The 67,266-nt window shown below is 33.4% G+C and overlaps 4 protein-coding genes across 6 annotated transcripts; all 4 read right to left on the reverse strand.

Moving 5' to 3' along the window:
- Positions 1-10,450: 10,450 nt before the first annotated feature.
- Positions 10,451-14,012, reverse strand: LOC133284921 (PITH domain-containing protein At3g04780). Its single transcript, XM_061482055.1, has 9 exons — positions 13,867-14,012; positions 13,699-13,785; positions 13,475-13,598; positions 13,217-13,265; positions 13,070-13,127; positions 12,896-12,942; positions 12,715-12,792; positions 11,541-12,218; positions 10,451-10,653 (listed from the first exon to the last, which is right to left on the reverse strand). The coding sequence occupies exons 1-8, from the start codon at positions 13,903-13,905 to the stop codon at positions 12,170-12,172; spliced, it is 531 nt and encodes a 176-aa protein (XP_061338039.1). The 5' UTR covers positions 13,906-14,012; the 3' UTR covers positions 10,451-10,653; positions 11,541-12,169.
- A 4,528-nt stretch (positions 14,013-18,540) lies between these two features.
- On the reverse strand, positions 18,541-20,266 carry LOC133284895 (uncharacterized). Of its 3 annotated transcripts, none has more exons than XM_061482029.1 (6): positions 20,153-20,266; positions 19,878-20,039; positions 19,694-19,774; positions 19,323-19,448; positions 19,149-19,217; positions 18,541-18,889 (listed from the first exon to the last, which is right to left on the reverse strand). In XM_061482029.1, the coding sequence occupies exons 1-6, from the start codon at positions 20,247-20,249 to the stop codon at positions 18,810-18,812; spliced, it is 615 nt and encodes a 204-aa protein (XP_061338013.1). In that variant the 5' UTR covers positions 20,250-20,266; the 3' UTR covers positions 18,541-18,809. The 3 variants fall into 3 exon arrangements, with proteins under 3 accessions (XP_061338013.1, XP_061338012.1, XP_061338011.1); XM_061482028.1 differs by having other exon boundaries at positions 18,541-18,886; positions 19,134-19,217; XM_061482027.1 differs by having other exon boundaries at positions 19,134-19,217.
- Positions 20,267-25,158: 4,892 nt separating this feature from the next.
- On the reverse strand, positions 25,159-31,221 carry LOC133284894 (serine/threonine-protein kinase Nek2-like). The gene is made up of 14 exons (XM_061482026.1): positions 31,118-31,221; positions 30,904-30,970; positions 30,524-30,589; positions 30,292-30,338; positions 30,132-30,177; positions 29,933-30,013; positions 29,800-29,842; positions 29,673-29,722; positions 29,501-29,582; positions 29,361-29,410; positions 28,877-28,950; positions 28,564-28,615; positions 26,592-27,050; positions 25,159-25,883 (listed from the first exon to the last, which is right to left on the reverse strand). The coding sequence occupies exons 1-14, from the start codon at positions 31,201-31,203 to the stop codon at positions 25,212-25,214; spliced, it is 1,875 nt and encodes a 624-aa protein (XP_061338010.1). The 5' UTR covers positions 31,204-31,221; the 3' UTR covers positions 25,159-25,211.
- A 22,192-nt stretch (positions 31,222-53,413) lies between these two features.
- On the reverse strand, positions 53,414-55,956 carry LOC133284928 (trihelix transcription factor GTL2-like). The gene is made up of 2 exons (XM_061482065.1): positions 55,553-55,956; positions 53,414-55,068 (listed from the first exon to the last, which is right to left on the reverse strand). Exons 1-2 carry the CDS (start codon positions 55,930-55,932, stop codon positions 53,601-53,603), a joined length of 1,848 nt encoding a protein of 615 aa, XP_061338049.1. The 5' UTR covers positions 55,933-55,956; the 3' UTR covers positions 53,414-53,600.
- Between the last annotated feature and the right edge of the window lie 11,310 nt (positions 55,957-67,266).

Below are 67,266 nucleotides of genomic sequence, written 5' to 3' on the forward strand. Positions count from 1 at the left end.
AGTTTGCAAAAAATCATAATTACTATTTTTTAAATATCAACGTTCATTCTTTAATCACCAAGTCATAATTATTTTATAATATTTAAAATAAAAAATACGCATATTTAAGTAATCATCCCGTAAATTATAAAAAGCCTTCCTAGGATCATTTAACATTAATTAACTATAACATTAAAATGGCTACTACCATAGTGTTTGAAACATACATACAATACCTAATTATCATATATAATACCCCAAATAAAGGCCAATTAACATACTAAAAATATTAAATTAAATTAAACCACTAGGGTTAGCCTAGTGGTGTGGGGTGTGTGTGTTAGGAGTGTGGATAGTGAAGGGTGTTGTGTTCAATTCCTTGTAACCTCCAAAAAAAATATTAAATTAATTCACCAAATTATAATCTTAAATACTATAACATAAAATAGGCTTATATCATAAGGTTTCATAAATGACATACAAATTAATTTAAATAATAAATGACCAAGGATAGAATACTTACATGTATTGGTGAAAATCACAAATTGTAGAGAGAAGGCAAAGAAAAAAAAATTAGAGAGAGAAACATAATTTTAGAGAGAAGGATAAGAACGATGAAATAAAACGAGTGAATGAGAGGGGGGATGTGTGACGGGTTACTAGAAAAAAGTCACGTACAAAAGCTATGTTCCACTAGTTTCGTACCGGTCAGGTGCGGGACTGCCAACATGGCTTTAGGGAGTCATGTACCAAAATGATACGGGACTGATGTGGATGGCTAATGTGGCTATAATGGTGCAGGAATGATCCTTTACCAATCAGGTACGTGTTTGACTGCATTAGTTTGGTAAAATATATGAAATATGGTTTAACTGGGCAAATCTTTTAACCAAAAGTCTTAGTCTAGTACTTTTGCCTAAAATTTTTGACAACATTGGATGGCAAGAATTGATATCCCTCATGTGAAACTTTTTGGAAGTAAATTTGTTGTTAACAAGGCCATTCAATACCTTAATGATGTTATTATAAACAAGTTAATTGCGACAGGGTGTCCCAAACTAATGGATAATGCATCAATCAAGTTATATTTTAGATAGTTTTGGGTTCGTTAATGTTTTGCTAGATAGATCGATATCATACATTAGTTCAAAACTTACACACCGGGTGGTGAAATTGAGCATGATAGTCGAGGCTTTCATGGTTTTGACGTCAATAAATGCTCCCATTTCTTTACAAACATTGACACCACACTATGTTGAGAAGAAAGAATGGATTCATAATATCTATTTCAACCGTTGGATACATTGATTTATTTTATAGTACTATAGAGGGAAGACGTTTTGCATTTTGTCTTGTTTTGTTTTGGATAAGCACAAAGGTAATTGAGAAGGCCGATATCAATTAAGATTATCATTATTTGTTCTCAATACCCCTTATTATATTATTCTATTCTTGCTCGTACTCATATCCGTCTTTTTCACTCTCACATTCTTCTTCTTACATGTGCACGTGTGTCTATGCAATAGTGAACCGTAATTTTAAATAATGTATCACTCTCCTATTTTATTTCTTCTTCTCGCACTCTTTTCAGTATCTTTATTTTCTCATTCTCCTTTATACATTTGTTCGTGGCATGGTTGAACTGTAACTATAAGCAGAGTATCACTCTTTCACTACATCAGTCTTTTTTTTTCGATAAACACTACATCAGTCTTTTTACTTCCTCATTCTTCTTCTTCGTCTTGTACTCCTTTAAGTCTTTTCACTTTCTCATTCTTCTTCATACATATTAACATGTATGATGGACATAATTTAATGAAGAATTATAAGAGTGAAAAAATTGAAAGAAATGGGCAAAAAAAAAGAAGAATGAAAAAGTAAAAGGACTGAATGTAATAAAAGAGTGATATTCTGTTAATAATTGTAGTTCACCCATGCATGGACCGTATGCAAATATACGAAGGAGAATGAGAAATTAAAAATACTAAAAGAAGTGTGAGAAGAAGATACAAAATGAAAGAGTGAAATTATTGAAAAGAGTTGGATAGTGATATATTATTTATAATTGTAGTTCACTCTTTCATGGATGTAAGCACATGTATGAAGAATGAGAGAGTGAAAAGACTGAAAGGAGCAGGACAAGAATGTAATAACAAGAATAATATTATAAAAGGGTATTATGGACAAATGATAGTAATTTTAATTGTTATAAACTATAATTGATTGATATCAGCTTTCTTAATTATCTTTGTGCTTATCCAAACATCTCCCCTCTATAATACTTAAAAATAAATGGTTGAAATAGATACAATAGAAATATAAACATTATCAATCCATTTCTTCTTCTCAATATAGTGTATTGTCAATATTTGTATAGAAATAGGAAAATTATTAATGTCAAAACTATAAAAGCCTTGCTTCTCATTCTCGATTTCACCACCCGTTGTGTAAACTCTGAACTAAGGTATAATATTGATCTATCTAGCAAAATATAAAGTAACCCAAAACTTGCTAAAATATAACCACATACTAACATTTTGGTCAATGTGGTGTTAGGGACAAGATCCCCGTATCCAATTGAGCTAAGAGTTACTATTATGAAATAGAATGCATGCACATTTGTTGTGTTTGACTGCCCTCAAAATACTTAAAAGATGTCACGTACAATGTTACTCCAAATAGCCATATTAAAATATTTATTGTCTTTTTGGCCATTTTAGTACTAAGATTTCCTTCTGCATGAATATCACAATCGTCGTTGTTAGTATGCTTAAACTCTTCTTGAATAGGTATTGGCATTGCGTTGTCATCCTGAGCCTTGTCAAGAATAATATCGCCTCCACCTAGTGCCAAAACCTTTCCGGGAACAGCAAAGCCGACACTTGATAGAGATATTGAAAATGTGAAAAATGAGAACTTGTGTAGTCAAGATGGTGTGGTAGTAAAGATAAGACTGTGCTTGAGAGTGGGAAGATGGAGAAAATTTAAAACAGAGTGATGGTGATAATGATGTTGATGGTGGGCATAAGGTTGCATCACAATTGCATAATAGAGATGTTAAAAATGTGCAAATTGAGAACTTGCAAAGTCAAGATGATTGTGGCCGGGATGATGATGGTATTGAAATGCATCGGATTAGCCATTAACATGAAAGAGAAATTACAAAAAATATAGGAAATAAGGATTTGGTAACATAACGCCAAGGAAGTAGTGGTGGATAAAATCTAAATCGGGAGGGTGGAAGTGGGGCAGGAGAATTATGGAAATTGTAAGAAGTAATGAAACTCCTCAGCCACCGACTTTTATGTTGTGGATGAATAATATTGTTCTTTTAGTATATGTAGCAATTGGTATTGTAATATACATTGCAAATGGAAAATTGAAGGACAAGTTATGCTCTATATTATATCTTACGTTATAGTAGCGGTCTCCTCAACAGGATTTGGAGACTGGCTCCCAACACCAAAACTGCCAAGGTGTTAATTACATTTTGGCGAGTATGGATGCTATGAATATATGGTTTGATCGCTTGATTTCCTATCTTTCTTCATTAGGGATGACAAGAAAATGCAATAAAATTTTTATCGCATGTATGATTGATAAAAAGACTGAAATTACATGTATGATCGATAAAAATGCGCGCGTGGGAGCTATACATATTTTGTTTGATAATTTTTTTTGCTTGCATTGTTATAGAAATGGTTCTCTTACATTATGTTGAACACATAATGTGGATCAATATTTTATGTTGTCTCGTTGTATCCATGTCAATAGCAGGGTACAAAGACAAATATTTCCATACTATGTGTAGAAGTTCCTCTCGTTACAATATGATTTTTTGGAAGTAAATTTGTTGTTAACAAGGGCATTCAATACCTCAATGATATTATTATAAACAAGTTAACTGCAACAAAGTGTCCCAAACTAATGGATAATGCATCAATCAAGTTATATTTTAGATAGTTTTGTGTTCCTTAATGTTTTGCTAGGTAGAAATAAATCCATTTAAAGGGCAAAGACAGAAATGACGAATTCAAAAAAGAAATATACAGTCAAAGCTTAGGATGAATCATTTCTGATGTGAGATATACCAAGTCAATACTTTATACATGAATTGGAAATATGTAATTGTTCATTTCTTTATCTAACATTACCTGCGAAAACTAGAAAAATTCCATCAATGTATCACGATAATACTTGAATAATTCGTATTATAGAGTTTTTGGGTTGACAGTCAACTCCTAGTTTCTCAAGTTTTTCTAATGTAGTAGCATTAATAACATGTTCAATTTCAAAAGTTAGCACTCTACATCTGAATATTATTTCAAACCAGTATATATACAGTATTCCCAATAAGTGATATGAGAAATGATAAATTCGAAATAACATCTCTAGCATAAAAACTTGAACCTTTTGGCGAATTCCTCAATCGTAGTGTTGTCATCAAAGCTTCCAACAATACGATGATAATAGGGAACTAGTCGCGTAACATAGAGAAATATGTAATTTTTTATTTCTTCGTCTAACATTACCTGCGAAAACTAGAAAAATTCCATCAATGTATCATGATAATACTTGAATAATTTGTATGGTAGAGTTTTTAGGTTGGCAATCAACTCCTAGTTTCACAAGTTTTTCTAATGTAGTAGCATCAATAACATGTTCAGTTTCAAAAGTTAGCACTCCACATCTAAATATCATTTCAAACCGGCATATACACAGTATTCCCAATAAGTGATATGAGAAATGATAAATTCGAAATAACATCTCTTGCATAAAAACTTGAACCTTTTGGCGAATTCCTCAATCGTAGTGTTATCATCTAAGCTTCCAACAATATGATGATAACGTAGCGAACTAGCCGGATAGTTCTTCCGTGGGTCTAAAACCATGACTTTAATTTGCAAATTGAAAGCAGCTTGACATAGCATGCGATACAGTTCACCTCCTTCCAGAACGCCAACAATAATCTTTTTATATGGTCCACTGATGTGTAATTCATCATTGCTACACACACAACATCATGGTGGAAATATGTAGGCTTTTTATGACATTTTCAGTTTCAGAAACTCTACACTAGAACTTCTTATATTTATGAGCTTTTGAGTCAGAAAAAGCTAGAAATTGGTAAAAAGTGAAAAATAAACCCCACTAGTACAAATGCAAAAATTAACCTCAGAAAAATTAGAGAAACACAAGGCTTGGAGAAATTGTATCCTTTGACAAGTGAGGTGGGCCTGGTGATACTTCTTTACCTTTAAACACAGAAAGAAAGTGGTTTCTCCATGAGTGATATTGTGGTAGTAGAAGGATGACAACTTTCGTAGGCAACGACCACAGAATGCGCCCACACATAAGCATAGTTCAAAACTGAAAGGCTGAAAAACCCATTTGGTTTATAGGAAAAGCTGAAATTTTTTTCCCCCAATATATATATATATATATATATATATATATATATATATATGATTACATTCTTCTCTCCTACTACTTTCTATTTTTTTGACTATCTCATTCTTCTCCATTCATTTGCATGCGTTCATTCAAGAGTGAACTGCAATTTTAAATAAATAATTTATCACTCTCCCACTCTTTTCAATATTTTTACTCACCCATTTTACTTCTTCTTTTCGCATTCCTTTTACTATTTTTACTTTCTCATTCTTGTTCCTCCTTTTGTATACATCCATGCATGGATGAACTACAACTATAAGTAGAGTATCACTCTTTCACTACATTCAGTCTTTTTACTTTCTCATTCTTCTTCTTCATCTCGCACTCCTTTCAATCTTTTCACTCTCTCACTATTCGTCGAACAAAATAATCTGATTTATTACACCTTAACACAATGCTGAAATCAGCTTGACATTATTCCCAATAAGTGATATGTAAAATGATAAATTCGAAATAACATCTCTTGCATAAAAACTTGAACCTTTTGGCGAATTCCACAATCGTAGTGTTATCATCTAAGCTTCCAACAATATGATGATAACTTAGAGAACTAGCCGGGTAGTTCTCCCGTGGGTCTAAAATCATGACTTTAATTTGCAAATTAAAAGCAGCTTGGCATAGCATGCGATAGAGGGAAAGAGGAAAGAAATTCTCGAGTACTTATCCCCACCACTGATTGTGAAATTTCGTTGCTGTGTCAGAAGAAGGATAGCTATACTGATTCGGTATACTCGAAAGACACCCTTGGTACAAAATTGACGATCTAACAAGGATTCTATTTCAGTAAATTTCTACTTACTGATCTCTCATCTTTTGTGGAATCGATCCACCCTTTGACTGTAAAAAAAAATGTGGAGCTCAACATGTCTGGAAGCACAGGAGAACGTTCTTTTGCTGATATTATTACCAGTATTCGATACTTCACCTCCTCCCATAACGCCAACAATAATCTTTTTATATGGTCCACTGATGTGTAATTCATCATTGCTACACACACAACATCATGGTGGAAATATGTAGGATTTTTATGACATTTTCAGTTTCAGAAACTTTACACTAGAACTTCTTATATTTACCAGCTTTTGAGTCCGAGAAAGCTGGAAATTGGTAAAAAGTGAAAAATAAACCCCATTATTACAAATGCAAAAATTAACCTCAGAAAAACTAGAGAAACACAAGCCTTAGATAAATTGCATCCTCAGATGCTTGACAAGTGAGGTGGGCCTGGTGATACTTCTTTACCTTTAAACACAGAAAGAAAGTGGTTTCTTCCTGAGTGATATTGTGGTAGTAGAGGGATGACAACGTTCGTAGGCAACGACCACAGAATGCGCCCACACATAAGCATAGTTCAAAACTGAAAGGCTGAAAAACCCATTTGGCTTATAGGAAAAGTTGAAAAAGAATTTTTTTCCCATTATATATATATATATATACAGAAAAATATTTCTGCAATATTTATGGAGTTAATGCTGATAAGTTATCTGCATTTGCTTTCAAATCGACGTCGTTTTAGGATTGAAAGATTAGAAAATTATAATTATAAAGACTATAATAACCCTGAAATAAATTAAAATTACAAAAACTCCATGATTTCCGCCCTAAAACGACGTCGTATAGGGCTTAGTGCAGATAACTTATCTGCTGTAACTGCAGAAAAAACGAACCTATATATATATATATGAGTAATTACATTTTTCTCTCCTACTACTTTCTATTTTTTTGACTATTTCATTCTTCTCCGTACATTTGCATGCGTTCATTCAATTTTAAATAAATAATTTATCATTCTCCCACTCTTTCCAATATTTTTACTCACCAATTTTTTTTTTACCCATCCATTTTACTTCTTCTTCTCGCATTCTTTTTACTATTTTTACTTTCTCGTTCTTCTTCCTGTATTTGTATACATCCATGCATTTGTATTCCACCTTCAAGAATGCTGAAATCAGGACCTTAAAAACAAATAACACGATCTAATATATAGAGAAAATTCCCCAAGTAAGTGACCAAAATGTAAGTTTTATAAAATGAGTAATATATATATAATTATTCGCTTATCTCTTTCCGCACCAATGGTCTTGTGGTAGAATAGTACCCTATCACAGTAGAGACCCGGGTTCGATTCCCGGCTGGTGCATATGTTTTCATATTTTTCTCTGTCAGAATCATATCTCATTCTGCTCCACCGAAGCACGAACACGCGGTTTGAAATTTTTTTTTGTGTCGGACACGTGTCCGACACGGACACGCGGTCAACATTTGGGGACACGCGGTCAACTCTGCGACACGTTCCGACACGTTTTTCGGACACGCAGTCAACGTTAGGACACGCTTCGACACATTTTTTTTTTAAATTTTAATTTTATTTTGTTAACTAAATATAAAAGAAATAATTTATAAATTAATTTTTTTCTGTTATGAAATTTGACATGAAAAATTAACAAAGTACAAAAAATTATTTATATTTATATTTATGTTATGAAATTTAAATATTTGATTGGTTATATGACTTATTATTGACTCTTATATGTATTAAATATAAATTATATTATATATATTAAAAATTTATTTAATATCAAAACGTGTCCCAACGTGTTCAAATATGACATATTTTAGAATTAACGTATCGGCGTGTCGTGTCGTATCGTGTCCCGTGTCCATGTCCGTGCATCATAGTTTTGCTCAGTCTTATGAATAGATGATATTAATACAAATCTCACAAATAACAAGTAAATCCAAGTTGTTCATTAAAGTTAATATAAAATTTCACTTAATAATAAAAGAATGGGACTTATGAATCTCTGTCAAAGTAGATGTTTTATTTCATGCCGTAAAGACAAAATACTATTTTTTTAAAAAAAAAAAAAAAGAGATGGCACATTTATCCATCAACAAGAGAATTACATTTCCCTAAAAAGAATATTGTATAAGAGTGTAAAATAATATTATTGATAGCAGTTCTCATTTCTTTTTATTTCATTCAAGCGAACCAGATTACCATTGACAACCATGAAATTTCTAGTACCAACACACACATATATCAAGTTTATTGTAGGAACTACAGCCAACAATCATAGATGAAACTTTTATTTTATTTTTTTTGGGCGAAGAAGCTTGACATTCACGAACAATATGCATAATCTAGACGCCAAGATATTTAACTCCTTAATTCATGGACTAAATGGGAGCAATCAATCCTCTGCCACTAATCAGCACGAAGCACTATTGCCTCCAGCTGCAATATAACTGCATCGTTGCTTAAAACAGCGAGTTCTTCCTCAGGAAGCACCACCTTCACCGTTCTTGCACGCCCTCCTTCCGAGGAAGGCATCATCATGATCAACCCCTCACCATTCACATTCCCCACATGACACAAAACATGAACTGGCTTCTCATTATTGCTGAAGATTGCTGAATATATCAAAGACTGATCCGCGTCTAACTTGTGTTGTGACGAAACTATCATGTGCTCCATGCAAACACATGTTAACTCAGACCCATACATGCAACTAGGTGGTCTATACATCAGGCATATCATCCCAAGCAATGAGAATTGAGAAGTGCCTCTTGGGATCCAGTGGCAGATTTGAGCCATTCATGAAGGGTGGTATCCACATTGGCCTTTATGACCCGAACTCCCGCATCATTGTACATGACTTTCCAGTTACCATCTTTCCCTCGGGCCAACCGACCCGTCATATTTGGGCACAGAGTAAGAACTTGACAGAGTGACTCTCTGAGGGGGTCCAATTCAAAGGAGCCAAGCAAGTTGTGATGGTCATTGTAATAGAAAATTATGTGGAGAGTGTGGAAACCCATGGCATGATCCAGCGCTGATAAGGAATTGCCCTTACCCGACGTCTCGATGGGTTTGCTGGATACAACCGTTAGTCTTGAGTGCATTTTTACGCTGCTGTTGGACCACGACATTGACATGGACTTGCTTGGCTAATGGTGGCTAAGCACAGAGTCTATGACAGAGAGAGAGAGAGAGAGAGAGAAAAAAAAAATAGGAATATATGTGAAACTGAGAGTGAAGGAAAGACCAATAATGTCAAGAATTGGTCTATACTGAACAGTTGCTAATTGAAGATAGACGTACTGAGACAGGTCATTTTATTTATGACTGCATCTGCCTATTTTTCTATTATTTTCCTTACCTTTATTATGCTAAATAATCAATATAAACTTTTTATTAATTGAAAACATTCAATGCGAGAAATCATAATCATACAAAGGATGAAAGCATTAGATGTGGGAAATGATTTTATATATATATATATATATATATATATATATATATATATATATATATATATATATATATATATATGAGGTAGGATCCTTTGACACCAGTGTCAAATTTTGAATTTTGACACCTCATTTAAAAGCCATTAGATCAAAAAAAATCAGCGGCTTTGATTAGTAAGCATGTGACACCATTGATCTTTTTTTATCCAATGGCTCTTAGATGAGGTGTCAAATCTCAAATTTGACAACTGATTATCTGATAGCCATTAATTAGATCAAAAAAAATCAATGGTGTTACATGCTTACAAATCAGAGTCGTTGATCTTTTTTTATCTAACGACTCTCAGATGAGGTGTCAAATTTGAAATTTGATATTGTTGTCAAATGATCCTCTCTCTCTCTATATATATATATATATATATATATATATATATATGGAAATATTAGTCTCATTTTACATGAGGTAGCTTATCTCATTTTCTCTCACTTCGATTTCCACACCTCACTTTTTTTTCTTTCTTTTTTTCTTGTAATAGTGGAACCCACCTAGTTTCTCTCTACAACATATAATACCTATCTTATGTAAAATGAGATTAATAAAACTCATATATATATATATATATATATATGGTATACTTTTTTTTTTAGTACACACTCCACGTATACTTTACGTTACTCAATATGATTGTGTCACATAACACAGTTCAATTTTTATTTTTATGAACAAGAATAAGAAGTATGCATACAATAGGAGTGAGATCATGAAAACTTGCATAACTCAAAGTGGCATCAAATGTAACTTTAATGTACGAGACTTTGGTAAATAGTTCCAAAAAATGCTCTTGTTTGATGAAAAAAAATACCCTTCTCCCCCTCTCAGCAGAAGTTAAGAACTCGCAGGTTTAGGTTACTGGTAGTCAGATGTTAAATCCACTTTCTTTCTGCTAGTTAATAGCATCCACCTCTCTGTAAAAACATTGAGAAACACATATAAGATTCCAGCCGGTGATGGCTAAATTAGTAGCAGGGAGCTAACTAATTGAAAAGAAAAAGATTTCAGTTTAATCCCAACATGTCATATTTGAAAAGAGTTTAAATATCTTCATATCTAACACGCCCCACACTCTGAATTAATCTCGTAACCAGCTCAAAGAGTAGAAGCTTGTGAAGATACTAGAAAGAACCAACTCGCCTCAAAGAAATAATTAGGACTGAGTTAACTCAAAAAAAAAAAAAAAAATAAAGCTCGAATTGAGCAAATTTGGAGATCATTGCGATATGGTATAACCAAATTTTCATGTCAGCAAGGGAATGACGAGTCAGGTTGTCTTTGCTGTAAAACCTTGTCTGGCTTGTTATCAAAAAAAAAAAAAAAAAAAAACCTTGTCTGGCTTGGGCTATTGTAGCCTTAGTAGGAATTTATTACAAAAGATAGCCTTTATTGATTGTTATTTTCACAATAAACGTTTAATAAATTAAATAGAAATAAAAACCAAATTATGAGTACTTAATAATGGTATATAGAATCTCCAAAAAAATAAAATAATGGCATATAGTTAAACATCATTCACTTCATTAACAAAAACCGGCGGGAATAGATGTATCTCTGGCATTTAAATTAATAAAATGAAGTTTTGACTTCATAGTTTTGTAACAAATAACTTCATAATTCCTAGAATGTAAGTCTTGGGATATAAGTTGCTAACTAACACAAGCTTACAAACCTATTGAATTTCAGAATTTGTATGAAGTTTCGAAATATCAAACGTTTCTACTAAAAAATTATAAAGGGGGTTAGAGGAATGTACATATTAGTAACCCATCCCGTATATTGCATACAGACAAAATCGCACCTGTGCAACCAGCATATGGTAGTTTCTGAACTTTTTTATTCTGCCAAAAATGTCTCCCTTAGCTTCAATAACCTATAAATAATTACTTTTGACAGTTTTACCGTGCGACCAAACCAGCGATTGCACAAATTTGGTCATAATAAGCAATACGCCCCCAACTACAGTTCACAAGAACTCTGTTATTAAAGTGATTAGTTCAGAGCAGGAAAAAAAGTGATTATACAGGTAAATAAGTGCAAAGGTGAACAGAAGCAGCAGGTAAAACCATCATTGGTGCAGGTAGCTGTTATATTCCTAAATCTTAGTGGAATAATTGTAACAGATGACGAGGACACCGTCAATGCAGTCTAGTTCTTTCCAGATTCAGTCATTCAAGGTATTTCTAACCTCAATAAGTTTTTACATATTTCCAAAACATGTAAAAAGACACAACAGACAGCCATGCCACTTGAGTGTTACCTCCTATCACATGAATCATCACAACCATGCAGATATACTGTGCATTAGTCTTATATGAAATGAGATGGACATTGGAAGTCATAAATTATCATTCATGAAGCTGAATATAACATTTCCAATCAAAATTTCTAAGGATGGATAAGGAACTTGAATCTACTCTTTCCAGGGGATCAATGATCCTCAATCTTCTTCAAACCCTTCATGTCTGTTGTTTCGACTCTGCATTAAAAGCAAAATATCAGAAAATTCATTTGGTAATACTTTATATAATTAAAATACAAACTCTTAAAATGTAGATAAGATTTTATAACAAGAAACTTTGCATGCTCCAATAAGTTTCATTTATAGTTTATCCCAACCAACCCCTTTCCCAGGTAAAAAAGAAAGGTGTATTTACACACGTGCATGTCAATTATGCAGGATTCCAAAATGGCAATGCTTCAAACACAGTATGACACAAGCAATATATTAGACACAACATTGTTTCTTTTGCTAGAGCCCGATTGAAAACAAAATTACATAAAAAAATAATGTTAAATAATTATAGTTGGATGAATAAACCGAGAGATATGACAACCCAATTAAGGGAAACAAACAAACAAAATGCAAGTTATCAGGGGCTTGAGAATTCTGTATCCACAGCAAAGGAAACTTAAAATTGTAGTGTAGGTCTGAAAAGAGGGATAAACGAACTGATAGATTGTTTAAAACTTACGTTGTACCATACAGCAGAATCTTCTGAACTTTTGTGATCTCAGAATCTGTCTGGTTGTCCTCAATAAAAATTGTCAAGCTGATCAAGTAAATAAACATGAATTAGCAGCTATCCTCACCAATTGAACGAATAATAATGGAAGGCACCTTCCAAAATGAAGGAATTCTTGAAAATAACATACCTACGAACATTTTGGAACTTGACATACTTTAAAATCACCGGTTTCCCCTGTCAGAGTACAAATTGGATAATTGCGATGTCAATTATTCCAAACATATGCGAAAAAAGACATCATCGAGTAGCATTAGGGCATACATCATGCACTAGGGAGAAGAGAGAGTAATGGAATAACTACCTTAAGGTTTTCCGGGGACAAAACTGCCTCATCGCTTGGTGGAAAATCACTGACATTACTGTCAATAATAAACAATCAGCAACCAATTGAATTACATGATACAAGTGCTATGACATACAAACAATTAAGGCCAAAGCCAAACCATACCTAAATCCCATGTGCTCCTTGTTAGAAAAGAGCTTCACTGTCTTGGGGCCTAAAACAGAACATTGAATTCCAATTATAATCATTCCAACAGAAAAGCGTGCAGTATGAAATCAGTGAAGAAGATCATATAGATAAACAGAATAATCATCTTTTAGCATCTGAATTAAAGTTGCAAAACAAAAAAGGACATGTTATATCTACAATATTTACATCTTATGTAACATGAAGGAACTAAGAGCATGTGCGTAAGGAGGGCACCTTCATCTTCAGGACCTTTGATAACAACGGAGTAGAGTTTAACGACTTGTGTGAAAGGAATATAAAGCAAAAGCTGCTCATCAGCATCACTCTCCAGATGCAAATCATCGTCTTCTCTATAACCCTATTTACTAAACAAATACAGTAAGATACACAATAAATCGTTCAATTGCAGAAAAGCAGAAAAGTTGGGTCGATTAAAATGAAAAAAAGAAAAAAGAAACCTGTTTGATAGCATTGGGGAGTGAGTGGGTGGAACTCTGATTGAGGCATTCAACACCAGACCAGTCTATGAAGTCTAAGAGATCAACCTGATCACCAAAAACAATAATCAAAAGGTCAGAAGTTTCATCGATTCCATTCGTTAACGATTCGAAAACATTGAATCTTACTTGACCCTTATGAACAGCGCTCGCTGATTCCCCAGACATTGCTATACGACAGGCGCAAGAGAGAGAGACAGAGAGAGAGAGAGAGAGAAATAGGGCGAAGAAGAAAGAGAGAGAATCAAATATCAATGGCCGAAATGAAACCCACCTCGGAATATTGTTATGCTGGAACCTGCAGGCTTTATCAAAAAAAAAAAAAAAAAAAATTCCCGAATGCAAAACGACGACGTTGAACTGTTTCAATGGTGTTTTTTGTTTTTATTTTTTAGAAATGCTGGAATTGATTACTTTATTGAAAGTTGAAACAGTTTTTTTTCTTTATTTCCCGCTTCACATAATTAGTGTCGTATATCAAAAATAAAATAAAAATTACTCTTGTAAATTTAGCTTATTTTGTAATTAATTTTAACTTAACAAAAATTTGATTTATATAAATTATTATTTTATTTTATTTACAATTTTAAAAATTAACATATTTATTGATCATTAAAAAACTATTTTTTAAACAAATCAATTTTTAAAAAATTAAATAATTACCAAATACTTTATATTTAAAAACTAATTCGTTACATTTAAACATCTCATTTAGTGTTATAAAAATAAAATAAAAAAACTCAAATTGGGGCCTGTTGAACCAAGGAAGTGGGCTGTTAATTGGTCTATTCGATAATGCATGTAACCGTCAAGAATTGATGAACCGGATTTAATATATGCTAACTCGATACTAATTTTTAGATTGAACCGGTTTTTAAAAGGAGGAATGCTATATTTACCATAAAAAATATTTACCATCTTATAACTAAGGGTTTGATGTTTGTCATTTTAAATGACATAAGTTATGTCATTTTAGGAAAGAGATAGACATAAGAAATGAAAACCATGGGAGAGAAAGTGAGTGGTTTTTTTTTTAATTTAAATTTTAAATAATTTTTTTTTGTGTGTCTATATCTCTCTTAAAATGACATATATTTATGTCATTTAAAATCTTTTCCCTATAAGTAAATTAAGGGTTGAATCTTTTTCATATTGCAGGAGAAAATCTTCTACACAAACATGAAAAAGTATTTGATGCCCATACAGAGCTAGGGCCGGCAAAATAGGCGGAGCCCGCCGGGCTGGCCCGCCCCGCCTGCCAAATGGGGCGGGCTGGGTTGAGTTTTTCAACCCACCAGCCCGCCAAACCCGCCCCGCCAAACCCGCCAGCCCATATGGGTCAGCCCGCCACGGGGTGGGCTAGCCCGCCAAGTCCTTTTTTTTTTTTTTTTAGGTTGCCCAATTGTTATGTAGCTCCGTATCTTAGATTTCTCTACATGCAAGTGGCTTTTTTGAATTGTTGTGGACTGCTCATGCAACACTTTGTTACTTGTTTTGTTACTCTATTTTATCCTGATATGATTTTTTTTTATTATTATTATTTTTGGATTGAAAGATGCATATTTATATGCAGATTATTAAACACTGATCTTCTTGGTTTCATAAGCACATTAGGATTTTATGCAGATTTTTGTATGCTTTTATGCAGAATTTAATTTTTTGTATTTTATTTTTATATTTTTTTTATTTTAGGCGGGCTGGCGCGTAGCCCGCCAGCCCACTCATAAAACGGGCCGGGTTACTCAATTCAACCCATTTTGTCAAAACGGGCCGGGGCGAGCCAGCCCATTTTGAGCGGGCTAGTGGCGGGCCGGGGCGGGCTGGCCCATATTGCCAGCCCTATACAGAGCCATGTGAAAGAGAAGAGAGAGAAAAAAAAATATTTTCACTTATGAGTGTATAGGAGATAAAATTTATCTCCTACAACATGAGAAACATTATTCCCCTAATTAATCGCTGATATACTTACATTTGACTCATTGCATATGGCCAACTATTGTTTCAAAAAGTTCGAAGTCAACTAGAATTGGGGCCCAATAAGTATGGCGTAATTGTTAAAAGAAACAGCAATTTGAAATATAACAAATTACGATCAAATATAAATACAAATAAAATAACATATATGATTGTAATTTGTTTGGCAAAAAAAGGAAAGCGACATATTTAACATGATTTGAGATCTAAGATTTGGAACATGTTTTGAATGATTTAATTATAATTATTTATTTAATTTTAGAAGTTAATTATCGTTATATTTATTTTTAGGAATTTTTTTTATTTTTAGGATTTTAAATTTTGAATTTTGATTAATTTTTAATTAGTCTACAAAAGGGTGCTTATGAGTTATGACCCTTATTGTAGAAGTTGAATTTTGTTATTTTGATAATTATATTTTAGAAATAAAGGGTTAATTACTCTTTTATGAAATCTCAACTTTTTGTTTAGCCACATTTTCTATGCGCTTTCGATATCATTTGGTATTAAAGCACTAGGTTGCCTTCAACGTATGGCTAGTAGAATCGTAGGGGTCATCGATTGCGGAGTCGTGAAGGCAAGGGACATGGATTCGTTTCTAAAGAAGACAAACAACCGCGTCAGATAAAGCCACGTGATAGAAAATGAAGAGCCTCGAAGGTGGATCTAGTATTTGAAGCAACAACTTAGCAAGCGTTGGATACGAAAACTCAAGCTTTGGAGCGACTACTTGTGCGGGGGCAAAGAAAGAAAATTCATGATTTGGAGTGATGAGTCGTGCGGGCGAATATCGAGAAAATTCAAATTTTGAAGAGACAACTTGTGGAGGCACGGAGAATGAAAATCCAAGATTTGGAGCGGCGACTTGCGTGGACAAAGTTGGACATTCAATCTGGAGCGACGATTTTGGCATTTGATGAATGACGAAGAGAAGGACGTCAATCCCTTAGGATTGTAAACAATAGACAGAATACGACATGAAAATCAGTCCACTTTTCAAAATATAGAGATGCAATTAACATTCTTAACTTTGATGTCTATGATCATAACATAGTTTACGATGATTATCCCATTTGTGATAATTATCCATCTTATGATAAAAATTTAGTTTATGATAATAATCCAGTTTATGATAAAATTGATAGAGAATCTGATGATGAAGATCTAATATAGGAAGAATTCTCCATTAAGTTTTTACCTAAAGAGATTGATATCAATGAAGATTAAGAAGATTCAAGTCAAGGACGAATATTTTCCTAGAATAGGAGAATGGTGCACTTACATTTGACTCTTTGCATTGGCTCAATCATTGATTCAAGAAGTTTAAAGGCAATCATAATTGTATGTGGTCCAATAATTATGACTCAATTGTTAAAAGAATAATTAATTTGAAATATAACAAATTACGATCAAATCTAAGTTCAAATAAAAAAGCAGATATGATTGTGATTTATTTGATAAAGAAAAGAAAAGCAACACATTTGACATGATTTGATATCTAAGATTTGAGATGTGTTTTGAATGATTTAATTATAATTATTTATTTATTTTTAGAAACTAATTACTGTTATATTTATTTTTAGTAATTTTTCTTATTTTTAGGATTTTAGATTTTGAATTTTGAATCAATTTTGAATTTGTCTTAATGATCAATTAAAAAAGGTAAATGATTTCTCCAGTCACCGGATATAAAGTTATCTCCAGTGAGCTTAAAACGACGTCGTTTTGAGATAGAAATTAAGATATTTTTATAATTATAATATATTGTAGGGTTATATTAGTCTTTGTCTTTATAATTTTTTAATCTTATAACACAAAACGACGTCGTTTTGAGCTCACTGAAGATAATTTTATCTTCGGTGACTGGAGAAATACTTTTTCCGTTAAAAAATAATGATTTTCAAACAAATCATTCTTTAAAAAATTAAATAATTACGAAATACGTTATATTTAAAAACTAATTCGTTACACTTAAACGTCTCATTTTTAAAAGTTTTCTCACGTAAATGTTATATAGAAGCATTTAAAACAGCTGCGAAACATAAAAATAAGAATTTTGAAAGAAGCAATTCAGAATGGAAAGGTTCCAGATGTGGCTCCCAGGTTTTGGTCTTAGAAACAAAGAGCATGATACATTCCTAAGCCAAACACTAAATTGAGGTGCCTTTGTTTAATTGCTTACCAGCTTAATGATTCTCTTCTTACATTAGATAAATTTTACTTCTTATACATATATAAAAATATGTAGAGGTGTTTAAAAAAAAAAAATTATGTGGAAGTCACATTTTTTTCCTCTCTACTTATATATTCTCACATGGACTTCACATATTATTATATATATATATGTAGAAAATAAAATTATCCTTTATTCCATAAATATAATATGGGAAATGAATCGGTAATGTTACAGAAATAAAAGTAAGACTCCTACCGACACAATACAGAAGAGAGAGAAAGTGAGATAAGTGAAAGAAAAAAAAAACTTGTGAGTCCCTCGTTCTTATTGTGTGTGGAGGAATGAATAGTGACTTTTACTATCACATGATATATATATATATATATATATATATATATATATATATATATATATATATAACCCATATAATATACTATGTTGACTAAATGATCCTTTTGGCGGAGATTGGCATCCCAGTTTAGGATGAAAACTGTGCGTTACTATAAAAACATTGTGCGAGAAGGAATTTTTACCTGCTTTTAATATTAATATTTAGCAGTTGGTCGCTTCCTCAATCCTCAGAATTGCAGTAAAATCAAAGTGACGCTAAAAATTACTCTTTTCTGTTTTATTGGGGGATCACACGAGGAGAAAAAATGAAGAAGAAATACAACGAATACAACTGCAGTAATAATGGGGTGGGTGTGAATAAAAGGCTACATAATCTGTGTGTGTCCCATATGCTATACATTAGTCATCTTCCGCTGATGACAGAACCCTGACTTTATTTCTACAAGCTAACGAGGCTATTAATTAATAATACACAACAAATAAATAATACACACAACAATAAACTGTGGTGTCCACAATCAAATCAATAATTCACCAAATGAAACTTCGCCAAAAGCCATCTCTTTGCGTCCTAGCTCCACATAACCATACCCGTGGACATCAACAACATAACGATCCAATGGAACCTTCCTGGAAATATCGAGCTTGCTGCTGGGGGAAAATTATACCAAAACAAACACACCTTCAGAATTCTGATTTCTTGAAACTTCTCTGTTTTTTTTTTTTTTTCGTTTTTAAATGTTAATAATAATATTTATGAACATAATAACAACTGCTTTTTTACGGAACCTAGTTCCAAGGTCGGTAATTGGTGATTTGTTATACTTGCAAATTTAACATTAATATAATTAACTATATGATCAATAGAAAACAAAGGTGGCGAGTCCAATTTCACCTTGACTGCTATTGCCACTGCCACTGTCTGTGGTTGATTTTGCAACTGTAATTCCTAGTCTCGAACAATCAGATCCAAGAGTACCTTAAAAAAAAAAAAAAAAAAAAAAATCCTCTTCAATCAATATTAATTTTTTTTCCCAACATTATGTTACCATTGTCAAGGTAAAAATGGGTTTTGGATCCTTACATTCACTGTAACAAGGAAAGACGGAGATGTTGAGAAGATTAAAATAATTGGGGTTGCATTCGCATCTGTATGTATATGTCCTGTTCTTGGTGCAGCTACCTTCCCCACAGTACGCCCAATAGCAAGCTAACATATATTTTCATTTTGCATATGAAATGATTAGAAAAAAGAGAAAATTAAATATATAACCCAAGCCATATATAGTTACATGGAAGCTAAAACTTAACCAATTATCAATGTAAAACTTCTTTTTGATACTATCAATAAATAAGAAAGTATTATCATATAACTCATTAATAACATGAAACTTTTTTAATTGATAATCAAACTTATAAACTCTTAGTTATAGTAAGCATGTTTATAATTCTTACGATCAAAAGCTGAGAAGTTGTGGGGAATATCCTTCTCTGGGACTGGAGGTGGTGCTGGCTGGCAACCATAGTTCAAGCTACCTGCAGATAATAGAAAATTGACTGGTTAGTATCTAAGTTCTTTAACCACAAAATGCATTTATATATGAAAATAAGAATTGGAGAAGAGTGAATGAAATTTTACAATCGGGAATGACACATGGAAGAAAGCTAGTGGCATATGTATCATTGTCATCTTCTCGGGTTCGCTTCCAGCCAGAGTCGCATTCACATAAGAAGTTTAATGGATAACTTGAATTTACTACGCAGCTTCCTTTCCCACATTCCACTTCTTCACAAACCTTGTCTGCAATATATAGATATATATGTCAAATCTAAGTTATTATGCTACCACTTCGTATCCCTGCATGAATTAGATAGATAGGTAAAATTAAAAGAAAGAGATGAGTTAATAAGCACCAAGGAAATTATCAATAATATCATCCCCTTTGGCAGCCATGGGTAGCAGCAGCATCAGAACCATGGCCATTAGGCCCAACAACCTGGAAGAACTCATTTGGTAGTTTGACCAATGTTAAGAGACGTGGAGAGGGAGAGAGTATGAGAGAAGAAGAATGAAAAGGTATATGATTGGAGCAGGACTTGGATTTGTTCTTATAAACATTAAGAAATAATACAGAACAATTAAAATTCTGACGTTCTACATAGAGCAGCAGACTTTTGAATTGAAAAATGATATGGCGAGTCATCTAAGCTATCATTTTTATATTAAAAAAATTAGTATTTATTTGTTTTTCTTAAATGGTTATAATGTTTTTTATTAATATTGATGAGACCAACACTATATGGGCAGGCTAATATATATCGGGCCTAACCACACACAGTTGATGAGAGAAGGCTTTTGGGTTGGGCTATTTACTTTTTGGGTTATTGATGGAGAGATTGATATGATTCTTCTTTGGCGCGATGAATCCAATTGGGGTGAGTACCTGCAATGACACTCTGACGCTCAAGTCAGTATCGAAGCTAAGCTTATGTTGCATTCTTACTGAATTAGATGATCATACCTGTGTATGTACCCTTTGTTTATATAGTAAATCTGATGCCGCCTTTGATAGGTGGTATGTCTTCTGATTGGCTGTTTATGGGCGGCAGGTTCAGCTGGTGCCTTTCTGACTTTATCTCTATATGTCAACCTATCTTGGTGGAGTGGTGACAAGCTGGAGCTGTCCTTTATGTATTGGTTCTATGGCGCGGTGGCTCCTTATTCGTATTTATTGATCTATTCCTTAACTCTGAAGTCATGTTTAAAGACAGTTTAGGCGCAATGAAGCCATCGCGTCCTCTGATTCTTTATGCGCGATGGAGATATCGCACTTTGTTTGGGCCCTATGTTTTTGGGTCTTAGTCTTTGGGTTTTAGCCCTTGGTGAGCCTATTGTATTTTATCCAGATCAAATATATTTATAAATAATTAATCACTTAAATATACTTATTAAGTATAATTTTATAAAAGTACAAGTAAGTTAACATTATTTATTAAAAAATTAATTTTAATTCGTATAAATTTTCTTATATTAACTCATATATATTTTTACATCGTTAAAAGAGTTGGACATAGGGTTTAATAGTTATTAAAATGACTTCTTTTTATTATATGGAAACACATGACTTGATATTGTACAAATATTTTAGAAAGAAGATAAAGATTAAATTGAAAAAAAAAAAATTATCATTACTGCAAAGGATAAAGCTTCGTGCGCATTAGGTATGCACACACCCCTTTACACTGAGGGTATATTGCAGAATTAAAATATAAGTGTGCATAAAGATAAAATGAAATTATTGTAATTATATATAATGAAAAATTGTATCATTATCAAATGCGCCAAATAACTTCTTCAAGTATCATTGACAACAGAAAATAACTGACGTTTTTTATCACCACATTTCCTTTCCTGCTGCCTCGTATTCAAAGGATTTTAGGTCCTCGTCATCTAGAAGAGTGAAAAGTAAGCAAAGGCAGCTTTATTTTCTTCTATCAAAATTATAATAATATAAGTTAACACTAATTCTCCTTTCCAATCTTTTTCCCCAATTGGTAGCGTAATGGGTTATATAATAGGCCCTTGAAATCTGATTTAGGAGTAGTTAACCCTTCAAATCATTGACTAAATCAGAAGCCAAAGAGAAACGGCATAGAGATGAGATGAAAGTCAAGTCACATATTTAGTAATTGTTTTCGATGCGATCATGTTCCACATTAACTTCTAGATACTGAGTTGAAGTCAAATACCACGGTTGACCGTCTAAATACTTGGTAGTTCGTTTTGATGCATTCATTCTAATATGGTATATGAATATGAGAAAAATTATCTGTACAAATCATGTGAGATTAGGTAAGGAGTATGTAAGCATAAGTTATTGCAAGTGTAATTGCTCTATAGACATTGATGGAATCCCAAAGCCATTTGACACGCGAATCTCACTCTATAGGTAAAGCCATGTCAGGAGAGATAAGACTTCCTAACATGTAAGATCTTCCCATTAAAGGCCCTACAAGTTACAAGAGACAGAGCATATGTGCTAATGGAGGATTTGATGTAAAAACAATAAAGCACGGCCACAAAATGGTGGTAGCTCATTTGATAGCAAGGGAGCTGAGTAAGTGAAAAAGAAATGACTTCGGTTTGATCCCACATGTCATAGAGGTTTAAATATTTTCATCTGATTCGCTCCACATTCCGGATTAGTCTCATAATTAGCTCAAAGAATCGAAGCTTGTGGTGATATCGGAAAAATCCAACTCACCTCAAAGTAATAATTAGAGTTGGATTAACTCCGAACAAAAAAAACAATAAACCACGAGAAACGTATGGGGCAACACACAAGTAAAATGGAATTGGGAGCTGTTCGCCCGGATGAAATCTGTCAATAGGAATGGCCCAAAAGAAGACTGTGAAATACTTTCAGTCTTTAAATAAAAAAGTTTAAGTTACTCTGGTGAATAAGGTTTGGGCTAATGTGAAGTTATTGGGGACCTGTGACCCAGTCATTTCACCCCTATGCCTTAAGAAGAATTTTGTGTACAGGTATATTCCGAATCATACACGCTAACATTGTGTAGGGTTAGCACTTGTACTTGCGCGCAATGGATGAAGAACCTTTGTTGTGTTGTCAAATTCCTCACAAGAATTAAGCATAAAGAACCTAAGCTTACAAGCATTGCATGTACCTCAAAGCTCACTGCAAATAGTAATTGGTGCTTCGTAATTGTTAGGTCCTGGATAGACCGTATTGCTATATATCGTATGGTATGCGCTCAGAGATAGTGTATATCAGATGTATACTAGGCTTATAGCCGAGGTCCCAATCACTGCGCACAAGCAATAGGCTTATAGCCAAAGGGGTGGGTGTGTGCACAGTGTGGGCAGTATTCGTAAATAGGTTAAAAATGTTTACCTGGGGGTCTTTAGGCTCTTGTTTATAGGATTACCTTTGAGCTCCCCCAATTACAGTATGATTCAACTTCCTTTCTGTTGGGATATGATCCTTATCTTGTGCTCTCTGACTGTTATAGAGTTGTTGAGATTCTCATGAATCTATTTCTTAACAGGCTCTTAGTGGGTAGTTGAGATATGATATTCATATCCATAACAATAATTATTCTTACAAAATGCACACTGCAACTTTACTTACTTGGCTGTGACTAGAGTTTTGGAGGTAGAGAAACAGAATGACAAAATGGGAAGGCCAGCATATGAAAGGAAAAAGAGAAATTCAAAGGCTGTGCATCCTTCATCTTGCTAGGCTGATCCTTGGATTAGAGTTGCATTCTCACAACTTACTATTCTTTACATACTAATCTCACGCATTAGACTTGGTCTGAATAACATGCCACATTCAAGGGGTCGTGTTAATTACGGGCTTCGGTAAACAATACTACACGGTGGACATGCATACACTGGTAGAAATGCCCAAAAGTTAAGGCCGAAATCACAAAATTCAATTGGCAGAACGCAGAGATCTTGTTGGACAACAATCACCGCATTTAAGAGAAATCTGTCAGGATAAATGTAATAAAAATGAATAAAACCAATGTCTGCAAAAACTTCCCCATTTATGTCAACTTCATATCATGGTTCAACCATCTAAAATATGTGGACTGTTAGTTGCATAACAAAAATCTCCTAATGGCTAAAGCTCCTAGTTTTTTGTTAAAAAAATAGCTGCCTAATTGGCTGTACTAGTGTTGAGATATACAGTAACACATTGGTTGTATGTGTAAGTGGAGTTTATAAGGTTTTGGGCACTTCCACCATTTGAGCTATCTTTTGGGGTGGTGACCTCAAGGTTGTTAACAACTAGAAACTGAAAAATGTAAAATCTCTAGCCTGTAATATGGCCAGTGCATGTACAGAATAATCAAAGTATTTCGGCCTCAGAAATGCTGGGAGTGAAAAAGAAACTTGATCGTTCACATTTTAACAGCAGATAGTATGATTCATTTCATTATGTTAAAAGCATTTTTCCTCAGGTTTGCCTAAAAAATTATAATAATGTTCGAAATTGACTTATTTATTTAAGCAAGCAAAATTTAAAACTTGAACTTGATTTGTTTTAAAAGATAAAGAAAAAGATTAAAGATTCTTTAAAATAAAAGTTAGGCACGCTTGCTAGATAGAATAAAAACTTCTTTATCTAAAATTATTATAGAAGTACATAAATCATTATTATCTACACAACTTTTTTTTATCTAAAATTATCTTCTTTTTTGTTTATATAACATAAACACTCACACAAGCTGCTCACGAATTTTGATGATAAACCTATAAAGTTTAAACACAACTCATTTATTTAATAAAACCTGAAGTTAAACTTAGGCTTCTTTGTTTAATGAAATAAACAAACTTGATGAAGCATTTAAGGAAACAAACTCAAATGATTTACAAATACATTTGCAGGTATCACAAACAGTACAAATAGAATACCTTAATAACCCGCAGTACTAGGAAACAAGTAAAACAACACCAGTAAAATGTTTTCGGTGCTGTCAATCCGAATTTGGTGCCATTAACACCAAAGATAATAATAGTCAAAAGTATACCACTTAGTCAATTGCTTAACGTTAGGCAAGATCTCGTCTCTATTCATGGCCCAAAATCTGGCACTGTTATGCTTCAGTTTAACTGATTTTCTAGTCTATTTAAGCAAAAACATAGCAAGACGACAAATATATTTAATCAGCCTTCGCTCCCTTTGTGGAAAGGAACAAGGATCAGAACATGGAAAAATATCTATTATGACAATTATAAACTGGTCAGACAGGTAATGTTACCAAGAAATATCTATCGTCTGCTTTCATCAGTTTGAAAACTTGAGTTATCATTATTCAGTAAAGTGAAAAAGAAAAGGTAATGAAATACGTGATAGCCTACAAAAATCAAATGGCTAAATACTCGTATGAGAAAAGAAACACCGAACTCTAGAAATATGACTACAATACATACTATAGCAGTTTACGGGGATTCTTCCGGGTTGATAGTGTTCTCTTTGAAGCTCTTGCTCAACCAAATAGCAGTTTCCCTTGGGGAAACCTTCCCGGGCCCAAATGGTTTCAACAAAACCCCAAGCTCATCGTATCGTGCCTGCAGTAGCAATCTTGCACTAAATTCAAGCAACCCTTCTAAGGCTTCAGCCCTTTGTTGGAATGATGAAGTGTCAAACTGGTGGCGGTTCAAGTCTGAAGAGGTGCGGCTAGATGCACCTGCTGTTGCATTTTGATCAGAGGAACCACTTTTATCCTTATCAACTTCCTTCAACATGCTGCGCTTAATTCCCTGCCAATCATCCCTAGAACTAGGCCTAATAGAGGCTCTATCACATACCTCTACCGTGCATTTGTCTATCACAGTTGAATGATTGCCCTGAGATGGATAGCCTAAGGAACCTTGTGCAGAGGTTGATGTTCTATTGATAGGATATAATGAATCTTCATATGATGCCAATGGGAATTCAGCTATCTTATCAATACGGGGAGAGTTGACCGAGATGTCTGGCGAAGACACATGGCTCAGCAAACCAACACTGGTCCTGCAAGGAGGCTGCCGAATACCACCCCTTGTTGGCAGTGGAAATGATGCCCTGCGATTTGTTTGGGCAGATTTTGAGGTATTGTGTGAAACAGGAAGCTGCACCCACAGATTTTAGAAGGTCAGACATCAAAATTCTTTTTGGGATACAACATACTCTGAATATATATTAACATATTATAAAAAACTCCGCGATTGTCAAACGATGTTAATTTCCTTATATAGTCATAGTATAACTTCTGCAAATGACAATTATTTTCTGTTTTTTTTCTTTGTAAGAATATTTGGATACAGAGAAAATTTAAGAGACAAACACTAAATCCAGAAATCATTTTTCTAATAAATTTTGCTCTACTTTTTTTTTATTAATATAAATGGTATGACACAGTTATTTGACAGGAAACATTTAAGTGTAAAAATTGTACCCAGATGTCGATAGAGAAATCTAAATACTAGTAGAATTTATCTATATCAAGAAAAAAGATACTGATTTCATTAAATAAAATAATAGCTTTTGACAGGACGGGGGACAGTAATGAGATACTAGAAGTAAAGGAGTTGATTGTAATATTTAAAACTAGGAGGAAGGTTCCTGTCATTTGGCTATATACTAGGGTAGTTCAATATAACTACCCCATTCTTTAGAGAAATACCAATTTACAGGTGCAGGAGTTGTCCATTGTAAAACCACCCATTGAACAAAGGTGACCCGCGTACGTTTTTTCCATGAATTAACCCTGTGGCAAACATTCCTCCACCCCCAACCGAGAAAAAAAAGCTAGACACACAAAAACATGATGGACTTACAGCTCGCCTTGCAGCCTTTTGATTCTTTGAGGGTTCCATTGATTTCTTGTTGGTGGTAGAAACTTTTGTTGAAGAGAATCTTGGAGTCCTAGCAATACTAGAAGTTCTGGAAATAACAGGCTTATGGATTGACTTCACTTCACGGCTATCTCCAATACATAGTTCTGCCAACCTTTGATTCAAATGATCTGGAGTACAATCTATTTCTAGGGTAGAGCATATAGAATCTTGATCAGCTCCAGATACACTAGGATTTAGAGTCCGATCATTGCTTAAAGAATGACGCTTATCCCTATAGATGGAAACAGGATAATCTTCTGGCACCAAAAATCTAGTTTTCTTCATGAAGTTGGATTCTGGCCAATGAACTGGTAACGTACTTTGCCTGGGGCTATTGATTTTGAGATGGATCTTATGAACATAAGGTTGAAGATGTGGATGCCCAAGCAACTCTGAAGCCTACCAACAGAAGTACACTTTAAATGCGAAAATAGGTCCATGTGACAGATCAGATTTAAACACATTTTAAACACAGTACAATGTCTGCCCATAACCACAGGTAAAATTTCACCCGATGGAAAGCAGCAGATGCCAGCTAAGAACATCTATGGAGACAAAGGATTAAGAAGCTAGAAATACATTATACAAAAAGAAATAGATTGCACAACGATAACAAGAATCATTATGGTCATGTAGGCAGTGGCAACGGTCATCAGTAATATTATTCCGCAGAAGGGAATGAGAGATTATTCAGTACCCCCGGTGTATTATACTTGCATCATTTCTAAAAATATAAACTTGATTGTTTAGTTTTTATTTTAATTTTTCTTCACCTGTTTTTGAAATTAAATCAGTGGGTTACAACTTTAGGAAATGGTGTAATACACCAGAGTACAGGATAATCTCTCATAGTGAATAATGTTGTATCGTAATAATAAAGAAAGAACAGTAAGCATCAATATAACTGATGGAGACTTGGAGTATAATAAGGGTGATGATGAGTTGATGACAGGGCAGTCAAAGAATTACAGTCAAATACCAAAAAAACAAAATGGCATATTTTTACCACTCAAAATTAAGAGGCGTGGAATGTTTTTCTTCATAGATGTAGAGTAACCTTTGTGTGAAAAACATTTAAAACAAAAGATAAGAGGTTACACGAGGTTACAAAAGACCCCTTTGCAAGCAAAGTTACTTCATGATAATCCATTTTTTGCCTTTGAAGGTTTGACCTTGAAATGTTTAAGGACAGAAACATTAATTTCCAATTCCTCAGTCAATCAGGCATCATTAATATGCCCAAACTAATCAAACTTATTTAAATTGTAGAAATGCTTGTTTACTAAGCTTAGTATAATTACTACTCTTTTAAAAATCTTGCTACTGGTTAGGTACCCCTTCTCTACCCATTTAGATACCATGTTTTCCTATTAAGTTCACCCAGCCGCATCCCCAGCACCCTTGCTATATCCTAAGGCTTCACATCCCAATTCCTACCAACAATACCTTATATTTTATATAAGTTGTGTTTTATTGATGCAATGAAGTACTCAAAATCTTTCTTCTGTATCAAACAAAATTTGTTTAAATAAAATGATGATAGGCCGAAATGAAAATCACCATAAAATTTAATGTGAAATCCATCACCATCCCAACTCATCTCCAACCAGGCAAGCCCAGCCCAAAGAGATTCCTTTTGGTTAATCCAAGCTTGACATTCTTCGATCAGAGTTGAGAAAACACAGTTTAGCGAAGCAAATTAGAAGAATGCATACTATGGGCCCATGACATGTCAAATCTAACAAAGTTTGAGGAATATACAGTTGAATTTCATGCTTGTTCACCTGATAATAGCATAATTGACTCTCTATTCTACAATTGGTTCAATCACAAAAAAATGCATTAAGATGCCAGACGATTCACCAATACATTGCATTGAAATTATTCTAGGTCAGAAGAGAATAATTCATACACTGGGCCTAAGCTCTGGATTTTTCCGCAGCATGCTTTTAACAAGACCTCGACTGCCAAAAGGGAAAACAAATATTAATATTACTAGATCAATCATCAATCAGACAATACACAAATATTAAAAGATGATCACTATAAATTAACAAGATACCCCATTTTGAATTATCTTTGGCTAACAGACACCTGTTAGCTTTGGACAACTTCAGGTACAAGGTTTGCCATATGCTAAATTTTACGGCATAAGACATGACAATGCAATTTGCAAATGGCAAGATTAGCCATAGTAACTACATAATGAAAGAACAAAGACTTACAATGAACTAGAATATTTTGTTGGCAGTGGAGCCACTATAGACTTATTAATCTTGTTAATCAAAGCTTGTATATCCTGTTCAAAGAAATGGAAAGATAATTACACAATTTAATAAAAAACAAGTTTGCAGAAGATATAAAAACAGTAGATGTGTATACATGCAGCTAAATGAGTGCTGCTGCTGATATATTAGTGAAAATCATAGTAAAATAAAGAAATAAATACCCATGACTTCAAAACATAACAAGTGGGGGTACAGAAATAAAGTAAAATAACAGGATTTGAGTCTAGCAGTCAGTCCACAGAACACAAGATACTTATCCAAACATGCTAATGTGATGATAGTCAAATTGATAAGCAAATGTTTGTCTGATTGATAATAGACTGGAATTTGGTCATCCAACAGCAGAGATGAAAGTATTAAATATGCTCCGAGAAGAAAAGATACAGACAAAAAAATCCTGTTAATTAAATAAGAAACTTACAAATGCTTTGAATGCAGGCTTATTTGCTGTCATTTCATATATACAACATCCTGGATAAAGGATTTCAGAGATCATAATTACATTATAAACCAATAACATAAAATTTATGAAGAACAAACAAACATAACACAAGTAGTTACCCAAGGACCAAATATCCGATTTAGAACCGTAAGGTATATCAGCAAGGAGCTCAGGGCACATGTAGCTAGGAGTTCCCACCACCTACATTAGAAGACAATGACTCATTGAAGCAGTCATGTTAAAATTACAATCAGGAAGGTGAATTCAATTCAAGGATTACACATTTCTTACAGAGGAAGCAAGATCATCAGAAGTCAACATTTTGGCTAGTCCGAAATCACCTGCTTCATCATTGATCACTTGTAAGCAAAATTTCAATCATCTATGCCTTATTTGAAGGAACCATAGTATAACTTACCCAAACGTATGTCATAATCTTTGGTCAAGAAGATATTTGAACACTGATGGAATCATGCGATTTTCTCATTAGCGTATAGCTTATAGAATTCAGCTGGAAATAGAAATACCACTGCTACGTACATGTTACTAACCTTGACATCACGATGAAGAATGTGGTTCATGTGCAAGTAATCAAGCGCCATAAGAAGTTGAACAAGCCACTTACAAAGCTTCTGCATACAAATGACCTTTTTTAGATTTTTCAATGCAAAATTCCAAATGTTATCCTTATTCTTGTCCAAAAGGAAGAGGGATTAAAATTTCTGCAAGGAGAAAAAATCCAAAAATAACCTCCTCTGGAAACAGAACACCATTAGCTTTCTTTATAGCTTCCGCCCTGTGTTAGATCAATAATGTATTTTGAAAAACATTCATGTTCCACTTTACAAAATCTGAAAGAAAATACAACCATAAATTGTATGCTAGAAAAAGTTAGAGAAAAGAGACTTACATATCTCCGCCTTCACAATAACCTATAATAATGCAGACATAGCAACCCTGTGAAGGAAGGAGCCAAAACAGATCATGACTTAAACATCTTAGGAGTTTTTATGATACAAAAATCAACAAGAGTTTTCATAGTTGTGTTGCAATAGAAGCTTATTTCAGCAAGCCTCTTGCAGACATCAGTCTTGTAATTAACTGAGCAGATAAAGAGATGCAAAAAATAAGAAGCAAAATACCTTTTCTACCCATGAATCTTTATACTCCACAATAAATCGGTTTCGTAATTTAGAGATAAGCTCCATCTACATAGGCCATAAGAAACAAATATATTAGAAATATCCTGAACCATATCCACAAATAATTTTACATCAAACATTTGAGTCAACAGAAGTTTCTGCTAAGTTTACTGCCTAATTTTCATATTGAGGTTTCAAACTTGTTATTAGGCCTGTTAGCAAATGAGATTCTTCTAGAACTAGAACACAAACAAAATGCACCAGGAATCATGCAGCATGTGGCAGCATGTGAAAGACTAAAAGAGAGAATTTCAGAAAACAGAAAACGACACAAGATAATCAGTTAGTCCACTAGTCAAATCAGTATCAAAAGCTCCAACCTCCAGGTGTGCAGATCTACGAGAACGCTCAGTTTGGCGGGCAAGGCGAATCTTCTTCAGCACATATCTATATAATCAAAAATCAAAAGAAATAAGCTAAAGAGCATTATTAATAATGTTTTATGGAATTAGATTTGCATACATTGTTCTTTAAAGTACACAAGTGAACAGAGACAGACGAAAATAATAAAGGTAAGGTAGGTTCCATTCTCACTTTTTCTTCTCATGCTTATGTCTCACAAGAAGCGCAGAACCAAAAGCACCTTTTCCAATTTGCTCAAGTATTTCATATTGCTCCATGTCATCAATTTAGTAACAGAATTCCCTCTCCTGGGTACAGACCAAGTCAAGCAAGTTAGATCCATGCAAAAAGATTAGAGAAACCTTACTTGAAAGTTAAAGAAACAATTATTGTACTGAAACTAAGTGACTAAGAAGGAAATAACACTAGCAGCGAAGTTACTCAAGAATTGCATATGCTTGTAACTTAACCTTTCTCCTTTCTCCTTTCTCGAGGTAGAATAAGAAAAGTACGTTGATTATTCACCAAAAAGAAACCAACAAACAGTAATAGGTAATATATATATAAAAAAAAAAAATGTAGTCAAAAACCGGGTTTAGCAATGCTCATTATAATACAGGATAAAGTATAATAAGATGTAACCATGGATCACATTAAGTTATGCACGAAAGTTGAATAAGCAGGTCGCTAATTACTTGATAAATAGGTTCCACCACAAAATGATTCACGTAAAGAAGTAGTGTCTTTCCATTTATTGGCGAGAAACCAAGAGAAATAGAAATTAAAGAGAATGTTAGTCGAAAAAGGTTTCTCCGTTTAGCCATAAAAGGCATGACGAGGCACAAATCATGCTATGCTACTCAAAGCTGTACCAATTAGAGGAAATACTGAGATCACTAACTAAGTATGCTTTGCTCGCTCACCTACATTTCTTGGAATCACAAGGCACTGTGATAAACTAAGCAGGTAACGGAAATATCTAAACAGAAAGAGCGTTACAGGGGCCACGAATCGAAGCCAGCGAAGTCAAATGCAGAATAAGGAAAACAGTTACATCGAAGTGCAAACGAAGAAAACGGAGATAAATCATAAATTTTAAACGGAAAGAAACTAGGAGTTTGACAAAACAAATAAAAAAAAAAATGAAAGCAGAGTTGAATCAGTAGGAGATATAAAAGGAGAAGGCAAAATGCACCTGAGTTGAGTGAGTCGGTGGATGTAAGGAGTAAGAAGAAGTTGACCAGATCCAAGGTATTCAAAATGTAGAGGGAAGAGGAGTCACAGAGAGGAAAATGCGAAGTTGAACATTGGCGGAGAAGCTGCAAAACGACACCGTTGTTCAGGAAGGAGAAGCAGTAGACGAATTTGCAGAAGAAGCTCTTTTGCCATTCTCGTTCAGAGAAAGAAAAGGACAAAATCCAGAGAGATATCACATTGCAGTATTATTTATTAAAACAAGCGGCACCGTAATTCGTCTGTGAGAGTTGAGACTGAAAAGTGAAAACCACTGTCCCGTGAGGGAGAGATTTTTTACTTAACACTTAATGAGGGGAAATGTTTGGTGAAATTAAACAAAATGAGAGTGATAACGACGCGTTTGTTTCCTGTTTTGAGAAAAAAGAAGCAGAAACCGAGAGAAAGTAAAAGAGTGGAAGGTGGGTTGTCTCACACAGTCACCCTCGGTCTTCTCATCAGTAATTGTGCAGTTCTATAAGCTTTATTGGGCTTTGTTTCGAGGATATATTTATCCTGTAACATAAAACTTGACTCACGTTAAAAGCATTTTAATAATGTTATAATTTGATATATTTTATATCACAACATTTAAAGGTTTAATGAAAAATTAAAGGAGGGATGAGCGATAACCGTTGAAGATTATGATAGTCGTCTGGTTTGTAACTTTATTGGCTAACATTTTCTTTCTTTCTTTTAACTTCTCTTCATATTTTAGTGTTTTAATCCCGTGTCTTACCTTAGCTTATGTGTTTTTAAAATGTTACTCAAAGGGATTTTATATGTTTTAAGTCCTGATCTCAACATACAAGACGAATTCATATTCATAAATTTATTAACGAGTTGCTGAGTCAGTTGTCATTATTTTTATTATAGCGTATTTAAATATATGAGATGGATTCAAATCATTTGTTTCATGAACCCTAACGAGTTTCTTTAAATAGAATGATTTCTTGTTCCCCACACATGTTTTCCTTTAAAACATTTTTATAGTCAACTAAGTATATATACTAGCTATGTACTAAAAAAATAAAAGTATGTACACTAGCTCTTTTCTCTAGAGACCACGACTAATTTAAATTAAGAAAGGGAAAAAAAAAAGATATATCTTATTTTCAAGATTAAAAAAAAAATCTGAATAAAATAGATCAAACTGATATATAAGATTAATTTCGTTAGATGTGGGGAACTAGACATGGGAAAGCACAGTGGGACACACACCTTTGTGGTTTGCGTCTACCCCTTCTTCATATCTCGATCTCGAGTCTCAACCACCTCTTCTCAATCACCGCCCTTATCAACCGGTGCTTTTTCTTTTATTTTATTTTTTTCTCATTTATTTTAATGAAAATATCAATAACACTAGGGAAAATATTATCTTATGCTGTAGGAGAGTATTTTTCTCTCCTACACATACATCGACTTCCGTGATGCTTTTTTTTCTTTTTTTCTTTTTCTTTAAGAGTGGGTCTCACTCATAACTATCTCTATGACATAAGAGAGCTTCTCTTATATCACATGAGATTAATAAAATCCATAACACTATTGTACTTTTTCTTTTCTCTTTTTAATTTGTATGTACAATAATCAAAACATGTAGCAACTCTTATGGACTGTGGAGGGGGTGCGTGTTGTCTTTGTCAGATTCTGTCTCGGGGTTGATCTGCACTCTCACGCTCTAACATTTGTAGTCAAGTGTAATTCAAAAATTAGATAGGATATTTCATTATTAAGATACACTCGTGGAAGGTGTAATAAGAGTTACACTAAGCTGACTCTCCTTTTTAAATTAGATAACGATTTCTACTTCAACCCAAGTCTAAATACGTAATCATTTTCTCTCCTCCCAGACATTGCGTGCATGGCTTAATCAGTCATTACCATAATACCATTACATAGTAAGGGAGAAAATCAGAGAAATTATGATTGGTTTGCACATCTTCGCATCTATTTGCAAAAGTGAACAAACATAACGTGGATTGTTACACCCGTGGCGAGTATTTAGTGTAAGTGTTAAATTAGGTTAAAAACTAAAAAGGAAGAGCCGCATCAATAAGCGAAGGGTTTGCTTTTGTAGTATTAACTCTCTATTTGGATGGATTTTTTTTTTTCAAAAGCTATTTTTTTTTAAGAAAAAAATATTTTTTACTTTAAGTTCATTTGGATATTTTTTTTTAAAAAAAATCAATAATTTACTTTTTTCTTATAAGCTAAAAATTTTAACTTTTAAAAAAAGTAGACGTCAAAAGCCAAATATTTTTATAAAAATATAAATAACTTTAACTTTGTAAATAATACTTCTAAAATAAAGAAGAGATAAAAATTATTTTTTCTAAAAGTCCAAACAAACAGGATGTAACACACGTGGTTATGGCTGCTCCAATAGCCCATCCAATAAGAGTACAAATACTTTAATTAAGAATTTTGTTTTAAAATACTATTTAACAACTTCAAAATTATTTTATAATTAATTAAGCAACTCAACTATATTAAAAAAAATTTTAATAATACCTATCAAATTAAAAATATTACATATGTCATTTTGTACGTATCTAAGTTGGATTTTTTTTGTCCTTTCAACATTTTTACTGATAAGATAAATTTTAATGAAGTCGAGACCCTTAATTGATAATATAAAAATTTAATCCCTTGATTAGGTTATTATAAAAAAATTATATTGTCAATAATATTTCTCTCTTTAAAAATCGAAGTCAATGCCAAATATTAGTAATTAACAATTAGGCAGGATTGCAATGTGAATTCTTGTGAAGGACATAATTCATAAAACTACCAGGACTTGGACATTAGTTGTGAGCTTTGATAGTAAGGTAATATGATTAAATTACAATGCCACAATTGTAAATAATTAAATAAATGATTTGACATTATTACTAAGAGATTCTTAGATATATAGCACGACCAGCTGTCTTAATTTGTATATTTAGTTAATGATAATTCGAGCTAGTTTGCTGAAATATATATTGTGAAAATTAATTTCCAAAAAAAAATACTACTATTCTATATTAATTTAGTGGACAGATTGCTTAGAGTGTGCATGACAATCAATCTATTTCTTGACATTGTTTATAGAAAAAAATTCTTTTCTATTTTTGTACTTTGAAACAATTTTTAAGGAAAAAAATATGTTTGATAACATATTCTATTTTTATTCCAAAAATGAAAATTGCGTTTGATAATACAATAAATAATAGAATACGAAAATTTTCAGATCATCATTTTTCTTTTCATATGGTGTTGTGGTGGTGGTTGTAGCATGGCAATAGTGTGGCAAAGGTGGGGATGGTGGTCGTGGTCGTGGTGATGTTGGCGGCGGTGGTGACTACGACGATAGTGGTGGTAATGGTGACGATGATGGTAGCATAGTGGTGGTGGTAGTGGTAGTAGTGGTGGCGGTGGCGTGGTAATAGTAGTGGCGTTGACGGCAGTGGCTGCGGTGATGGTGATGGTGGTGGTATGGTGTAGTGATGGTGTTGATCGGTGATGGTGTGGCGGTAGCATCGTGATGGTGATAACGGCGATGGTAGTACGACGTTGATAGCAACAATGGTGGCATTGCTCGTGTCAGGACGGTGATGATGATACTAGTGGAGAGTGATTGAAAAATATAAGTGTTTCTGATTTTGTGACCGAGAACAAAAAAAAGAAAATTACTTTTTTCTATTCATCGGCACATAAATTGAACCAATTCATTATCGGGAATAAAAAAATAAACCAATTTTGTCAAACATTATTTCTATCTCTTTCTGTTTTCTGGAACAAAAATTAAAAAAAAAAAAACTGATTTTGAGAAGGCTATCAAGCATATCCTTAATATGTTAAGAGCTTATTTGGTACCTCTTTTTTTAAGCTAAAAACTAAAAAAAAAAAAAAAAAAAAAAAACCTTTAAAAATAAAGCTACAACATGTTTAATGATTATATAAAATTTTTAGGTTAAAAGTTATTTAAAACCTATTCATTTAAAAAAAAACATATTTAAAAAAAATGGTACAGCTTTAAAAAAGTTCATCTTAAGAGTTTTTGACCTTTTTTTCATTATAAAAAAATTCTTTTATTATAAGAACTTTTGTACAAATTTATTTCACTTAATTTGTACTTATAAGAAAAAAAAAAAGACTAAAAATAATATCACTCAAAACAGACCCTAAATGAGTGCTTAATAGCTAATAGCTAATAGCTAGCCACATATCTTATCCTCTTCGTAGGCCCTACCTTCGTTCAACCTTGGATCCTATAGACTATACCAAAAGGAGCGGGTGAAGGTGGCAAAAGTTATCAATTCTACACTACTTCGAACTTCAAAGACCTATTTGTTTTCTTATTTCACAAAAAACAAAATGAAAACTATTTGTTTTTTCCCGTCGCAAGTATTAAGTATGCAATTCCATTCCGAATCTTTAGTTGCAGTGAATTAATCTCAATCTCAACGTTGTGTGTCAACGTGCGTATACTGTACACCTAACAATAGAAGAAATATTTTTTTATTAGTAGCAAATGATTTGAGTAATTTATACGAAGTCATAGGTTCAAACTCCACAATTGTTATTGTATATTGTATAAAAAAAGGTTTTATATATTTTTAATATGCTTGTTTATTATTTAATTTAGATCTAATTGTAAATTGTTTGATATTTCTTTGTAATTTTAACAAATTATTCTATGGAGTTATACTTTTACAAATTTATTCATTTCAACTTCAAACATTTGTAATTGATAATTTTTTCATCCTTTTTTAAACATTATTAATGACAAAAATGTCATTGCGTTTATTTTTTCCACCAACCATATATATAATAGCAATGAGATGTAAAGTTACATGAAACCTAATTATAATTTAAATTAAGTAACAAAAAAATGAAATCTTATATAATTTGCTAAATGCCCTAAATTGACTCAAATAATTTGCAAATTAACCTTTATAATTTAATATTATGTCACTTATCTTTCTGCCTACTTTATTTTAAAGGGTGAGCATATTACATATATTAATATATAGAGTTAAGAAATTAGATCGCCTATATTTATTTATTTATTTATTCAAAAGCATCGCTAAAGACAAATAATTTTTCTGCAACAGCCCATCATGTTTAACCAATTTTATGGGCACGAAATGGACAAGACTAACATCGGCATTAAATATAAGGTGACACGAGAAGTGCGAAGCATGAAGCGCCAAGTACGAGGGACAAGCAGGCATGAAACCTCCTAAATTAAAATAAAAGATAAAAGGCAGAGAGAGAGAGGGATTGAGATTAGTACAGCGTTGTACGTGATTAAAGGAGGGACCAAAATAAAATGGAGAATCTGTGGTGTGGTGTGCTTCCCATAATCGGATATATATACGAGTACTCAACCCACATAACGAGTCAACAGTGCTCTAGAGAGCGACCTTGCGCCCTAAAACAGGAAATTTAGGTAGCTGGGGATAAAGAAAGATCTTATAGTAATTAATCAAATCACATGAATGATCGATCCATCAATTTTATGAAGTTAAAAGGGATATTGGGATAGTCGTATACAAAAATTGGTTGATTGGATCACTAGACCATATTTCATTTTTTAGATTTAAGGAATAAGTTTTTTTTTTGTTTTTTTTAAATGTTTTTCTCTCTCTTAATCTTCTCAACGGCACTATTTATTTTGAGTAAGAAGTATTTATTTTATCTCCGGTATTAGCAGGAACACTTCTCCCATGATAAATATTACCTTTTACATTAATAAATAGAAATTAAAAATATTAATGATGAGAGATTTTAAATTATTATTATAATAATTATTTTTCACAAATTTAATATTTATGTCTTCAAATTTTTAAAACAATAAGTATTAAATAAAAAGTAAAAAAAGGTTTAGTGTATTTGGAAGTCTACAAGTATTTAATACTTTATTCTTTAAATGCTGAAAAAATTATTGAGTCATACAAACTTAGAGCATCTATTGTTTATTTATGAATTAATAATTAAAATAATAAAAAAGAAATAAAATATTTAGTATATTATTAAAAATTAAAAAAAATATGTAAGATTCTATTTTTTTAAGTAATTAAAGGCATATGATATAGAGTATTAAATACCTAGCACCGGCTAGTTAAGAAGACCTTAAAGTTATTTAGTTATTATTTAAGAAATCAGGATATTTATTTATTATATAATTATTGAATTTGGATTCTCTCATACTAAAAAAATTATAATAATGTTATTTAGAGAATCATAATCATATAAAGGTGAATCAATGATAATAAAAGAAAAATGAGAAAAAATATTAAAACAGCCATTTCCATAATTATTAGTGAACAGTAGTCAATAACATTGGTAAGAGACACTGATCAAAGAGCATGCAATACCTCACATTAAATGGTTTTAATTACTTAAAAAATAAAATATTAAATATTTGTATGACCCCAGTATAATGAACATTTTGTTAACTTGTGTCTTCAGGGCATATGTTAATAATAAAAATAGCATTTATTATTCTTTATTAGTTGCTTAAAGAATAAAGCACTAAACAAATTTAAATTTTTATTATACCAGACAATCATAATGTCTACTTAAGAGCATGTTTAACGCATATTTTTTTTGAGCCAAAAATTATTTATAAGCTAAATATTATTCGAATAGGTTAATTAAAATAACATATCATGAAAAATCATCAGGAACAATCAAATTCCGAATATTATTTTTCGACACTGTTTCATCTAAACCGATTAAGTATAACTTAACCTTGTAATGGTAAAGCAAATAGATACAAAGGAAAATGTCCGTTTGTAAAGGGCATGTATTTGGATTCAGGCTCGAAACTTTTCTGTAGTGGGCTGGGCTAGCCTTTGTTGAACAACGTTGACTTCTAGTGAAAGCTTGGAGAGCGTGGATGAGTGAGATTGAGCAACACATACACGTGCAAGGATCATATTATTGGTGGACGTTTGCACACAGAATAAGACAGAACAAAACAGAAGGCAGAGCAACAGCACATGTGACGTGATGTGCGTCGTGGCAGTGTGTGAAATGTCTGATTGTGCAGATAGGTGTGGGGACCGAACGAGCCTGAGATATGGTTGCTACTTGCTACTTGCGAGTTGCTACTACATAATAAAATGACAATGTGGGACCCTCTCCATAACGGGAACACTACGCCATATGCATCCTCTGTGTTGTCGTTGTACTGTGTCATTACTACTACCTTATAGTCTCACACCTACATAAATGCTCGATCCAATTTTTTGTTTTTGTTTTTTGTTTTTGAAAAAAAAAATTAAATTAAGAACGCCCAATCTCTTAAATGGAGTCGTATTTAGAAGATGTTTTTTCTGATATAATAATTTAAGTAGGATTTAAATATACTTTTGTCATTGAAAATTATAATTTACTTATCACCTAAAGTGACCAATTTCATGTGTTTTTCTTTTAAGCACATAATCTTATTCTTAGTTTATGCTTATAGTGACTTACTTATTAATTAAACATGTTATTGGGTAACATCATAACATGGACAATATTGGCTTAAAAACATATGTTGCCTTAATTACGTTCAACGCTTAATGCTTTATTGTGTTATTTAATTGTTCGAATTTAGAGGAAAGTTATACACTTATACTTATGGGTTTTTGACCCTTTTACCCCTAATTAAATAATTAATAACCAATTTGCCCCTCCCCCAGAACTATCCACCATCCTGCCCCCATTTAGTCGATTATGTTGCACTTTTAATCGACTAAATAGGCTAAACTCAGAAATTATGAAACGCGAATTTTAGTCGACTAAAAACTCATCTTAATCGACTAAATTGTTTGCACTTTTAGTCAACTAAGCACATTATTTAGTCGACTAAAGATCGCGAAAAACCCTATATCCAGACCTCTCTTGGGCTCATTTTCAAAATATTCGAAATCAAAACTTCTCTCTTGGTCTCTTTCTCTTGTTTGTCAGCTGGGAACCTTCCAATCACCCTTCAATTTCATCCCACCACCTCTAAGACATAGTAATTGTGAAATCATTGTCATTTTCCTTTATTTCTCAATTGTTTCCCCCAAATCCGAACCCTAACCCCTAAAATCTGATTCCTACCCCCAAAATTCGTGTGAAAGATGAGCTCAAGTCCAAACATGTATGTTACCATGATTTACTATGATGGAAAGCATTATGAAGGCCCCAACGGTGTTCAATTTGAAGGAAAAACGAAAATGTTGAAAATCAAACGGGGCACTACGTACAATGAGTTGAAGGGGAGGATTAACCAAAAATTGGGGCTACACGGGAGCCATGGCGTTCAACGGATGATCGCCAGGGTAGAGTCTACAGTTGGTAAGGATGCTATATTCTACATTGGTAATGATATATGTGACGATGAAGATGTGGATTGTGTCATAGATGCAATTGTGGACCGAAAATTTCAAAACCTTATTGAGATATATGTTGAAATAGACGGTGGTCAATCTTCATCTGCACCTGTGCATGGAAGAAGTCAAAGTCAAGAAGACAGAGTGGTCGGTTTATCTGCACCTGCACCTGTCTTAAGTCAGATACCACTGAGGGAAATAGACGAGGATGAGGATGGGCATGACGAGGATATGGACAGTGAAGACGATGGTGAACCCGAGAGTGTTATTCCGCTGGGTGACACCTCAGATACGGACGTAGAGGGAAATTTTGACGCTGATACTAGTTCAGGAAACTTGAGTTCCCAGGTTATGCCACCGCTCCGTGTTGACCATGTTAGCAGTGGTAATATTGTAATATAAAGTTTTAATTTTGCATATATATATTTGTGTTTTCTTTCGTACTGACGGATAAGTTTAAATTTGGACGTAGGGTCTGAGATTGAGCCATTTTGGAACGACAGCCTACACTATTCGTTCATTAATTGGGCTCACCCTAATGATGAGACTGAGATATTGTATGGCGACGATGACATCCACGGTGGCTGGCATTTAGGAGACCCATTATATTTGTACCAAGAGTTTCGAACTAAATCTGAAATGCAACATGCTGTCAAATTATATTGTATGAAGTCTCATCGTACTGCTGTGGTGGCAAAAAGTGATGACCATAGATTTGTGATGAAGTGTCGACACCATAATGATGGTTGTCCCTGGTACGTGCGGGCTATGTTGCCCAAGAATGGAAATAGTTGGGTTGTTAGTAAGTGGGGTAAAAAACACACCTGCCTAAACCAAGGCCTTACTCGGGACCATAGACAGCTGGATTCTGATGTAATCTGTGCAGCCATTATAAGCATGTGCTAGCGGTGTGCAAGGTTGAAAAATTGAACCACTATGACTATGTCGATCCTGTGTTCTCAATTACATAAATTGATAAGGTCTATGCTGCACATTGGTTTCCAATGGGTAATGAGTTGTTGATCCCAGAAATAGATGGTCCAACATTAATCCCAAATGCATCTTTGGTTCGTGCACAAGGAAGACCGAAGTCTTCAAGGATACAGAATGAAATGGATTGGGTTGAGTCCCAACCCACAAGCAGTCAAACTAGATGCAGCACCTGCAAGCAAATTGGTCACAATAAACGTACATGTCCTATGAGGATTAATCCTAGCTGAAGCAATGTTGTGCATGTATTTAAGGTCTTTTGTAAGAGTTCATGTATTTTTTGTAAGACATTGTGATGTTACTTTGTGTTACTGTTTAAGTAATTATGTAATTTGACATTTTATTTCTAAGTCCATTATCTAACATTGGTCCATATTGATAGATTGAAACTCATAACTAATACTAGTATTACCAAAAAATGAAATCACCAAGTTTCGGGGAGCGTAAACAAACGGTTTGGGGTAATACGTACCCAATCGCATACGAATCCTGTACAATACTATTTTGTACCTGAAAGTGTGTTCCCCAAGTCATTATATGCGTGTACATTGATATTCGATCGGTTCCGTGCCAAAAAAAATCGTGCAAAACAGAATGGGGTGTCAAAACCAGTTATTTAGTCGAGCAACCCGTACTGGTTTAGTCGACTAAACTGTGTAGTCGACTAAACCAGTACGGGTTGCTCGACTAAATAACTGGTTTTGACACCCCATTCTGTTTTGCACGATTTTTTTTGGCACGGAACCGATCGAATATCAATGTACACGCATATAATGACTTGGGGAACACACTTTCAGGTACAAAATAGTATTGTACAGGTTATAAACCACGAATGTGCATGTACTGCAAAAATGCAATAATTAAGGGTATCCGAAACTTGTGTTCTTATTTTAACTCTGTTAAGGTCACCTGTTCTGAATTTCATTGGACAGTTTAGACCCGTTGGACTGTGATTAGACACAAATTGAAAACATGAAGGTAAAAGATATTTGTCATTTAATAGGTAAACAAGAAAACAACAATAATTACGTAAACGGTTCACAACATGATGGGAACATCAAATAGTTCATTTCATAACCATAATATTACATAAGCTACAAATGTAAAATAGGAAGACCGAAGTCAATTACATTACAACATACACTAGAAACGTAAAATAGAAACATAAACCCTAAATCTAATCCTCATCCTCCTCGGATGCCGTCTCCTCGTCATCCTCATCTGACACATCAGCCCCCTGCCCTGCAACATCCTCAATCTGTTGTCCTCGTCCAAGCTCTAGACGAGCAAGCCTATCTTCAACACCCTTGAACCGTCCCTGTATATGTCTAAATCTTTCATTTCCCTTCTGCACGTGACTCTTCCTCCATTTTTTGTGTTTCAGCGCCATTTTTCCTATTTTCTTCAGCGTGGCGTTTATGCCCTTCATGACATCACGTAATGAAAACCCACCCTCAGGCTCAGCTATCTCCTGCTGGTCACCCTCATCATCATCGTCATCATCATCCTCCACCTCGGGGTCAACCATGTCTACAACTGGAGCAACATCAGGAACCTCAACATCAGCCGCACCTGTGAACTGCCACACTCCTGTTTGGGGGTTCTTTGTCATCTTGCACTGCTCCAGTAGACGTTTTCCAAACTTATGATTATACCCTGTGGTCTTCTTCAAGGTCACATTACCCATGGGAACATCAAAATGCTCCAATATCCTCTGAACAAGACAAGCAAATGGAAGTGCACCCTTGTGTTTGGCCTTATACATCATCCAACACACGTAGTGCCTCCAGTTCACCGAAGTACCATGTCGGATAGCCCACATGATGGGAATGTCATGCTCCAACACCCTGGAATGATTGAACGCTCGCGGAAACAAAATGTGGGTGATGACATAGTGTAGTATGCGGGACTCCACAGTAAGCAACCCCACCGTATAGGCAATGTGTTGCCCACGGACTCTCCTCTGCTCCTGCACGGCATCACCGCGTGTATATCCTGGAAGTATGGTCCCGCTGTCTGCGTCATATTCCACAGTCTGCGCAGAATCAAAGTCATACCCCAGTAACTCCAACCATACCGGAGCCGTCATGATGATGTCCACCCCGCAGACCCTAGACCTCAGCTCACCGTGATGGTAGCTGAGATTATGGTAGAAGGCCCGTACATGCAGCTCAGAATATGAACACGACAGTTCAGCCAAGGTCCTAAGATGTGATTCCTCCAACCACCTCACAATGTTAAAACCTTCTTGTTCAAAAAAGGCTGTATCAAGTGATTTGGCCCCACAAATCGGTCGGTTAACAAAGTCACGGACAAAAGATTCATGAACCACCGGGTCATTCTCGAACAAGTATCCGAATGGGAGGTCCACAGCAGCGGGGTCTTCCTCTTGTGGCCTTGACGAAGACGGATGGTCTTGTCGTAGCTTTTGTCGTCTCTCATTTCCAGTGCTAGACGATCTTCTACGGCCAGCCATGGGAACAACTGTACCTACAATGCAAGTGGAAACAAAAATCAATGAACAATAACAATATCAAAAAATTTAAAATTCAATATAAAAAACAAAACCTAATCCTAAAATAAAACAGAAATCAGAAACCCAATCCCTAACCCTAAAACAGAAACAGAAACCCTAACCCTCCACCCTAACCCTAACCCTAACCCTAACCCTACACCCTACACCCTAAAACAAAACACAAAAACCCATTCCTAACCCTAAACACTACAACCCAACCAAAACAGCAATGTAAACCCTAACCCTAACCCTAACCCTAACCCTAACCCTAACATAACCCTAACCCTACGCCTAAGGCACCACATCAACCCTAACCCTCACCCTCACAACACACTTAGCACCCTACCCCTAACCTAAATCCACAAAACCGCAAACATAAATCAAATGCATGAAGAAAACCAAAATAAAAACTAAACTTAAAACCAAATGCAAGTCAGAATACGTTACCTAAATGTCGATTTCGCAAGTGTGAACCAAGGAAGCTTCAATCGCACCTTCAAGGGTTGAGATTCGGACTTGGTTGGAGAGAGGGGACGAAATGCAGCCTTTTAGTCGATTAGGGTTTGAAAATAACCCCCTTTGCGAAATGGGGTTTTTTTTTAAAAACCTGATCTGCGACATTTAGTCGACTAAATAATGTGCTTAGTCAACTAAAAGTGCAAACAATTTAGTCGATTAAGATGAGTTTTTAGTCGACTAAAATTGTGTTTCATAATTTCTGAGTTTAGCCCATTTAGTCGATTAAAAGTGCAACATAATCGACTAAATGGGGGCAGGATGGTGGATAGTTCTGGGGGAGGGGCAAATTGGTTATTAATTATTTAATTAGGGGCAAAAGGGTCAAAAACCCTATACTTATAACATCTTTTATCTTACAATATCTTTTATGGTTGTTGGATCAGAATTAAAACAACAGTTATAAAACTATATTAATAAGGGTCGTTGATTTAATTTTGAAATAAATAAACGTGGTTTGTAAAGAAATAAATATTGTAAGTATAACAATTTCCTTGAATTTATTTTTTCTATTTAAAATAAGTTATAATCAAAATTGTTATGTTTTAATTATATCATGTCTTTACTACCAAAAGTACACTAAATATTGATAAATATGGTTAAAGACACGTTGTATATATTTAATGCAAAAGATTTTGGAGTTTTTCATATGTTTGATATGACAATGACATAAAAATATATTGGTTTCAGGTTTAAATTGCTAGTATAGAGCATTTGAGCAATAATTAAGTTAGAATGACTTAAAGCAATAAATGAGAAGCAACCATTTAGTGAAAATCTTCTTGAAGCTTTCTTTCGGCCAATTTAGTATTGAATATGATGGATTTGGATCTTGTATATTTCATATAAGTTACAGATCTCATTTTATCTTTCAAACGAGACCAATATCACATCATTTAAGCGAGTATAGCTCAAGTTATGTCTAAAGTATGAAACCATATTTTTGTTGTCTTCTGTAGCTCTTGAATTTGCTCGCTTCAGCGAGTAAGTTAGTGAGCAGATAATATTTGCTTGCGAATTTACTCGCTTCAGCGAGCAACGTCATTTTTGAAGGCCCATAGATCTTCTGTTATAAAAAACACCCTATAAGATTTTTTTTCTAATCATTCTTGGACGACTTTGAAGCGAGCAAGTTAGTGAGCAGATCATATTTCACTACTAGAAAAGTCTTAATTTTTCACGGAATTTTTGACGAAAAATATATTCCGTCGAATTTTTTTGACTGGAAATGAATTCTGTCAAAAATCATATAAAAAATAAATAAAAATGGATTATATATGTGAATTTTCGACGGAAAACTAATTCCGTCGAAAATCTTATAAAAATTAAATAAAAAAAATTATATTTGTAAATTTTTCGACGGAAAAAGAATCTCGTCGAAAACTTTATAAAAAAAAATTAAAAATAAATTATATTTGTGAATTCTTTGACGAAAATCAGGCCTGTGAGTACTTTGCATACTTAATTTTTAATATACAAGTTGTTTTTCAATCAATTTATGTTTGAATTTTTATTCTAATGTATAGTATGTAACGACAATGTTTCTTTCATCTGTGAAGGGGAAATAAACTAGGATCATAATACTTGATACAAAATGGAGGTTAATTAGAATCCAGAAAACTCTTTAGAATTCTAGCATCTCTTAAGTCATGATGAAGAGATTACTTTTTTTATATAAAACATGTGAAGATTTGTTCTATCTAAATGAAAAAATTAAATGTTTTCTTACAATGCAATATTTAACTGGGTCAGAGTATTGAGTCTCATTTGAGTAATTATATAAATTAATTTGGCTACTAAATCTTGATTGAATGACATCAATAAAAGAGCTAAGCTTGTGCACAAAATTGGGCTTCTGGTTGTGGATTAGAATATATAATAGTTTGAGAAAAACAATCCAACAAAATGAAATTAGTTCTACTCACATTATAAATAAGACAAATATATAAGTCTAATTCACTTATGAACATTCAACCAGGATCTCTCTCTTTCTTTCTCTCCATAGATCTATTCACTGAGTTATTTCATATCTTAATGTGGCATGTCCTTAATTTTATCTATATATATTGTATTATTATTCTTTGGGAGTTGAAAGATAGTTATTGAATGTTCTAGCTTTTGGAGACTGCTTATGACACAGTTTGTGCTTCTAATTCAGGTTTTTGAATGTTTCTGTCAAAGTATTGGAGATTTTACTTACAAGGACTTCATGCATGCTTGCACACTAGGTAAAGCTATCACTTTAAATTTGGTACTTCCCTAGTATACAGTACAGTGATTTTAATTGATCTTTGTATATAAAGAGATAGAGGAAATGCATGTAAATAAGTTTGATTGAACGAATTTTTTGGGTTGTTTGCTTTTTGTTATACTCTGTTGTTGTTGATAAACTTATCTACAATAAGCTTACGTGACAAGAACATTATGTGTTGATAATCCTATAGACATATATAATTTATTTTTGAAGGTAGTTGTAGATAATTGTTTTTTGGTTAGTTATTTTTGTTAAGTTGTAATTTGTTTAGTTAAGTGCCCTAACCCTATTGTTGTCTTTGGAGGCAATAATGTAGCTAATTATGTGTAGATTATTCTGTATATCTTTGCTAAGTTCATCATTTGTTTAACCTCAACAGGGCTTTAGAATTTGTTAATGTTCTAAATTCTTAATAATTAGTTTTCATTTACTTCTTGTTTGTTTGTATCTTCTCACACTCTACTGGCTTCACTCCTTGCTTGTGTGTCTTGACTCACCCACATTCCAGATTTATCTGACTTTTCAATCAGTAAACTGATCTAATAGTTTCCTAGTTTCTGCCTTAATTTAACATTCTGTCAAACATTTGATTATGTCATGTATTCAAAATAGTTTAGAGAATCGTCATTCTATAATCATAGTTAAAGTTTATCTTTTGTGACCAATGCATTGGGTTCTCTCATCCATCTGGATTATATTTTTAATCTTTGGTTTTTCCTGTAATTTTTTTGTCTGGTATTGTTTCAAGTGAGTACTGTATAATGATAATGGGATTGGTTTGCATTTGTTTTTCTCATTTTTTCCTTCACACACAGAAAATGGTTGAGCAATAGGATAGTCTCATGTATATGATGCAGAGGTGAATGGATAAAATGGAGAAGCTTATGCGAAGACTTCCTGAGGCATTTTTAGATATTGAGGATGACGACGAGACTCAGCCCCCGTCTCAGGACCTACGTGATGACTATGATCATACACGTCATCCACCAATATGACTTTTGTATCTTGGTTGGATGTATATGACATGGACTGTTTTGAGTACTATATGACAGACTTTTGTATATGTATGTATTTTTTGATTCATATATGTCTTGGACACTTATAGATATAACACTCTTTTGATTAGTATATGACAGGGACTTTTGTATATGTATGTCCCTTTTGATTAGTATATGTCTTAGACATTTTTACATATAACACTCTTTCGATTAGTATATGGCAGAGATTTTGATATTTATAAGACTCTTTTCATTAGTCTATATCAGAGACTTTTGTACACGTAATTATATTAAGATTATTTCATTTTGATATGTTATCAACTTTAATTATTTTTGTTTATCAGGTGCAAAACATAAATTTATATTAATTTTGTAGAGAGAAATAAAAAAAAATCGACGGAAAATCAATTTCGTCAAATATCGTCAAAAATTGATAGAATAGTTTTCGACGGAATTTCATACATTTTTCGTTGAAAATTTTCGACGGAATTTGTTTTCCGTCGAAAATTGTTACAACATTTTTCGACGGAATTTAATTCATTTACCAGATTTTTTGACGGAATTTCATTCATTTTCGACGGAAATAATGTCTGTCGACAATTTTCGACGGAATCGCTAATTTCGTCGAAAAAATCATTACCAATGAAGATATATACCACGGTTACATTTTCGTCGATAATTCCATCAAAAATTTTATTTTCGTCAGAATTTTTCCATATCGAAAAAAAAGGTTTTTTTAGTAGTGTTTGCTTGCGAATTACTCGCTTCAGCGAGCAACGTCATTTTTGAAGGCCCATAGATCTTCTGTTACAAAAAACACCCTATAAGATTTTTTTCTAATCATTCTTGGACGACTTTGGAGGCAGAACAACACTGGGGAGAGGAAGGCGGAGGAATGGTTAAGGCTTCGCCGTGGAGACTGATTACTTCATTTTTTTTATTCTTTTGTTTAGTTTCTTATCTTTTTTTTAGTTTCCTTGACTATGTCAAGCTAGATTTCTTTATAGTTAGGGTTAGATGGAACCAATGAATTCCTTTAAATATTTATGCCTTTCTTGTAATTGATATTTAGTTTTATGTTATTCAATTAATCCATTTGTCATTCCTAGTTTTGTTTATGGACTGACCAATCATAGATAAACACATGAATCTTGCATGACAATAGAGATATTAGTGTAGGATTTTGATATGATTAATTGCTATATTTTGTGTAATCTAGATAGACTTATGAAATCTATGACATTAATTATTGTTCTTAATGCTTGCCCTAGGAGAAATCACTAAGGGATTAAGATTTTGAATAGGGTAAATGACTAAATCACCAAGGGATTAGGGTTTAATTAATTTAGAAAGAATTGTTAATAACATGAACTGAATGTTATTTATAGGAAATGGTAGATTCATTAGGAAGACATTGGGAAAATCAACACCCTAGTTACACTTTTGCATATTTGGTTTTAATCCGTTCTTGATCTTGATAATTGTTATTAGTTGGTAGCTTTATTTTTCATTTTTAATATTTAAATCATATTCCAAACAACTCTTAAGGTGGATCCAACTTTGATCGCATAGATAAATTATTGCTTGATAAATCAATTCTCGTGAAAACGATGCTTTACTCATTCACTTTATTATTTGTACGACAGGTATACTTGCCGTGATCGGAACAAAAATATGATTACAAGATATTTTTCAATAAATTTTTTTAATTCCAGATATTTTAATATTTAACAAATTGTTTACCAAAAAAAAAATATTTAACAATTTTAAATTCGATTAATTAGATAGAAGACAGAATAAGAACTTGCTCACATGGTATATAAGTGATAAGTGAGTAATGCGTGTTGGAACAATTTCTTCTTCTTCTTAAAGAAGAACTATGAGTAAAAGACATTGTACAGCGCATTTAAGTGTAAGAAATCGCACCTCTCATATTTATAAAGTGTCAGATATCTTAAATGTTTTAATTATAACGCATTTTTTTTGGAAACATTATAACGCATTCTTCTTGTAAGAATTTGAATTGTGCAATCCGACAATCTTCCTTTAAAGACATCAAAACATAGACTCCGCTGATAACACACGTGTATATGACCTCAGATTAAAATATATTTTTCTTTCTATTTGCAACAGTTGTTCTTAATTTAATTCATATGCAGAAAAATAAATAATAATTTAGTCTTTGTATATACGTACAATTGTTTTTAATTCGATTCTTACAATTATAATAGCTTAAGTTAAAATTATAATATGGTAAAGTATAAGGATAATGATATTTACATATATTATATATTTTTTACATTCGTGATAGTGATTTTTGATTTGGTACTTACCCTCGTGTCAATCTACGGTATTTTAATATGGTTTAATGTCTCTTATAAAAATATTATATGAGATAATTTTATCTCTTACAAATATATAAAGATACGTGGAATCCATTTTTTTTTATCTTTCTTCTCTTCACGTGGCCCAACATGCTTTTATGTATGTAGAAGATAATTTCATCTCGTATAACATAAGAAACATCAAACTCATTATAATAGCAACAAATAACAAAAATGATGTTGAAAATAACTGTACAAATAATATTTAAATTAATTTTTTATGCATAACAAATTAAAAATGAATATCACATATAGGAAAAAGGGGCATGTTATTCTTACATCAAATCTAGGTCATTAATTTGTTGATATCTAACGGTTCACATATATAATAAATTTGAGTCATTAGATATAAATAGAATTAACGACTAATGTTAAAAGTGTAATTTACACTAGTGTAAAATGATCCTGACCCATAAAAAAATGATATGTTATTCTTATATAAAAGTGTAATTTATACTGGTATAAAATGATACTGAATCATAGAAAAATGATAGGTTATTCTTACACCAGTGTAAAATAATTTTTTTAAACCAAATCTTGATAATTGATTTGCTTGCATAAAGACTCACATATTTAATAAATCAGAAATATAATCAATATTCAAGATTAAGAGTGTAATTTAAATAATATATATTTAAACCTATAACACTCCAAATTGTTCTCACGAGACTTCTCACGTAACATAATTTAACTTCATGATTCGCGTAGATCTTATTAAATTCTGCTTAATTTTGCTTCTTTCTGTAACTCTTGTTCGTGTGATAACGCTATGAATGTACTGAATCATATGCTAATATATGGATACAAGTATGTCTATGTACGATACAATACGCTATATTCTGAATCAGTCACAATTGTTAGAACACATACATATCCCATATTACTAACAACCTAATCGGAGAATATTAAACACATTCAACTGAATCAAGTTTTAACTAAACTATTTAAATCATTTCACACTCTTCTTTACTACTGAGGATCACTAAATTCCATTCCTTCATTACAGGATGCATGTTTAATCAGTTGAACATTAAAACAAGTTCAGACCATAACTTTTATTACCATCACATAAATTTCTTATTTATATAGCTATTGTCATAACAATCCAGTGCTAAATGATTCTAACATTGAGAATACGTTGATCATAGAGAGTATACTATGTCTATTTGGATGACATACAGTTAAAAGCTTAGAGAATTGTCATTAGCATTCAGCAAAAAATTGCTAAACACAAATTGAAATAATGATTGCAAAATATATCATGAAAGAAACTCCGAAAATTCTGACATTGTGAAATTTTTGTGTTTATATATAAGGAAAAGTGTGTGTCATTTTAAAAGATATAAAGTTGCGTCATTTTAAGAAAGAGAAAGAAATAGATAAAAGAGAGGAGAGAGTTGACAAAAAAAATAAAGATGTGAATCTCACATCTTTGTAAGAGTAAAATGACATAACTTATATCATTTAAAAGAATAAACATTTTTCGCTTTATATATATACTTTTTGTTAAAGAAGAAAAGACAACCACACAGGTCCAAGGGTCTCTGATCGCATTAATAGAAAGGAATTAATTGGTGGGTTAATCGCGCAAATTCTCCCTACCCTAGTCCAAAAGGAGGCTTTCTCGGGAATAGAGAGCACTGAAGTTTGGAAGATAGTGAATTAAGCAGAAGTAATCGATCAGCAAAGAATAACTAAGATGATTTTGGCACGAAAATATATGCACCGTGAGCCATTGACAACGACCAATCGAATTGTATAGTACCATTCATTTTGAAGTATGATGCTAAGTCACACAACTCGTAAGTACTGTAAACGCAGCTAAAAGCTTTACCTAACTAACTACTTTCAGTAGCCAATTTTTACCCCCCAATAGTTCTGAAGTAACTATAAACTATGAAAACTCAATCCACCTCAAAGAATTCTTTTAGAATAGAAATATTTTCACACAACTTTTATTCATTTTAAAAAAATTTATTCATATAATATTTGTTATGTTTTCTTGATGTTTTTATCATCATTGCTTAAAATCTAAAAGGTTATTAACAGATTTTAAGATACCAACATATAATTACAAAGCAAACTTAAGACAAGTAATTATTAATTAGTCAATAAGAAAGTATAAATATAATGAAATTAAAAATAATCCCCCATACCAACACCATCTGGGGAGGGGCATAAGTACCGTAATCCTTGGACTCGTATCCGAATTTTGGATTAGTCCCATAGGCGGCTCAAAGAGTCGAACCCGTGAAGATACCGGGAGTTCTGATTCGCCTCAAAGAGGTAATTAGGATCAATTACCAAAAAAAAAAAAAAAATCCCCCATTAAACAGTGACTTGCAAGGTAATTAAGGAAAATTCTTGTATGCGTCTTATATATCTTTGCATTATTACAAATAATTTGTTTTTATAGATTTCAACTCAGATAATCAAATAGCATTTTATCACTGCTTCACACTCACTCTCTTAGAAATCATGAAATAAAGTGGTGTAAAAAGACTATCATATCGATTAATTAACAGTGTTTGAAGAAGGTGGTTGACAAATTGAAAGCATTTTTAATTAATTAAAAAACACAATTAATCGTGGTCTATTACTATAATTTACATACATATCCTTCAGTATGTTGCTGATTGATCATCATACGAATAGATTTTTCTTCTTCTTCTTCTTCTTCTTTTCTTTTTAATTCTCACGAAGTGTCTCCTACCATTTGAGTTTGAAATTAATTATTGCCTGGAGGTAAAAAAGTTAACACTTCTTAAAGTGTTCTCTAAAATTTTATTTTTTGAGGTTACAAGCACAACTCATTTTGGGGGGGGGGGGGGACTTTAGCTTGTTTAGCATTTGAGGGGAACATAAACTTCTTTTCCCTGTACACTTGGATGAAAGGGACATATAATTCCTTTTACCTTTTTATCAGATCCAGTCCCTAGCTAGTAAAGTGAAGAATGTCCTAAAGAATGTCTTGCCATCTCTTCCTTTATTTTTCACAGGGTCAAAATATATATGTGATCTCTATCAAAACATAAATGAAACAATATCGACTGATTCCCCGCTCCTTAACACACACACACACACCCCGGGCGCCCCCAAAGAAAAAGAAAAAGAAAAGAAAAAATGGAATATAAATAATATTATACACTTAATCTGGACCCGCCCATAATCGGATTAATTAGTTGCGAAACAATGAATCGATTGGAATATTTTTTAAAAAAAATATTATAAACTTACACCGGAACAGAAATATTGCTCTCATTCCTCAAGCTGTCGGTGCTCACCAAATTCTAAGTTTATCAAAATATACATTCAATTATATGCTATAAAAGAAAGGCACCATCAACCAAAAAGAAAAAAGAAAAATACACAAGTTACAAAAGAAGTGGTACTTATTATGTCATAGAAAATGGACAAATCAATATAATGAATTAAAACTGATCAAAATCCAAAGAAGGTACTTGCATCAAAGTTTTCTCACCTCCATGATCAACCTGCATACTGAGACCACCAGACCCCACTTGAGAAAACTCATGAGCTTGGGTTTGATCTGGTGACACTACTTGGCCAGGATTCGCTGGTGGATTATTCAAGTGGCTTTCAGATTGTAGAACAAGTTTTCCTTGATTATAAAGATTGCTCAGTTGATTGAAGTAAGGACAAGTTCTAGAATCGAGGGATCTCTTCCTATTCACATCCTTGGTTTTTCTGAAGTACTTGTTTATGTTCTCCCACTTCTCTTTGCATCTCTTTGCACTTCTTTTGTATCCCAACTCCAACATCCTTTGTGAGATTCTCTCCCATAGAGGAGCCTTGTTTCCTTCCTTCTCTTCATTGTTGTTATTAAGACTACTGCACCTGAGGTTTATCAGTGCTAACACTTCGTCTTTTGGCCATCTTCTTCCAACATCGTCTTTCTCAGTTGTGGATGTAAGGTTTGAGGAGGCCTTATTAGCAATTGAACTTGTCTCTAATGGATTATTATTCGGAAAATTTAGTGAAGAACTAGGGTTCTGGGGAACTGGGGCTGAAGTTGAAGAAGAAGGAACTTGTGATTTATCTTGGGCAAGACTTGAGCTAGGGTTTTCAGCTGAGAGTGCATAACATGTAGTGGTTAAAGCTTGATTTAGAATCATAGTAGAAGAAGGTGTTGACTGAAGACTTTTCTCGCCAGCAGAAGAAGGATTATTAGGGTTTTGAGAATGCAATGGGGAAGAAGTAATAATGCGGGTATTTGTGTTTGAATCTTTTGTTACCTTGTTTTTGTCTTTTCCATTTCCTCCTCCAAAGCTATGACTTGCAGACGAACTTTCAGAAAATTTCTTCAAGAATTCAATTATGTTGGTTTGTCTATCACCAGCAATAGCTTGTTCCCTTGCCATCATCTCAAGCTCCTTGTTCATTTTATCCATCTCTTGCTTCTTCCAAGCTTCCTCTCTTGTAAACTTCTCTTCATCCCTTTTCAGCATATCCTGAAGGAGCTTGTTGTGCATCTCTTCTTGTTGAGCCATCATGGTGTGGACAATACTCTCACAAAAACCCTTGAAAATCTCAAACCTATCAGGCCTCTTCCTCTTACTCCGGTCCTTTGTTTTTTCCAAACCACTTTGCTCGTTTTGTTTGGTCACTGATCCGTCAATATTAATGTTTCTCGATGAATCCTCTTCCATTAATGCATGATGATGATGATGATGATGACCCATATTCTTGTCTTGTCCCTCGCTTGGCTTTTCACTCCCAACTTGATCAGGGTTTTGATCACCTTGATAAAGCTCTTCAAGCTCACTGAGAAACCGATAACTCTTGTTGTAATTAATGTTGTTGAAGTATCTACTTTCTTCTTCAAACTTCTCCTTGCACTTCTCTGCACTCCTCTTATAACCAAGCTCTGCTAACTTCCTGCGCCAAACATAAATATATAAATCCAAAAAACAACAGTAGAAGCATTTATTTTTTGTTATGTGCTCCGCACACAGAGTCTTCAACATGTAATAATAATAGACAAAATGGGTTCCTTCAATTTTCGTCCGTTCCCTCGCCGGCCCTGTTAATTTTTCTCTCGGGGTGTGTGTGTGTATGTGTGTGTCACGGTGTCAGTGTTTGAGCTAAAGTGTAGGTGCACGTGTGCCTTTGTCTACCACATGAAGGTAGCATATGATGCAACCACTGATCAAACACAAAGTCCACCTCATTAATTTTTGTATTAATTAATTAACGAATTTAATGCTATGAATTTTTTTTTATATTCTTTTTTTTTTTTGGGATGATCATTGAAATTCAAAACTAAAACTTGATCGACTAGCACAAAACAAGTTAAAGTAAAACAAAATTTAAATTGCAATGATATATGGATATGATTATGTTAGTAAGTTCGTAAGTATACCTTGAGACATGTTCCCAAGTGAGCTCTGGGAACCAACTCTCCATGCTAGATCTGATCCTTAACAGTGCAAGCACTTCGTCGTTACTCCAAGGATCAATCAGCTCGGGTAACTGTGCTTGATCTCTTTGAATTTCTAAGCTCATTGACACTGTACTGTTTTCTTCCTTCTCTTCTTCATGTTTGTGGGTAGAAGAGTGGTGTTGTAATGGGTGCAAGAGATTGTGTTGGAGTGGCAATTGATGATGAGAAGGGTTATAAGGATCAAAAGTAGGAAAGTTACTTGGGGTTGCAGAAGCATGTAGAGGGAAGGGTAAGTGAAGAGGTAGTGAGGTCCTTGGAGTTATGAATTGATGGAACTGGTCTGGTACTCCATCGAACATGTTTGTGTTTTGTGTAAGAGTTTTCTTTCTCTCTTCTTTGTACCCTCTTCCTTTCTGTGCTCAGTGTAAATCAGCAAAATGCTACTAGCAACTTTACAAAAACACCACTCTCTCTCTCTCTGTCTCTCTCTCTCTTTCTCTTTCTCTCTCACATTTATCAAAGAATTTGTCCTTGCATGGAGGGGGAAAAAATAAGGTAGCCCACCACCACACCCTTGTAGAGGAAATTGAACTCACCACCCCCAACAGATATAATTCTATACAATAAAAAAAAAAATGTGGTTTCCTTGAACAAGTCAATCAAACCACGTTACAAATAAAAGGTATATTCAATACATTTCAACCTTTTTCCTATTTTCAAATAAAATCCAAACTCATCTTTATCATCCATTACAATGAAGAAATTTTAGGTAGCCAGGGAGTCTCACTCTCACAAATCACATGTTTTTAATTAAGAGAGAATAATTGGCATCATATAGGATAAGTGAGTCTAAAAACTGAAACGATTTTTATGTGTCGTGGTGTTACTGGTTGGTTTGTAGCTAATGTAGAAATGAATGCAGTTCCTTCAATTGGAGGGAAAGAAGAAACAATTATATTGTATGATATATGATTGGAGATTGGAGAAGACGCGCGTGGGTGGTGAGAGTGTGGTTTGGGATGGAAAATTATATTACCAAAAAAAAAAAAAAAAAAAAAAAGTAATAAATAATTTTGGTTGTCACTGGGCCATTCGAATCCTATGCAGTAGCTGATGCTCATGATGGTGTAATTAACGGCATCCGGATAGCAGGACACGTGAAAACATGCAGAGTGTGGGACCATTTATTTAAGGATGGGAATCTTCACATGGTACAATGGAATACAGCGTTATACTACAGCTTCATCACAGAGCCCTTCCTCTCTCTGCTCTTGTTAACAACTCTCAAGATATTTCAATTTTTTGAAGCATATGTTGGGCCTACTATTACATGTATATTTTGGATCTAAGAAAACCAACAATAAGAATATTTCCCCCACTTTCAAGGATTTACTTTCCGCTTTCTCTGCGAGTTTGCATTTTTAAGTCTGTTTATGTACATATGATCTCAGCATCACCATGCACATTTCCCCCCCTCCCTCATATGGTTGATGTTCTTTTCATTTTCGTCCAATTAAGATTTCAGCCTTCCCATAAAATACATATAATAAACCGATATTATATAATTGAAAGTGGTATATATGTGAGCTGAAATTAAGGTTAAACTTAAACATGTTTATAAGAAGAAGAAAAAGAAAGAAAAGAAGAAGCTTTGGGGTTTGGGGTAAGATGGTTAAAGGTTGAAAGTTTTGACCAACCAGCTAGAAATGAGTTGTGGAAAGAGATGTGTCATAACCTGTTGCTGTAAGATGGGCTCAATCTCAGGCCTTTTGTGCCTGGCTACCTGCCAGTCTTTGCCCTACTTTTTGAGTGTTGACCCACTTGACTGAACCATGGCCTCAAGTTGTACCAAACTTCATAACAAGCGAGCTTGGAGGCGCATTTATTTTATTTATTTTATAAGTTCTCTCTCTCTATCTCTATCTCTCTTACACCCAGTTTTGGAATAGAATTTTGGTTCCATATGGACATGAATTTGTCTCCTATCATATTTTTAGTTTTATCTCAGACTTAATTATCAAATGGGAGCGGGTTTTAGAGGATGAAACTTGCACTGGACATGCCCAAAACCAAAACATAAGGGTCATATAAATGGGCCTGTTTTTCTTTTTGTTGAGTAATAATGGGTAACAACTAATAACTATATAAATATTCTGTTAATGTTGCCGAGACAGGATCATGGGTTTTGGATCGTTGATACACTCTAGGCCACAGATTATAATTGTTTCTTGTGTGGAAATAAGAGGAAGTACAAAGCGTCAAAGCCCATTCCATGCTCCAACCTAAAGTCCAATCTTTTGTTCACAGCTCGGACCGCATAGAGTGGTCTACATGCGTTGACAAACGTAGTATCACTGTAATGCTTTCGCCCGGCTAGGCTCCTATTTTAGTTCGGATAAAAAAAAAATTACATATCAAATTATCAAAATATTATTGTAATTTAATTTATTATGAACAAAATTTATTATAAATTCTAGCATATTAATCTAAATTATTTACTAAATAATGTCACATAGCATTAAAATGTAAATGAACAATTGCCAATAATTATATATCAAAGCAAATGTATAAAAATGCACTAACATTTTCGGTAAGAATTGCACTTTTCTCCCACATTATAATAAGTAATGAACCAAACATTGTCCTAAGGATATGAAAATACACAAATATAATAATTGTATGTGAGTGAGGATATTCTAACTACCAAAAACTTTCACTACTAACTTACTAACCATCACATCACCATTGGATCAAAGAGAGAGAATGTTAAAAAGTTTTTGAAGAGAGAGAAAATGTTAATCTAATGGTGATTAGATAGGTAGTAAGTTGGTAGTGAAAAATTTTGGTAGTTAGAATATTCCTCCTAATTGTATGTATAATAACATTTAATAAATAATTTAAAATATAATGAAAATTTGCATACCTAAAATTATAAACGACGCTCTTTTAAATTAATGAAATCTTTAAGGATATAATCTGTAGTAAAAGGTTCAGCAGCCTCTTTTTCAATATACACAACCAAATTATTTGCAAGAAAGTCATCATCCATTTTGTTTCGAAGCCTTATTTTCATAATTTTCATTGCTGGAAATGCACGTTCACTACTTGCTATTGAAACTGGTAGTGTTAAAATAAGACGAATTAGCCTATCAACCAAATGATATAATTTGACTTTCCTGTCTTAGTTAATCCTTGACACAACTCAGAAATTGAAGATAAATTTTGGAGTTATGGATGTTTTGGGATGTCCTTGTGGAAATGCTTCAATTGACAATTCAAATTAATTCACTCTTGCTCAGAAAAATCAAAAGGATAGTATTTATCTGCAAGGCTACAAATATCATCAACATTAAATGCTTTGTAAGCATTCTTCGGATATAATGAAAAATTAAGTGATAAAAGTTCCATTATTTGCTCAGTAAACCTTCTATTTAACTCTTGTAATTGAAAGTCAATGGTTGATTTAAAGATATCAAACTAATAGCGATGCTCAATAGTTATTTGATCATGTTGTTGACGACCACGACCTTCAATATATTGAGCATTAAGATCTGGAACATCTATTTCAAGTATTCTTTTCCAACCATCATCTCGCAATTCTTGAATAAGTTCGTATGTACTTGACACTAATTGTATAACATTCAAAATATCTTGGGATTTTTGTTGCAATGCTTGACAAAGAATTTTAGTGATGCCTATGATCTCTTTCATCAAAAGTAAATTAAAGATAAACTCAAAAAAAGTGATCATCTTATAAGCTGCAGTAGCATCTCCTCTTTTAAATTAATTTGAGCCTTCACTACGAATTTTTTCAAGTACTGAACACGATTCATTATACCCTCATTGAAGATTGCATATAGAATAAAAATGAGAACCTAATCTAGTATCACTAGCACTCTTTAGTGTACCTACTTGGTTAGAACCTGTACCAGTTTCAAGCTCACCAATAAATTGCAAACATTCAAATTCAAGAATTTTGGCAGCTTAGAATTTATCATGACGTTTAGAAGATGCAGTGATAATATTAATGATGAAATTCAAATTCTGAAAAAATTGATAAATAGAAGAAAATTCCTTAGAGGCGACAATTAGTGGTGAAAGTATGATGGGCAGGGCTGGGCCGAGCTTTGCCTCGAAAAGCCCAAGCCTATGCCAAAAAATTCAATTTGGCTTGGCCCGAGTCTAGTACGAGTCTAACTGTTTGCCTGGCTTGACCCGTTTATAAAAAAAGTGGCATGTCTTGGCCCGTTAGCTATTAATTTTTAACTTCCAAGCAGAACCATGAATCAACTTCACAAAATACTCAAATTTTATTGCTAAAACAAAAATCACAATTTCAACATCCAAACAGAACCATGAATCACAACAAAACTCAACACAATCTGCATTTAAGTCACTTTCAAAAGCAAAATACTCAAACTAAATAACATATATTTTATTAGATCCAACAAACAAATCTATACTATGTAAATTAAAATAACTACATGAATCCAACAAACACATCATGATGCTTGTAGTAGCCAAAAACTTCTCTTCATCTTCTCCCCCCTACAAATACAATCCAAGATTACATAAGTTGGCAAGCAATTTGTAAATGTAGAAAAAAGAAGAAGAATAAAGAATAGAAAATAAAATAAAATTAAGAAACACAAAATCGTTTAAGTAGATTCATATAGGTAATCTCACATGCTGAGATATTGGTTCCTCTTACATAAAAAATAAAGTCAAATTTCTATTAAAATTTAATAGAATATAATTAAATTATAAAATAATTTCAATTGATTAAATTTATATCTTTTTTTTCTTCAAGTCATACCTATTACGTAGCCAATCTCCACCGTATATTCTTGGAAGGTATTGTTGCGAATAATCGGCAAGTGTACCGATCGTTCCAAGTAATAAAAGGATGAGTAGAGTATCGTCTCCACGAGGATTGAGGCACCGAATTTATTATAACTATTCCTCTCTTGTTGGATTAATGAAATTGGTTTGAAAATAATCGTGTTTTGTGGAAATTGAGAACAATTTAAGAAAGTGTGAATAATTCAAAGAATCTTTAGAAATTCAAAAACAAGATATTAAAGGTTGAGAAAATATTTAACAAAATATTGCGGTAAAGAACACCAACACCTTTATGATCCCCACCTTATAACTGAATTAACATTTATATTTAATTTATTCATTGATCAAACGATTCACCATCTTTAAATTGATTAGTTAAGCCCTAATTCCTTTGTAACCTTAACTTAATTAACCCTATTAGAATCTTAATCCCTTAGAAATTCTTTTTTAGGTTAAACTTTTGAATAAGTGAATCCTTAATGTTTGCAGTTCATGTAGCCTATCCCTAGTGCATACATAAATAATTACTTTCCTTTTGTCAGGAATTAGAATCTCAATATTCCTATTGAAAATCCTAACCCTCGCAATTCCAAAAGAGTGATCGGTTCTAAAAGAATTAAGAGATGAAGAACAAAGGAAATTAAATTCAATTGGAATAAACAAATGTAAAAATCAACCAAACTACAAGGGGTTCACATCAAGGGATGTGATCCTTACCACAATAATAAAAGACTAGCCAGACATATTCATGTCTGACAATTCAATAAATAGAAAAGAGTTCATAAAATATAACCAGAAAAAGGAGAAGAAGAATTCTTGAATCTTTCAATTGCCTTGAGTTGCTCTCCGATCTCTGCTTTTCGTAATTCTCTATGTGCAAAAGTCCTCCACCTTAGGGTTTCTGACTCCCTTTTATACCCAATTGCCCAATCAGGTCATAATCTTCTGAAAGATTTGATTTTCTTTTTGTTTTTAACAAAACCCGTAAATCAGGAAGCTGAAATCATGACGCCCGCGCGATCAGTGCAAATTCGTGCGGGCAAGCAGTGGATATTCCTATGTTTGGCGCGACTAGCGTGAAAACCACGCTATTAGCGTGAAGTGGCAGTGGTCATGTTGTTTCTTCCTTAGTCCTGGCACGATCAGCGTGAAATTCACGCCAGTTGCGTGAAAAGATGATGGACATGGTGCGATCCGCGCCATTCTCACGCTATTCGCGTGAGTTGGTTGTTTGTAACAGTAACTTATTTTCCTGCAAATGGATTATCAATAATTCCTCAAAAATAATAACTTTTATTACTGAATTACTGTCAAATCCTTGTTCTTTTTACTCTGAAATATCTATATGCCGAAGGCAAATCAGGTATCTTTAGCCAAGCTAAAACGATAGGCATTCATAACTCTTTCTCCAGCTCTAAATGTGGATTCTGATGTAACTGTGAAAATTGGTACAGATTTTATGTCACTCTTAAAGATAATATTGGTGAGGGAACGAACCTAAGTCCTTCCATCACCTACTTAGCTCACATGCACCAACTGAACTATCACCATTTGGTACTACTATGAATAATATAATTTTATTAAATTTAAAATAAATAATATGATATAGGTCGGCCTGTAGGCTTATAAGCCCGTCATGTAAAAAAAAGCCTATAACGTACTTTCTAAATAGGCTTCTTTTAAAGCCTGAGCCTGTTCTATTTGAATATAAGTAATAGGCCAAGCCCAGCCTGATATAGGCTAGGCCGTAGGCCGGCCTGACCCACTTTCACCCAGCAGCAATCAAGGCTAATTGCAATTGATGAGCAAAACAATGCACATAATAAGTACAAGGATGTTCATTAAGAAATAATGCTTGCAATCATTTCATTCACTGCACATGTTACTAGCACCAACATATCCTTGGCCATAGACAGTGGCGGACCCAGAAATTTTGATTTATATCTGCATATTTAATGACAGGGGTTCAAGGGCAGCACTTCAGGAAAAAAAAATTTCAAGAAATTTTTAAATGCATTAAAAAATACAAAAAATATGAATAAGAAAAGGAAAGAAAATATTTTGTGATTATTCTAAAATCCTACTTTTTTTTCAGAAATTGAGTTGACGAATTTGCTTAAATTAAAATTATATTCAAGGTAACTCTGTATGTCTTACAAAGGCTAAAAAGGATCTTGTTAGAGTACAAGAGCAAGCTTTGAATAAAGAAAATGAGGTATGAGAATGTTTGAAGTGGGAGAACAATTGGTAGCGAATTGATGGGTTTTTTTTCATCTACCGAAAACTAAGACAAATGGCCCATTTAGTCTCTATGTTTGGGCTGGTGAGAATTTGCAATCTCGATCATGGCATAGTGCAATTCAGAGATGGCAATGATGGTTGGAACAAGAATAACGAAAAATAATAATAATTTCAAAATTTTATGTCTGCAAGTGCAGTCATTTGCAAAAAAGTGGGTCCACTGCTAGGCACAAATATTCTGGATATCAAGGCAATGATGTGAGAGTATTTCACTAATAGCATTTTTGAGTATCATAGATGATGTATCTTGATCATGATAAAGATAAAAAAATCTCTCTTTTATGAAACTATCTTTGTCAACAAATCTCAAGACAATAGCCATTTGTTCCCTTTTGGATTTGTAATATTTTAAATTAAAATAAATAATAATAATAAATAAAATATAGAATATCTTAGATATTTAGAATAGAATATCTTAGATATTTAGAATAAAATACATTAGATATTTAATAAAGGTAATAAATAATTTTTAAGATTTTTATAAAAGTAATGATTAGATTCCTTATATATTTATAAAGGTAATGATTAAATTGCTTAGATTTTTATTAAAAGTATTGATCACATTCCTTTTTGAACTTCTATATAAACCCCTCAGCCCCCCTTTTAAGAAATTTAAGCATAAGAATAAAGGAGAGAGAGAGATAGAGAAAGAAAGAAGGAAAAATAAAAGGGAAGGCAATATTGGGAGTAAACAACCTATTCTCTCCTTTATTTTTAGATATTTTAGAGAGCTATGTTGGTCCTGTTTTTATCTATGTCATGTTAAAAATTAGTATTTTAAAGTAATTTCTTTAAAAGTTGTGAAGATGTCGTTACTCTGCCAAAATTATTTTATGAATTATTTCTACTCTTTTACTTTATTTTCTATATATTGGCTTTGTGAATTTGATGAATTTACTTATATTAGATATAAGAATGATCTTGAATCAATTTTACAGAAATTAAAGAATTTCTTTGGTACTAAATGGATACTAATGGAATACGTAATCTTTTACTGAATGATTTTGATGTGACTGACCCACAAGGGGATCAGAAAGATTATAGAATAAGGGACGCTTTATCATGACTTTAGCTCCGCCTTACAAAATCTTTCACATACAGAACCCACAAAATTTGGGCGCTCACAGAATTGAACATTAGTCATTTCAGTTAAAGATTGTACGTTCCTTTGTATTTTTGTATACAGAAACCCACAAAGGTTTGAATATGTTTATTTCTAGAATCCACAAAGTTTGGGTATAACCCACAAAGGTTTGGTTATGGCTGAATGAAGAACCCACAAAAGTCTGGGCTTATATTTATTGTTTATGATATTATTTTCTTATTATAAATTTATTCTGTGAGAATGATATTTTTCACTAAAGTGACCGGATTGGTTATAGTTCAAAAACTCCAATATTACTGAGATTTATCCCACGTGTGTTTGTTTTATGCTAACCTTTCCAGAGTAAACAGGTCAATATGTGTAACTTTGGAGTATGGTAAAGCATTATGGTTAAAGACTTTGAAGACTATACGAAGCTCAGTGGAGCAATTAGTAGAAAAAAAATGTTCAATTTAGATTATGATGTATTTCTGATGTAATAGTAAACTTGATTTCTGTATAATTAGATTTTAAGGGTATTTTGTCATATGCCTTATTTCATATTCGGTGCGTTAGAATTTCATTATAATTCTCGTTCTCTTATTTAAAATAAGATTTAAGAATTAATGTGATATCCTCTATGCTAATCAGTTGTACATGATGTTACAAGATTCATCACGTGTTTCATCCATAATAATACAAAACATAGAGTCCCCAATATCTTTGCGAATATATTTTCGCACTTTGTTTGCTAGAACATATAAAACCTCCTTTTGTATTTGAGGTGAAGTATACTTGGCTATCAATGGAGCATTCTTTAGAATAATATCTGCAACCTTTTCATTGTAAGATCCCAAAAGTTTGATCATTTCAATAAACTTACCACTATTTCTTGAATCAATAGTCTTATCATGCCCTGTAAAAGCACATCCTTGAAAAGAAAGCCAACGAGCAACATCAATTGAAGTCTTGACACACAACCTATTTTTTTCAATTTGTTAGGAGCTTTGAGCATGCATAACTTTATCAATATAGTAAGACTAATTCATTAAGTCTACACATGAGATGAGTGAATTAGTATGTTATGAACAAGGATCATCTCCTATGTGAGTTAGAAAAGAACAATCCTTTCCACTATGAACTCTTTTCCAACTATTAAAACCTTGGATTGTGAATGTATCCCAACTAAGTCGCCCACCGGCCTTTGTATTGAAGAGATAGCATGGTAAACAAAATGCAGCATCTATTGAAGGTGAATATTGAAGCCACAAAGATAATTCTTTGAACCAAGAAGCTTGAAAACGTCGAGGATGCTTTTCCTTTGAAAATGGATAGGAGCATTGAGGTTGATATGGCCCAACTAATAAAAAAACTTTTCGTATCTCATCGACTTCATTAGCTAAATATTCCTAGATTGGCTTATGCTTGCTTGGATCACATTCAAATTTTTTATTTTGACTATAATAATGTCATCAGTATGTTCAATTCTACGACACTTGGAAGGAGGTTGCTCATGAGAAGGTTGATCACTTTCAAAAATTATTTTCCTAGAAGCATCACTTGATTCACTTTCAGAGACTACTTTCTTTTTAAAGAACACATCTATACTTTTCTGTTTATTTTTGCCCATACTTTTCAACAGCTACCTGCATTAGAAAACACATTGAATACAGAAATATAAATTACTTTTCAATAACATGACTTCTATTAAATAGTAATAATCTATAAACTGTCAAATCTAATGTAATCACAACTTGGTGAAATTTGAATTTTTTATCTCCCCCTATGGAACAGTGGTTCAACCTCAGGATAAAGCAATCTTCATAATGATATAATTGAGCTTAATCAATCTAAATAGCAGCACATAGTATGTATATTAGATAAAAAAAATCCACAATCTCAAAGGTAGATTTACATGTTTACTTAATATTATAAAGAAAAACTTATTCTTAATTTTTTTTAATAAAATCCTAGAATAGTGGCCCAAATATCTAATTCCTCAAACTTAGAATTGTAAAATGATGGAACCCAAAGAAATACAAGACTGAATTCATTAACAATGGAGGCATAGCCTCTTTTTACATAAACTAATACAATATTAAATGCAGAAAATAAACCCAGAAAGCCTCAACTCCCCCTCAAACCACACACCTAGGCTCAAGAGTTCCCTAGAGGTCTCTCAATTTAATATTTTCTGGGTTTATGTAACTAACGGGCCTGGTTTGGGTCAACATTCTGCAATCACGATCGGGTCCTATAATTTAATTGGGGAAACAAATGGGGAAAGGGCTGAGTCTAGTAATGGGCCTTACAATAGAGGGCCCAATTTAATTAACCCTATCAATACCAAGGGGCTGCAAACACAGCCCAACCAAGGCAACTACAACTTAGGGTGCAACGCAAAAAAAAGAGGCGAGACTGGAAACGGCAGAGTGGGAAAAACTGACGGAGACGACAATGATGATCGGAGGACTATACGATTCTGACGACTGTCTTCAACGGAGATGGCGAAACGACGGCGATGCAACTTCTGGTTCATGTGTGACACTGGAAATTCATCAACCCAGGTTCCTTCATACTCCCCTCCTCTTGAAAGGCTTCTGGGTAGTTGCATACCCCCTCTTGACTGTTCAGCCAATTGGGGAAAGCTGGAATGGGGCACAATAAAGTCAGCCCAACCAGAAGAGCAACTAAGCACTACCAGAAATAGACACAGAGCTGGTGGGTCAGGGTTTGTACAGCTTAACACAATGCGATTCTTTTATCCTGATGGTGTTCGTCTATTCTCCCAAGAGACAGAGGAGGATACACAACTTGAATATGATATTTTCGTTGTCGTTGGATGGATTTTGGATAATATGATTCATGAAACGAAAATGTTGCAATTGCTAATTGGGTCAATATGCTTCAAGCAGTGGGATCCTGGTGGATGTTTTCTCACATCACCTATCCTCTTTCTTCACCTTGAGGACAAGGTGAATTTTAAAGGGGGAGTATTAATGGGCCTTCAATAAAATAATGAAGCCCATTAGTTAGGAATTAGTATAAATAGAGATGTTTAGGGTGAGATTGGATCAGTCATGTATTCAGAATTGGTTAGTGGGAATTTGAGAGACCTCTAGGGAACTCTTGAGCCTAGGTGTGTGGTTTGAGGGGGAGTTGAGGCTTTCTGGGTTTATTTTCTGCATTTAATATTGTATTAGTTTATGTAAAAAGAGGTTATGCCTCCATTGTTAATAAATTCAGTCTTGTATTTCTTTGGGTTCCATCATAAAATAATATGCTTCGTGAAGATAATAAGAATGTAAAACCCAAAAATAATAGATAAGCATATGTTATTTTAAGGACACGACTAACTTGAAGACAGAGGTATAAGGAGCGCCGTTATATAAAAAACAAGTTTGGCTATCCAAAATTTCTTCTCGGCATTAAGTACCCTAAACACTTTAGTAACATCAATAAGATA

The sequence above is a fragment of the Gastrolobium bilobum genome, unplaced genomic scaffold (assembly GCF_033153095.1).
Source record: "Gastrolobium bilobum isolate Gb01-03AN ecotype WA unplaced genomic scaffold, APGP_CSIRO_Gbil_v1 utg15403, whole genome shotgun sequence".
Lineage (NCBI taxonomy): Eukaryota > Viridiplantae > Streptophyta > Magnoliopsida > Fabales > Fabaceae > Gastrolobium > Gastrolobium bilobum.

Bases quoted from the DNA above. Each gene is read 5' to 3' on its own strand.
- LOC133284921 (XM_061482055.1), bottom strand. From the start codon at position 13,905: ATGTCTGGGGAATCAGCGAGCGCTGTTCATAAGGGTCAA. The intron at 13,599-13,698 runs GTTTCTTTTTTC...TTTAGTAAATAG, and splicing joins TCCCCAATGCTATCAAACAG to GGTTATAGAGAAGACGATGA. The intron at 12,793-12,895 runs GTATGTTATTTT...TTACTTGATCAG, and splicing joins AAGTTCCAAAATGTTCGTAG to CTTGACAATTTTTATTGAGG.
- LOC133284895 (XM_061482027.1), bottom strand. From the start codon at position 20,249: ATGAGTTCTTCCAGGTTGTTGGGCCTAATGGCCATGGTTCTGATGCTG. The intron at 20,040-20,152 runs GTGCTTATTAAC...TATATATTGCAG, and splicing joins TATTATTGATAATTTCCTTG to ACAAGGTTTGTGAAGAAGTG. The intron at 18,890-19,133 runs GTGAAATTGGAC...ATTTTCCCCCAG, and splicing joins CAGTGGCAATAGCAGTCAAG to CAGCAAGCTCGATATTTCCA.
- LOC133284894 (XM_061482026.1), bottom strand. From the start codon at position 31,203: ATGGAGCAATATGAAATACTTGAGCAAATTGGAAAAGGTGCTTTTGGT. The intron at 30,339-30,523 runs GTATTTTGCTTC...CTTCCTTCACAG, and splicing joins AAGATTCATGGGTAGAAAAG to GGTTGCTATGTCTGCATTAT. The intron at 28,951-29,360 runs GTAAGTTTCTTA...TTCTTTGAACAG, and splicing joins AGCCTGCATTCAAAGCATTT to GATATACAAGCTTTGATTAA.
- LOC133284928 (XM_061482065.1), bottom strand. From the start codon at position 55,932: ATGTTCGATGGAGTACCAGACCAGTTCCATCAATTCATAACTCCAAGG. The intron at 55,069-55,552 runs GTATACTTACGA...TGTTTGGCGCAG, and splicing joins ACTTGGGAACATGTCTCAAG to GAAGTTAGCAGAGCTTGGTT.